This window comes from Urocitellus parryii, chromosome 1, assembly GCF_045843805.1.
Source record: "Urocitellus parryii isolate mUroPar1 chromosome 1, mUroPar1.hap1, whole genome shotgun sequence".
Taxonomy (NCBI): Eukaryota; Metazoa; Chordata; class Mammalia; order Rodentia; family Sciuridae; genus Urocitellus; species Urocitellus parryii.
Window position 1 is genome coordinate 138,643,745 of NC_135531.1, and position 72,089 is coordinate 138,715,833.

A 72,089-nucleotide genomic window follows, 5' to 3' on the forward strand; every position below is an offset into this window, starting at 1 on the left:
AGAATGGCAATCATCAAGAATACAGGCAACAATAAATGTTGTCGAGGATGTGGTGAAAAAGATACACTCATACATTGTAGGTAGGACTGCAAATTGGTGCAACCACTATGGAAAGCAGTATGGAGAGTCCTCAGAAAATTGGGAATAGAACCACCATTTGACTCAACTGTCCCACTCCTTGGTTTATACCCAAAGGACTTAAAATCAGCATAATATAGTGACACAGCCACATCAATGTTTATAGCAGCTCAATTCACAATAGCTAGACTATGGAGCCAAACTAGGTGTCTCTCAATAGATGAATGGATAAAGAAAATGTGGTACATATAGTTCATGGACTATAACTCAGCTTTAAAGAAGAGAAAAATTATGGCATTTGCCAGAAAATGGTTGGAGTTGGAGAATATCATGCTAAGAGAAATAAGTCAATCCCACAAAAGGATCAAATGTTTTCTCTAATATACAGATGCTAATTCTACAATAAGGCAGGGGGTTGTAGGCAAGAATAGCATTGTCTTAGACTAGGTAGAAGGAAGTGATGGGAGGGGAGGGAAGGGGATATGGGGATAGGAAAGATAGTAGAATGAAACGGACATTATTACTGTATGTATATATGTGAATTCATGACCAATATGATTCTGCAACATGTACACTCAGAAAAATGAGAAATTATATCCCATCTATGTATGATATATCAAAGTGCATAATCAAAGTGAATTCTACTATCAGGTAAAACTAATTAAAACTAATATAAAACACAGTATTGTTGATTAAATAAAATAAAAATGATACTATTAAAAAGTGAAACCAGGCAAGGTAAGCCATGCCTCTAATTCCATAAACCCAGAACAGAATCAAGAAAAGCACAAGTTCCATGCCAGCCTCAGCAATTTACTGAGACCATGTCTCAAAATAAAAATAAAAATGTCTTCGGATGTATCTTATGGTAAAGTACCTTGGGTCCAATCCCCATTAATTAATAAATAGATTATTAATTACAAATAAATAAATATCAGCTTGAGAAGAATTTGTATGATGAACATAACTGCACCATTGTTTGGGGCATAGGCATATATATTTATGATTGTTATGTCTTGTTGGTGTATGATTTCCTTGAGCAATATGTAATGCTTAACTCTATCTCTTTTGATTAACTTTGGCTTGAAGACTACTTCATTTGATACGAGGGTCGAAACCCCTGCTTGCTTCTGCATTCCATAAGAGTGGTATGATTTTTCCCAACCTTTCACCTTTGGTCTGTGTATGTCTTTTCCTAGGAGTCTCCTGGAGGCAGCATATTGTTGGGTCTTGTTTTTTAAATCCAATCTGCTAGCCTATGTCTTTTGATTGGTGAGTTTAAGCCATTGATATTTAGGGTTATTATTGAGATCTGGTTTGTATTCCCAGCCATATTTGATTATTTTTGTTATTTACCTTGACTTGATTTACTTCTTTGATTAGTTTTTCCTTTAGGGTACTACTACCACCCTCTGATTATTTTCATTGTTGTTTTTCACTTCCTATTCATGGAATATTTTTCCAAGGATGTTTTGCAGTGCCAGTTTTCTAGCTATAAATTCTTTTAACTTTTATTTATCATGTAAGGTTTTTATTTCATTTTCAAGTCTAAAGCTTAGTTTTGCTGGATACAAGATTCTTGGTTGGCACCCATTTTTTTTTCAGAGCTTGATATATGTTGTACCAGGATCTTCTAGCTTTCAGGGTTTATGTTGAAAAATCTGCTGTTATCCTAATTGGTTTTCTCCTATATGTAATCTAATTTCTTTCTCTTGTGGCTTTTAAAATTCTCTCCTTATTCTGTATATTGGGCGTTTTCATTATTATGTGCTGTGGTGTGGACCTGATGTGACTTTTTGTATTTGACACCCTGTAGCCTTCTTGAATTTGGATTTCCAATTCATTCTGCATGTTTGGAAAGTTTTCTGATATTATTTCATTTAATAGATTGTTCATTCCTTTGATGTGGACCTATATGCCTTCCTCTATCCCAATAACTCTTAAATTTGGTCTTTTTATGCTATCCAATATTTCTTGACTGTTCTGCTCATGGTTTCTTATCATTATCACTGTGTGGCCTCTGTTCTTTTCAAGATTATATATTTTGCTTTCATTGTCTGATGTCCTATCTTCCAAGTGGTCTATTCTGTTGGTAATACTTTAATTTGAGCTTTCAATTTGGTTTATTTTTTCTGGATTTTTTTGTTATTGTTGTGGTTGTTTTTTTTTTTTTAGAACCTCTATCTCCCTGTTGAGATGATCTTTTGCTTCCTGTGTTTGTTTATGTACCTTTTTGTCAAAGTGATCTTTCACTGCCTGTATTTGCTCTCTTATATCTTCCTTGAGTTCACAGAACATTATAACCATGTACACCCTGAACTCCTTATCTGTAATTTCTTCTGATGTGGCTGCCAATGATTCTAATGATGTGGTGTCTTGATTTATTTGGGGCATTTTCTTTCTTTTTCTTTTCATGTTGCTCATGTGTCTTCCTTTTCATCTCTGTGGGTCTGGAGTGTCATTGGTTTTACCCTATAGGTTTTTAGTGCTCTTTTAGGGTTCCAAGACCTTTCCTTTGTGGGGTCTTTTCCTTTGTGGGTAAGGACAATGTTAACAGAACCCAATATCAATAATATACCACCTATGAACAACTTGTTGTTATTAAGACGTTTACAGTTTAGTCTCAATGTACAGAAATGTTGGATTCAATTATTATCTAAAATATAATCAGTAGTTTTGTAAAAAGGTTTACTGTCTCTGATGGTGGACAAATGAACTGGGAGTGGAGTATAAGATGATATCCTGAGGAAGTAGGATGTGAGGATATAGAGTTAATATACCTTAGGAAGTGTAAAGAAGAAATCTAATGGAGAGGGATAGTAGCAAAGGAATAGACAGGAAGTAATTTAGGGTAGACAAGTACTTGGGAAGACAGTAGAGTACATAAACCAACACACACACACACACACACACACACACACACACACACACATATATATATATATATATATATATATATATATTTAGAAAAATGCACATGTTAAAATAGCAAATTATGGAAGGGGAAAGAAAAATGAAAGAAGAAAAAGGAAAAGAAAAAAATGAGATATAACAACTCTATACTATATTATTCAGATGACTCAGTCCTCTAAGTCCTATTTCATGCAAAGTTCTTGTTTTCACATATGGTGGGGATGTGAGGGCTGGAGGATAGAAGAGTAGAAGAGGGGAAAAAATCTCAAAGGAAGAAACCGGGGTTGTTGCTAATTTTAGAGATCTGTATCATTCCTGCTTCTCTTCTCATCCAATAGAAGGGGTTTTCTGTTGTAAGCTGGTGTCTTTGCCCTCTGGAGGGTGGAGGTAACCAGGGTGAAAAGATTGGTCCTGATGCAGGGATTCTGGAAGCAGGGAGTTGCACCTGCCAGTCCCTGCAGGGAGACTGTACCTCATGGGGGGTCACTTCTATGACTTGAGCACCTGGTACTATCTCCCTATCTTGCCTGGAGATTCCCCAGTTCCTGGTCTCTCTGTTAGGCTCCAAACTTTCGTCCTTTCTCCCTTAGCAGTTTTCAATTGAGGAGCCTGTCACACAGGAGCTCCCATGGGAAACTCCCTGGTCGCACTGCACACCTGTGTTAGGCAGCTACTGTGTTGGGTTAACAATGCTGAAGAGGGGGGATGTTGGGATTTTGGTACCTGGCTGCTGAAGATCTGATCTGGGAGCTGCCCCCACCTAATATGGTGAGACTGTTGAGCCAAGATGGAGGCAGTCTTCTTTCAGTGCCAGGGTATCTGGTGAGGTGGGGGATGCTGGATGATGGCGTTGTGCTGTGGGTAAGTATCAGCTGAGTGACCTACATGGGAGTAGAGCAAAGTCTTGGAGATCTGCAGATGTGTTGATAGGTGATTCTGCTAAGGTGCTCATGAGCCCTGCTTTGGCTAGAACTTGGAGCTTCAGGTTCTACTCAAATGCCAAGTGTCCTGCTCTAAAACTGAGGCCCAGAACCCTGTGCAGGGTCACAGTGCTGGTGATTTCTGCAGAGAGCAGGTGTATAGGAGTCTTCTAACACTCTCAGAGATGCAGTATTCTGAGTAGGTGAGATCTGGATCACAGAGCGATCCAGAATGTTGCCTCCCTCTAGCCCTCCATCTTCCTCCCTCATAAATAAATAAATATCAGTGGAAAAAAGTCTTTCCTAAGCTTTACACCTTGCCCTGTGACCCACAATAAATCATGGACTGATTTAAAATGGGAAATTAAATAGAAGAAAAGAAAGCGTATAAGGAAAGCTAGTCCAAAGGGAAGGGGCAGGGGCAAGCAGAAATGCTTTTTATTATATCTGGAGAATTTACTGGCTTCTCCCCAAAAGTTTGTGTCTCTGTTACTGCATGTGCTAAATTCCCCTAGAGCCATGCTAGGAACCAGGTGGATGTGGTAGGGATATATAGATTTGAGGAGACTGTGTTATGCTAGTTTACTTAGAGACCAAGCATTCATAATCCTGATGTTCTGATCTACCCAGTCATCAGCCTCTGGTGTCTGGAAGGCTGCAGAGCAGGTACCCTGGACAAGTTCAGACTTTGAGCCATCACCTGGAGCCTCATCCCAGTGTCCTCATCCTTCATGGAGGTAAACAACTACAGCTTGGAAAGGGCAGCTGTCTTGGAGGGGGTATCCCCAGTGACACAGGGACATTCTTAGCCTGTGGGTGTCTGCTCCAGCTCAGGCAGGGTACTTCTTGGCATACTACAGGGCATGCAACATTATGGAAAATCTCAAGCCATGACTCTGAGCTGCCTAGGACGCTAGAACCCAGGGACTCCAAAGAAGAGCTTGGCCAGAGCATAGCCCCCAAAGAGAGTGAGCCCAAACTTCACTCTACCCTCTTTAAACTGCAGACTGGCCCCTGGGTCTTGGGGACTCCAGGTGGCCTGCCATGAATGTTGGGTGCAGCAGGGTGGCCTTGGATATAGTGAATCTACATGCCACAGATTGTCCTTCCATAAGCTCAGGTAGGTCTTCTCCTTGCACCATGCTCAGTAAGTTTTGTTTTGGCACCATGAGGCTTAAATTTCATCTAGCTCTATCTCTGCTGCTTGCTGCTGCTACTACTGCTCCTGCAGCAGCAGCAAGCTGTGATGTTAAGGTGAGACTTTCCTTCCCCCACCAATATTGGGATGTATTGGGCCTGAGGCAACCACTTTTACTTCCGCTCTAGCGCCACCTATAATACTGCATATCCTACACTTCCATCTACAACTGGACAGAAGAGCCAATAGCTGACTAGTAGGTGGTTGAGTCTGCCAGGAGCCAATCATTGCTGGCCTAGCTGATTCTATCCAGCAAGAGGCCACGCCCCCCACAAACAGTTCTGTTTATTGGTGTTGCCTGGCAACGGCTATTTTCCGGTGGAGAGATACTAATCTCCCAGCGGCTGGCTATACTGTTGGGCGCTTTGCAGCGATTTAGTTCAGCTAATCTTTAGTTCAAAGAATCCGAGTTGGAGGCAGAGGAAGCCCCCATGGGGAGCGAGTATCCAATGCCTCAGGATGACATCGGCCTGGAGGAAAATTGTTGCCTACTTCTCGGAAAATAAGATTTACAAATTTCACGAGGCTGTCAGAAAAGGTGACTTACCTCGAGTGAAATATTTCCTAGCTCGTGGAAGTCATGTTGATGACACGGACAGAAAGAAAAGGTATGGGATCTGGGAAGTCAGGGGCTGAAGGACAAGGGGCCAACTGGGGAAAGCAGGGTAATGGGTCTTCACTATTGAAGCTGTGCCCATGGGGGCAGAGCAGGAGGGAGACCGACCCTTCTTTCAACAGGATACTTGACTTTCATACCCCCATGGAGCTTCTGTACCAGGCACCTGCAAACCTTGGAGGTCTAGCACCCAGGCAGACTTAATGAGCTGTAAAACAAAAACAAATCTGTAGCTGGTTTCCCAGGGGCATATAATTCCTAATTGTTAAACTAATTGTTAACGAGTAAGTACATACAGCAGTTTATTGTTAATGTACACACTTTCACAATAGGTCACATACATTGCAGAAAAGTACATAATGAGAAAAAAATATTACTCATAATATTGCAACAAGAGGGCTAAAAAAATTCTTCAAATATAACCCACTACCTGTTGTCTACTGAGGAACCTTTATTAGAACTCTTTGAATTAAGAACATGGCTCCACGTTTGTTGTTGTTCTTTTGTTTTTTACCTTAATTCGTACTAGTACATTTAGGAGAAACACTTTCACTCCTCACTAGATATTATTTATTTCTCACATGCTTAACTCACTAGTTCATCAAATTCTGAAGGATAACTTGATGTCATCTTCATTAGCCAACCAACTTCATAACAAGGCTTGTTGAATAGCCCCGATTTTTTTTGCAAATATTCCATTCACTTAATTTACTTTTCAAGGGAGCAGACAATAGAGTTCACTGGCAGCTTTCCCACTTTCCAAGCATCAAACACATGTTGCTTTTCTAATTTTGTACACTTCAGGCAGATTACACTTTTAAAAAATGTGCCAAAAGCTTTCTGTACAAAATTGTTGATTCCCCTGTTCCAATATACTTTCTGTAGTTATCTCTTAGTGTTTATTTGTTTATTTAAACAGAGAGAGCAGAGCATTGGTCCACAGGATCAGGCAGTGCAGGCCTTCAGTCAGAAGAACAAGAGAGCAGCAAACAGAAGGTTCCCAGGCTGCACAAGCTGCCTGCTTCTCCCCTAATGTCCCTTGCTCTGCCTTGTTCTCAAGGGACAAAGGCTATCCATAGTAGGTCTGTGCCCTGGTGACAGTGTTTGTGAAAAGGAATATTCATTGTCTCCAATGTGTGAGCTCTTTCTATGGTTACCAATTTCACAAAAATTTTAAAATAAAAAATTAATTAAAATATCAGGGTTATAACATTTTTGAGTCCCACCTGCATGCAGTATTTAAGATCATGATGACACTACAAAAATATTTATGTAGTAGACAAAGTCTTGCCAATCTGGGTATCAAAATACATTGTAAACTTTTATGAATTACTTCTTTGCCAACAGCCAAAATATAAGTGAGTACATCAGGATAAAATACAAAACATGAAAATATCTGAAAGTATATTTAGTATACTAGAATAGGTGGGTAGAAACATACTTTCTACATGTTGCACAGAAATTACCATCAAATCATCTATTTGAGGAGTGAGTCTTAAGTAGCTGAACCTTAAGCTACAGAGTAAGTACAACTTCTCTGCATCCTCAAAATTTTGAAATATATTTCATTTCTTGTTAAATTAAATTCCTTCTCTTACCAGAAGCACAAATATTTTTTTCCTATGTTCATATGTTTCTTGAGCATCTGGAAAAAGAGTACTTTGTCCAATATAAGTCATTTTGGCTTTAGCAAACTCAAGGCCATGCATTCAATCCTCAGCACCAGAATTAAATAAATAAATAAATAAACGAATAAATAAATAAATAAATAAATAAAAGATTTTAAAAAGAGGTAGGAAAAAAGGAAGTCTTCTTTTAAGTTCTTTCTTTCTTAGGAAAGTTCTTGCCAATATAAAATGTATAAAGAGGCATTTGTGTTTTCTTCTAGTACATTTCTATGTAGAAGCAAAGGGGAACTTTTCATCTGTGCTTATAGATATTATTACATTTCTTATAGATATGTTTTAATACATACATGCAATTATAGGTTACTAATTCTGTTTTAGTGGCATGCTGATAAGAAAGAGAACAAGTAATAAAGATTATTCTTACTGCCAAATTATTGCTTTCCTTCATAATTTTTGCTTTAAAAAACTGAACTCAAGTATACTTATCTGTTCTTTTATATTATTCATTTATACCCATACTCTGAATACCTAGTATGTAATTGACATAATGACTCTTAAGACTCTTCCTTAAAAGCTTTATGTTTGATTGATCAGAAATTTAAAACTTCAGAGATAGGACTCAATTTCAAGTAAAACTTTTCCTCTTCCATTTCAAACAGAAGCACTCTGGTGGTAGGAAATTGTAAACTGCCCATTTTTAAAGTTACGACAGTGTTAAAAACTTAACATTGGAAATACCTGATTTATGTATATCCTGTAAATCTAAATATTGAATAGATTGAACCATGCTAATTCTTTTGAGTCCTACATTTCCTTTAGCTTTAAATTACTTTAAAAAAGAAAAGCAAGGATTACTATGGTTTTAATTTGTTCTTTTATTATTGTTTTATCATTCATCTCTCCTTACCTATAGTATTTTTAACAACTAAAATTAATTTAAATGCCACTCATATGACTATAACCACTGTAGACCTCTTGTGTATATCACATTTCACTTAAGGTAAGGTACTGCGTGATGGTCCTTTATTTCATGTATGAATAAAAAAATTGAATGCTGCCATTATACTTGTAGTGGCTTTCCAATGTCAGTGATGTCAAAATGATAGAAAAAAAGAGCATCTAAGAGTCATTGAAACACATAGTCCCTACAAGATATTTGTAAAATCATTATAATAGTACTTCTTCATTAAGTGAAATACTCTGTTGATTCATAGTAATGGTAATAATTACAATAGCCAACAATTATTGAGCTGTTGATTGTGCTAGAAACTGTTCAAACATTTTACATATATTTTAATTTTAAGCATCACACTATCATCCCAGTAGGTAACTACTAATTTTAATCAGTATTTTATTGAAGATAAAATTGATGGATAGGAGAACTAAATAGCATGTCACAGAGGTTAAAGTAGAATTCAAGCAAATGTTGAGCTAAATTCAAGGTCTATGCTCTTTCTAGGCAAGTAGGACACTCTGGGATGGGATATAGCTCCATGGTAGAGACTTTATCTAGGAGGCTCCAGGTCCTGGTTTCTATGCCAGCACCAAAAATCAATCAATCAATCAATCAATCAATCAATCAATAAATCAAAAATAAAAGATCAATGGGACCAGACCCAGTAGCTCATGCCTATATTTCTAGTTACTTGGGAGAATGAAGCAGAAGCATTGCAAGTTCAATGATAGCCTGGGCAACTTATGGAGACTCTGCCTCAAAATTTAAAAAAATCATAATAATTAAAATGGGTTTAGGATATTGCTCCTGGATTGAGTGCTCCTGGCTTCAGTCCCTAGCAGTATCCAAAAAAGACAAAAGAAAAAGTCAACAGAATAGGCTGCTCATTTATTAACTTAGTGTGTACTAACAGCTAGTAAATATTGTTCTTTCTTTAGAAAATAGTAGAGGACTTGCATACTATTTAATGTTGATAATTGAATAAATAATCATGTATTTTGAGAGGATGCTTTATGAACTTCTAACAAAGCCTCTTGCCTTCATAGGACTGCTCTACATTATGCCTGTGCCTTTGGCCACCCAGAATTGGTGGCTTTCTTAGTGAAGATAAAATGTAATGTTCACCTCTGTGACCGTGATGGCAACACACCATTGATGAAGGTAGATGTAGCCAAGGATATCTGCAGAAAAAAAAATGATAGAAATGCTTAGAAGAAAAATTGATTAATTCTATTTAATATGATTAATTAGTAAAACAGATGAAATGTTTTTCTTGGACTGTCAAAATTTACAGTTTATTTCTTGGTATAAACCCAACAGGCCCTACAATATCTGGAAGAGAAATGTGCAACTATCCTTCTAGAAAATGGTGCTGATCCAAATGCTCACAACAACCAAAATGAAACTCCTCTTCACTTTGCTCTTTCTCTGAAGAAAACATCACTAGCAGAAAAACTGCTTTCACTCAATGCAAATATAGAAGCCAGAACTAAGGTATATACCAAAGATGATTATTTCCAAAATATTTAAAATATGTTTGCTTTAAGTGTGACATTTTTCAACAAATGTGGATTTTTAAGCAGGGTTTTATTGATCAGAATAGTAATAGTTGTTGAAATTTCTGTCCATCTTCTTTTTTATCTCATGAATTTATTTAATTTACATCTAAGCATTGTGTCCATATTTAAAATTAAGATGACTGATGCAGAAATCTGGAATCCAAGCTTCTTTTAAGAACCAAATGAGGTCCCCTTTGGGCCATGTTACTGTGTGGTGTGGTGGACAGAGAGTGCCTCCTAATAGCATAGATGAGTGTTCTCTAGTTTGTGGCTGGCAAAATGTAGCATTCGCTCAGATGATCTGTTTTCCTCAATAAATAAATATACATAAATAATTCATACTTTTCTTGGTATTTTTATCAATTAAAAAGAATTTGAATTGTATAACAAACTATAAAAATCTTTGGAATGGGATTAAATTTTAGAATTTAGAAATTGGCAATTTTCTTTCTTTTAAAATCATTATTATAGTTTTATAATTATACATGGTACTTTGTTTACTTTGACAAACTTATGTGCATGGGCCCCGATTTTCCTCTCTTTTGTTCCTCCTTGGATTCTTGTTGATAGTTCAGGGGATTTATCTCCTCGCTTCTTGGGGTTAAAGTAATGTCAGGGAATGTTTAGTTCAGCAGTACATTTTTTAACCTGTGAATTCTTAGTGTCCCTGTGGCTTCTCAACACATCACAGAATAGGGTTCAAAGAAACAGTAGTGATAACTGTTCCAAATAATATACCACAGAGTTAACGTTAATACCTAGATCCTGCTCTGATGTCTCAACATTAATGTAGCCATAAAGAGGAGTAGTGAATTTAGCAATTGTCAAATTATAAACAATATCCATGAACTACCTGTGGCTTTAAAGCCAATAGCAGGTGTCAGTCATATAACCTACAATACTAATGATTGTATTAGCATTAAAGGTGGGGGGGCAGGAGCTACAATGTTAAAAATGCAGTTAAGTAGAAAAAAGAAATGTCTTACAAAGTTAGTTAAGATTTATAAGAAAGTGAACAGAGAGAGTGCAGAAGATATTTGGCAGTAATGTTTAGAAGAAGATAAGGAAAATAGAAGAACAAAGGTATTGGGAGAGAGGGAGAGAGAACAATAGAATTTGGTTGTTACCAGAAGATAAGAGAAAATGATGGAATACTTATTTACTGAATGTCTAACACATGCACAGTCTAGGTGTTTGTCACACTTCTGTTACTGTAACAAATATATGAGATAATTGACTTTAAAAAAAAAATAAACTAATCTTAAATCAACAGCATAAGGGAAGTGTATGTAAAATTGATTAGGAAGCTCTTAACCTAACTACAGACCAAAGTGATATCTTTAGAAAGAAGATAATCAGGAGGAAAACCTGGAATATATATTGCAAATAAATATTGTGTATGGAAATGAAAAAAAAAAAAAAGAGAGAAAATGAGAGGGCTGGGATGGTTATGCAGTCATGGAGCACTTGCCTAGCACATATGAGGCACTGCATTTGATCCTCAGCACCACATAAAAAATAAATAAATAAAATGAAAGTATTATGTCCATCTACAACTAAAAATTATGTACTAAAATTATGTATAACTTTTAGTTATGTACTGATAGAGCAAAGGAAGTGGGTGTTAACCTCTTCCTGCTTTTTTTGTTACTAGTTGGAGTGGCCTAAGATTGAAGCTGTTTTACATAAGAGATATTTTCTTCTTTCCTGCATGAAGTGGAATGAGTTAGTAGTGTCCATTAGGACCAGTTTGATGCACTCCTGGGCTACCACTTCTGCAGCTTTCTTTAAGGGATTTTCTAGCTGCTGGCACTGAGATTTAGTTGGCCTCAGGTCTAATTAGGTTTTGTTGCACCTGGCTTTCTTTGAAGAAACTAGATTGACCTACTCTTAGGCTACACAGCAGCCAATTTCTTCAATGGATCTGGTTCTCAGAAGCCTCCCAAGAAATCTAACTGTGGTTCATGGGGGATGATTCTACACTCACTGGAGTCCCAGAGCATAGCCTTTCTGGATTTAGTCCTTGACTGCATTCCCCCTCAACCACTCATATTGTTGGCCCGTTTCAGATGATCTTTGAGCTGCCAAACACAAAGGAGAAATGAATAGAACTCCCCTTTCCCCTTCCAACAGAGCATGATTTTTAAGCATCTAGTGCAGTCTCTGGATCACATGAGTTTAGGCAGTGTTTCTGATGTGAGATTTCTCTGAATCAAGAAATTCCAAAAAATGCAGCTTGCAATGCAACCTCCTTTACTCCCCCCTGTAAGTCAACAAGTCTGTGCCAAATCCACTTCTGGCAGCCATTGGTCATGGGCAATGGCACTTTCTTCATTTTTTTTAAACTCAAATTTTGGAATCCCTAAGTCTCTTTGAATGTCCAATATTTAATTTTGGTGAAATTTCTCCTTTACCTACCTAGGCTGAGAAGCTGTATACCCACTTATTTGGTCTTTTAACACAGCACAGCTTGGAATGCAGCTTCCTTTATTCTGCGATCTTCTTCCAATTCTCATAAATTAGAATTTTAAACACATTTTCTTATGTATACTATAAAAATCATATTCCCATTGGAATTTTTAAAGCCTGTTTAGGTTACACATTGTTATAAATTTAAAAAAATTATTCACACTGCAAGCAATACTATCTCTTTCTCTTCAGTTTTGTCCCTTAAAAATGCAATTGGTTTATTGTCTTTCATTATGCAAAAAACAGTTCATCCATACAGATCACTATGAAGCTCATCAATTTGCAAAATTTCTGAGTTACATTTTGCCTCAATTTATAAAATTTTTAAGTAGCAACAAAAATTACATAAGATTAAAAGAATCTTGAAAACCAGATGTTCATTAGGGTCCCAGAATTACCATTAAAACTGAGGATATATGTTATGATCTTATTTTTTATTAGATTGTAATAGTTATACATAGAAGTTGAATGCATAGTAGTATATATAGTCATTGTTATACTTAGTAGTTTTGTCGGGTTTATCCCCCCAAAATTATACATGCATGGAATTTGATTTCAGTTCAAGATTCAATTCTTTTCCTGACCCTCTCTCCCTCTGTCCTTCCTGTCCTCCATTGTTCTCTTTCCTCTACTCTGATAGACATATGCTCCTTTCTCTATTTATTTAGTTTTGATTGGTTCTTTTTACTTAAACAGAAAGATGACATTTCCTGTGGTATATTTATATATGTACATGACATAATTTTTGAAGAATTCATTATTTGTTGACTCTCCTTTGTTATCCTTCTACTTGGCCCCTCCATCTTCTCCTACTACACTACTGATCTTCCCTGTATCTTTTTGATATCCTATCCTTCCTTCCTCCTTTTCTTCATTTTACCCTAGCTTCCACATACTGGAGAATACATTCAACCCTTGAGTTTCTGAGTTTGTCTTTTTTTCACTTAACATGATATTCTCCATTTCGACAAATTAACTAGCAAACTCCATAATTTAATTATTCTTTATGGGTGAGTAGAATGACATTGTGTATACATACAACAATTTCTTAATCTTTTCATCCATCAGTGGGCATCTGGGTTGATTTTATAACATAGTCATTAAGAATTGGACTACTATAAACTTCAAGTAGCTATATCAATATAGTATGCTGATTTTAATTCTTTTAAAAAAATAACCAGGAGTGAAATATCTTGGTTCTATTGTGGTTTGATCCCTAGATTTTTTTTTAGGAATATTCAAACTGCTTTGCAGAGTGAACATATTAGTCTTCATTGTTTCCAACGATGTAGAAATGTTCCTTTATCCACACAACCTTGCCAGCATTTATTGTTGTTTGTATACTTGCTCATTACCATTCCAATTGGAGTGATATTAGCCCTTATTGTAGCATTTCTTTGATTGCTAGAGATGTTGAACATTTGTTTATATATTTGTTGTTCATTCATTTTCTTCTTTTGAAAAATGTCTCCTCAGTTCTTTTGCCCATTTATTGGAATAGGTTGTTTTGGGGGTATATTGTTGTCTGTGTTATATATTCTGGATATTAATCCCTATCAGTTGAGTAGCTGACAGACTTTCACTGATTCCCAGGGAGAATATATTTTTGATTTCATCTTTATAACATGGAAGGTAAATATTTTTTATCTAATAATAGCAGAAAACAAGATTCAATTTCTTTCCTTTAAGAAAAAAGCAGCATAGTGTACTCAAAGTCTATCCTTTCAATTCAGAGCCCACTTCTTTTGTGAACAATTTGGAGCACAAGTGCCTGATATTGTATGTGGGATTCTGACACCATAAATGGAATAGAATCAAGAGGACTCGAGTAACATGAAGAAAACTTCCATGTTATTGGAAAGTGTATACCTGCAACTTTAGTTCTTCACATGTAAATGTTTGCTATGAAAAATCAATGTCAAAGAAGTGTTAAGCAATAGTAAAGATATTTCTGTAGTACTGGATATATAATGCACAGTCTTGTAAAAATTCTCTAACAGTGAATCAAGGAACCTTTCTGATAAGGGCTGGTATTTCTGGAAAAGTATGTATTCTTTGGTATGTAGATTAATAAACCTTGATATAGAGTTAAAAATTTGGCTTATTAAATAAAATATTTAAATCCTTTACTAATTGTTTTAGGGTACAGGGCTATTGAGAAAAGAGGTCTCTGTCTTCAAGAAATGACTAGAGTTTATGTGGCCACTCTAAGTAGAGGAGAGACACTGCAAAGTTAAGAGTCAGAAAATATGAAAGTGGAATGAGATGAGAAGGAAGAGGTTACTCTTAATTTACATTATTTTTTATATTCTTATGTTCAGACAGCAGTTTATAAGAGGTTCAGTTCAGTTGAATAATTTTGAAAACTTTTTGTTGTTTTCCAGAGGGGCTATACACCACTTTTACTTGCCATAGAGCAAAACAGACAGCAGATGGTTGAAACATTAATTCAGAACAAAGCAAATATACATGCAGTTGACCAGAAGGGAAGGTAAGGTACTTTATATATATATATTATATATATAGTAACAATCACTCAAGGAAAAATGACTAGTTTAATGGGAAGGTCAATATTAACATATTTAGAAAAGATTGATATAAAAAACAAACCACAATTAAGGTAAAAAATCAATTATTCAAAGTGAGAAATACAAATAAGTATATTAATATGATTCAAAATTATTGGCAGATATCTGTTATTGGTTTATTGGGCACATGATTTTTTATTAACTAAAGAGTTTTACTATTACTATTAGTTTTGTAAAATATGGAGTTTTAGTTTACATTTTGGTTTCTATTATATTTTTAACTTCTGCATCTGATTTATTTTTCTTTTGGAAAAGATGTATTGATCATAAATAGGCATTGGAAATTATTTTTTTATTTGATTGACTGTTCTAAATTACTTTCCTTGTAGAATATTTATGTTAATTTATTCCTAAGTGTTTATTAATTGCTACTGCCATATGCTGTTCATTTTTAACATATTTTGGTGCTTTTGCTTTTAATTGGAAGGTACAGAGGGAAGAAAGTAGCTTTAAAGGAATAAATATTTTCTTTAATAAAGATAAGGCATAGGCAGGTTTTAAAGAGAAAAAAAGCCTTAGATTCTCACACAATTGGTTTTTATTCCAAGCTTTTGTAGTACATCACCTTAAAAACAATACTTATGACTAAATATATTTCCTGATATGAAAAATAGGATAATACATGCTTGAAGGATGATTGTGAAATTGTACATATTGCATTGCATTCAATGTTTAGCAAATACTTATCAGTACCATTAATTGAAATAATGACTATTATTTTTATTATTATTATTAGTGTGCAAATAGCCTTTTCTGCTTGACCTTTAGCTGACTGTGAGTTACAGTACATTGTTTCACACTAGGAAGGAAATGGAGCTTTCTTCATTGAAAGGTTTACCAATTTCAGATAAATGACCTCATCATAGTTACTATCCATTGAAGGATTTTAAGTTTGTTAACATCTCCCTCATTGGGAAAAGAGATTTTCTTTTTTTTCCTTTTAGACTTTGAGATGAATTGCAAAAGAGAATATTCTCTTAGATGTTTATGTCTATTAATATCTGTAAAGTAAGATGTCGAATTGGGAAAATATTATAAATTATCTCTTTGAATTTTCTTTATTAAAATACTGAATGTTGAAGTTATCTCTCTTATTATAGAACAGCTCTCATGTTTGCTTTGGAACAAAAATCAAAACACATAGTTGAGATGCTTCTTCAGAGTGGTATTGATGTCTGTGCTGGAGATAACTTTGGGCAGATGGCATTAGCTTATGCTATTGCTAGTGGTGATACTAGGTAAGTATTTACATTAAAATACTAATCAATATTGATTGGAGGCTGAAAATAATTAAAACTATTGCATTTTACACATGAGGTGAGATTTTATAGTACAGCTATATGTGGAATGATAATGAGTTAGAGTTAATCAGCCAGGAACCCTGCAACAGTCTAGACAAAAATAGTGATGAATGTGGGCTGGGGATGTGGCTCAAGCGGTAGCGTGCTCATCACCACATACAATCAAAGATGTTGTGTCTGCTAAAAGCTAAAAAATAAATATTAAAAAATTCTCTCTCTCTCTCTCTCTCTCTCTCTCTCTCTCTCTCTCCTCTCTCACTCTCTCTTTAAAAAAATAGTAATGAATGTAAGAGTCTTGTCAGAGGTTCCTTTCTTCCCCTTTCTATTTTTCTTTTTTTTACTTTTTCCCTTATACATGCTACTAAGTTGCTCTACCACTGAGATAAATCACTAGTCAGCATCTTAGGATTCTTTAAAAACACTTTGTCATTATGATTTCCAGTATTATCTCTTTCATTCCAAGTATAACTCCTCACTGTGGAGTAGAAATAGTGTCACACTTTGATTTTTATAATTAGCTATTTGGGTCTTAAAATGCCCAGTTGAGCCAAAAATATTTTTACTCTCCTATGAAAGTTAGCTTTTCTACCACCCTTCTTTAATTTCCCAAGGACCTGAGAATTTCCTTAAAGTCTAAAGAGCAGGTGGAAGGACTTTTAAAATGTTAATTTTTTCTCTGTCAAGTCTGTTGCTGTGGTGTTGCTGTTAGAACTGGCTCTTCAGTCTGGTGATGATTAACTTTTACTACAAAATGTCCTGATTGATCCCAATCCCTGAGTATTCATGGTAATGCACACTTAGATTTAAAAGTTACAATGCTATTTTTAGTTCATATATACATATGCTTGTTCAGCTATTATTCCCAAACAGCAAAATTCTGTTTTGGCAACTTGGCCTCCTAGCTTTAGCCACACAAATATTAAGAACTCTGGCCCTGTCCCACATCTCAAACCTTTATGTGGAACAACCCCCATGTTAGCCTAGACCTTCCTGATGCATTATCCTTTGAGGACTTTGTCTTTTCTTGCATAAACTAATCATTCAGAACTATCAGATAGCTTCAAATAATATCACTGAAGAGATGAGAATTTCCAATCATCTTTCCTAAAAGATCTGTTCCTCAAAACCTCTCATCCCTTGAAATATATATATATATATATTTTACTGCAGGAGGCCCAATATTAATGTTTCCCAGGTTGGATGTGTCTAGTGATTTGCTTTCCAAAGTAAGAAAATTTCCCAAACTATTGCAATCAGTCTAAAGTTTTCAGCATATATCAAGTTCTCCCTTACAAGGAAGAGATAAATTCTCTGAGCTTAAAGTAGATTCATTGAATCTAAGAGCGCTAAGCCCCATTATGACTTATTAGTAGCCACGTGTAAAGAGGATTTGGTCTTCCAAGTCAGTTAGAGGTCGACATGGAGATTTAGCTTCCTCTAAAAATTATCCCTTGATTCTTTTCAACTAGGTAGAGAAGAAATAGTAGCAGTCCAAGCCAATTCTTGGCATTGGTTAATTTCCCATTTTTGGTGTTATTGATTAGTTTCACAATAGGGGATGAATATATTCTCTAAAGAGATATGTTACTTATAAATAAATTATTATAAATTATTTAATGTCTAATTTGCCCTGAGACATAAAGCAAAAATAAGACTACAATCAATAAGCAAAATTAGAACTCAAAAGCATTTTTCAGTAATTTCAACACTTGAATATTAGAACCTGTGAAGAATACACATTGGTTTATTTGGGATTCCAATTATAGTTGAATAAAAAGATCAAATTATGCCATTATTTTCCTATTTCTTTTGACATGTTTTAATATTACCTCATTGAGTCTTCCGAACAATTTTGTAAACTGAAGTGGTACAACCCTTATTTTTTAGAAGAAACCCTTAATTTTAAGAGAAATTAATTGTGCAAGAAGAAAGAGATATTATTTACACGACATTTTCTGAGTTTTATCTATTTCAGTTAATATACTTACCTATATATTGTTCTCAATTTATGATCATTTTATCTTACTTTGTTTTCTTAATATAAGTTTATGGGTACAATGGCATGTGTATTTACCACAGCTTCTTGGGGGAAAGAATGAGGCAGGAGGATTGCTTGAACCAGGGAATTCCAGACTAGCTTGTGCATCATTGTGAAATCCCATCTCAAAAACAAAAGAAAACCAAACAATTTACAAATAATTGTCAAGTTAATAAAATGTCTAGGCTTACAAATTTGAAGTGCATATAATAAAGTTCTGATATAAGATCTAATATTGTTTAAAATACTATTATATATTGAATGTTTGGTTATTGTTTTTATACCAATATTAAAATGCTAATTTGAGTATTTTTTTAAATCTATAGCCTCAAGGAATTAATTCTTCAATATATGAAAGTAGAATCTAAACATCCTGAAAATATCAACCCAGGTAAGACTTCTGAAAGTGAATTAATCATGGTATTCATGGCTTATATAAGAAAAGTAAGAGTATGCCAGGTGCAGTGTTGGCAAGCCTGTAATCAGGTGGCTCAGGAGGCTGAGGCAAGAGGACTGCAAGTTCAAAGTCAACCTCAGCAATTTAGCAAGGCCCTAAGCAACTTATCAAGACACTTTCTCAAAAATTACAAAAGGACTGGGATGTCTGTCAGTGGTTAAGCTCTCCTGGGCTCAATTCCTGGTACCAAAATAAGTAAATAAATAGGAGTAAGAAAGTTTGGATTGCAAAGAAGCAGTGGAAAAATTAATGTGTTATATTCATATTGTTCTTAATTTTTTTCTTAATAATCTAGAATTCATGATTATTTAAGCCGTTAATTGTAGGAAATTTATAATCTGAAATGATATTGTCTGAAGTAATTTTAGGCTAACTTAATCTTGGCCCCTGAAATCTATATTTACGTGCATAAATAAGTTAAAAAAATCAAATTAGTATGTTGTCTTTCCTATATAATGACATTGTAGCAAAGTGGACTTGTAATAAAAACAGATGTTCTATTTTTACTATAGATATCAACTCTTACTGGGTATACAAATTCGTGGATTTCACAGTGATATTTCAATACATATGTAAATAGTACTTAAATGCAACCACTTTCCCTACTTCCGTTTCTGTCTCTTCATTTCTTCATCCCTTGTTACCGTCCCTCTTCCCTAATAACCCCTTTTCCATTTCCAAGTCATTCTTAATTTGTTTTCAAATTGCACATGTTTTAGAGAATGTGATATTTGATTTATATTTCTGACTTATTCTGCTTAACATAATAGCCACCCTTTCCATCCATCTTAAGTTTTTGTCTTTGTTTCTTTCTTTTATCTTAAGGGCCTGAAATATAGCATTTCATGTTCCCTGGCCTTCAAAGTTTCTGTTGATAACTCTTATGTTCTTCTTATGATTTATTATATAAGTGCTTTGGTCTTTTTTAATTCTTTAATGTACTTTTGGCAATTTTTATAAATGAACGTGGAGAAGTTCTATTCTGGTCATGTCCATTTGGTGTTCTAAATCCTTCCTGTATCTGGACATCCATAACATTCAAAAAATTTAAGAAATTTTCTGCTATTTTTTCTCCAAATAAATTGCATTGCCTATAAGCCTGTATTAATACACCATTGTCTATGTTTATAATTTATAAGTTTAGTCTATAAATCAGATACCAAGGACTTTGTATATTCTGTTTCTTCTTCTTTTTGTTGTCATAACTAACTAAACGTGACATTCATCATTGCCTTCCAACTCTTGATATTTTTCTTCTGCTTAATCTAGTCTATGATTGAAACTTAGATTTATTTTTTTAAAATTTGAAATATTAAGCTATTTATTTCCAAGATTGCTGTTTGATTTCTTTTCAGAAGCTCTATTTTTGCACTGTTCTCTAATGCTTTGTAAGGTTTTTATTTCTTTATTCATCTTCTATTTGTATCATCTTTGAATTCATACATTATTTTTAATATCTTTTTGAATCCTTTTTCTGGCGTTTTGTCTACTGCAGTGTCATTGGAATCAGTTGCTAGAGAGTTATGAACTTTTGGAGGATCCATGTTACCTTATTTATTCATCTTTCTTATATTTGTGCTAAATTTTGTGCATCTGTGGGGATATATGTTTCTTCCACATTTATGTGAGAGTCTTCTTAGGAAATAACCTAAGATGATGTATCCTGGGCTATTGGTTTATTTTGTCGAGATTATTTCCAAATTATAGACTTTGTATTATAGACTTTTATGTTTTACCTGACTGTGATTCATGGGTTTTGTCATAGTTTGTACTATCATAACCTGAAGTACCAACTTTTTTTTGTCAATAGTGTGAGAATGGAATCACATGATGTAGGCAGTGGATTATGTGGGCTGCATTTTTTTGTGGTCATTACTGTAGCCTTGTCAATAATTTTCTGTCTGCAAAGACATGGGAGAGACCTAGTGCCACAGTCCAGCTGGGCAAAGTAACTGAGAGGTGACAAGCAACTGAAGGTTGAAGTGGGAACTGAAGATAACTGAAGGTAACTGCTTTATTGCGGAACAGCAGTGGTATATATATCTAACTGACTTACATAAAGCATGACTCAATGAGCACCATCCAATCATAGCATTGCTCCTCTACAGATACAGCAATCAGCCAATAAGGAGTCCCCACCATCTTGATGAGTCTGTGGCATTGCCTCACAAGCCACTCATCCTGGCAAACTGCCAGGCACCATCTTGACTTGGTCGCGGCCTCCAACAACCTAGGCTGAGGTGCTGCTTGGTGCAGACTTCATACCTGCACAACTCTGTAAACAGAGTTGTTTCACCTCTCTCTGCTCATGCTATGAGGGTGGCTGCCAGACACTGGATTATAGTACATTCGATCCATACCAACATGGGTACATGTCAGCTGGGGGCTTTTATTTACCCTGTTATTTTACTTGAAGTACCTGTCAAGTTATAAGTGGTAATGTATGTCTTCGGTGGAAAGTAAGATGCATTTTTTCTTACCTTTGCTGTGGGTTTTTAGAAGTTGCAAAGTACCTGCCAATGTGTTCAAGGAATGGGGCTAGATCCCCAGTGCAGATGGAAGAAGACAAACAACAATAATACAGCATGAAGGCAAACTAGATATAGGTATACAGAAACAATCAACAAGAAGAAAAAAAAAAAACACACACCAGTAACAACAGAGAAGAAAGGGATAAAATATTTAGGATCCACTAAATTGTTAAAGGTTCATAAAAGTAAAATTAATTAAAAAAAAGGAAGAATGAGATATTGGAAGAAAATTTTTAAAATTCTATTAAATTATGACAATAAGATAAAAGTAATGAAACAAAATGACAAAATAATAATTAAAGAAAGAAACACAAAGCAAAATCTAGTCAAGAATTTCTTCTACATAAGTTGTATGTGCACACACACTCCTAGTCTGTGCCCAGGGCAATGGTCAATGCCTGCATAGCAGAAAGCCCTTCATACCTGCAGAGCTTTGGCATTATGAGGGTTGTGTCAGAAAGTCATATATTCTGCCTGTAGAACTATAGTGTGTGTGGGCTGGGGATGTGGCTCAAGTGGTAGCATGCTGGCCTGGCAAGCGTATGGCCCAGGTTTGATCCTCAGCACCACATACAAAGATTTTGTGTCTGCCGAAAACTAAAAAAATAAATAAATAAATAAATTAAAATTTATTCTCTCTTTCTCTCTCTCTCTCTCTCTCTCTCTCTCTTAAAAAAAAAAAGAACTATAGTCTCTGTGCCCAGGGATGTGGCAAATGTCTGAACTCCAGTACCTACCCAAATTGTGAATTGAGATTGCTCCAAAGAGCAAATGTGTTTTCTATTTTTTTTCTATAAGTTGAATGTATTTAGTAAATAAAAATTATTTGTGTAACTAAAAATGAGTTTTCTCATTAAAATGAGGTGAAATACTTTGTGGCATTCTTAAACTTTTTTTGCATAAATATGTAATTAAATTATTCAATTTCTTCAACTTATGAGAATAGCCATATTCTATTGCTTTGATCTTTATCACCAATTTGGAGGTGACTATCTTGCCATAATATAAATTAACTGTTAATGGTCAGCTCAGTTAGTATCTTTATCTTTTGATTTAGTATCTTTTTGTGTGTACAGTACTGTAATCAAATCTAGGACATTATGCATCCAGGTAAGTGCTCTACCACTGAGGTATATCCTTGGTCCCTAACACATAGTTTTAAATTCACAGAAAAATATGGAAGGTACAGAGATATTTTCTTCTGTACTTACTTTACTTTCATAGTCCTCCTTCATTATCAATGTCCACTACTAGGGGCATACTCTTGCTAACAATGATGAGCCTACATTTATACATTATTATCATTCACATATTTACATTATATTAAGATTCTTTCTTGGTGCGATACAACTGTGGTTTTTAGAAAAATGGATAATAGCATGTATTCATCCACAGTTTGCTGGGGATGGCCATATCTAAATTCTTTATTCTTTCTCACATTTTTTTTTCAGATGCAGGACATGTATCTTTGCCCAAGGGTGAAGAAGACCATATTCTATTGCCCGAAACAAATGAGGAAGGATTAGAAGATGTGCCAGGGTCCCAGATGGGTATGAAAAACACACACATATATGTATTACCTGTTATTCTAAATGCATATACCTGGTCCAATGAATTCAGAAAAAAAAACAGTTTGAGGAGAAATTAAGTGTACATTTCCGCAGATCTTGGATGAAAACTTTTTATTTTTTTATTTATTTTTTTTCTTTTCTTTTTTTTATTATTTTTTTTATTGGTTGTTCACAACATTACAAAGCTCATGACATATCATATTTCATACATTAGATTGAAGTGGGTTATGAACTCCCAATTTTACCCCAAATGCAGATTGCAGAATCACGTCGGTTACACATCCACAATTTTACATAATGCCCAATTAGTAATTGTTGTATTCTGCTACTTTTCCTATCCCCTACTATCCCCCCTCCCCTCCCCTCCCATCTTCTCTCTCTACCCCATCTATTGTAATTCATTTCTCTCCTTGTTAATTTTCCCATTCCCCTCACAACCTCTTATATGTAATATTGTATAGCAATGAGGGTCTCCCTTCATTTCCATGCAATTTCCCTTTTCTCTCCCTTTCCCTCCCATCTCATGTCTCTGTTTAATGTTAATCTTTTCTTCCTGCTCTTCCTCCCTGCTCTGTTCATAGTTGCTCTCATTATATCAAAGAAGACATTTGGTATTTATTTTTTAGTGATTGACTAGCTTCACTAAGCATAATCTGCTCTAGTGCCATCCATTTCCCTGCAAATTCTATGATTTTGTCATTTTTTATTGCTGCATAGTACTCCATTGTGTATAGATGCCACATTTTTTTTTATCCATTCATCTATTGAAGGGCATCTGGGTTGGTTCCACAGTCTAGCTATTGTGAATTGTGCTGCTATGAACATCGATGTGGCAGCATCCCTGTAGCATGCTCTTTTAAGGTCTTCAGGGAATAGTCCGAGAAGGGCAATAGCAGAGTCAAATGGTGGTTCCATTCCCAGCTTTCCCAGGAATCTCCAAACTGCTTTCCAAATTGGCCGCACCAATTTGCAGTCCCACCAGCAATGTACAAGAGTACCCTTTTCTCCACATCCTCGCCAGCACTTGTTGTTGTTTGACTTCATAGTGGCTGCCAATCTTACTGGAGTGAGATGGTATCTTAGGGTGGTTTTGATTTGCATTTCTCTGACTGCTAGAGATGGTGAGCATTTTTTCATGTACTTGTTGATTGATTGTATATACTCCTCTGAGAAGTGTCTGTTCAGGTCCTTGGCCCATTTGTTGATTGGGTTATTTGCTATCTTATTGTCTAATTTTTTGAGTTCTTTGTATACTCTGGATATTAGGGCTCTATCTGAAGTGTGAGGAGTAAAAATTTGTTCCCAGGATGTAGGCTCCCTATTTACCTCTCTTATTGTTTCTCTTGCTGAGAAAAAACTTTTTAGTTTAAGTAAGTCCCATTTGTTGATTCTTGTTATTAACTCTTGTGCTATGGGTGTCCTATTAAGGAATTTGGAGCCCGACCCCACAATATGTAAATCATAGCCAACTTTTTCTTCTATCAGGCAAAGAGTCTCTGATTTGATATCAAGCTCCTTGATCCATTTTGAGTTAACTTTTGTGCATGGCGAGAGAAAGGGATTCAGTTTCATTTTGTTGCATATGGATTTCCAGTTTTCCCAACACCATTTGTTGAAGATGCTATCCTTCCTCCATTGCATGCTTTTAGCCCCTTTATCAAATATAAGATAGTTGTAACTTTGTGGATTAGTCTCTGTGTCCTCTATTCTATACCATTGGTCCACCCGCCTGTTTTGGTACCAGTACCATGCTGTTTTGGTCACTATTGCTCTGTAATATAGTTTGAAATCTGGTATCGCTATACCGCCTGATTCACACTTCCTGCTTAGAATTGCTTTTGCTATTCTGGGTCTTTTATTTTTCCATATGAATTTCATGATTGCTTTATCTATTTCTTCAAGAAATGCCTTTGGGATTTTGATTGGCATTGCATTAAACCTATAGAGAACTTTTGGTAATATCGCCATTTTGATAATGTTAGTTCAGCCTATCCATGAACAGGGTATATTTTTCCATCTTCTAAGGTCTTCTTCTACTTCTCTCTTTAGGGTTCTGTAGTTTTCATTGTATAAATATTTCACCTCTTTTGTTAGGTTGATTCCCAAGTATTTTATTTTTTTTGAGGATATTGTGAATGGAGTGTTTTTCCTCATTTCCGTTTCAGAAGTTTTGTCGCTGATATACAGAAATGCCTTTGATTTGTGCATGTTGATTTTATATCCTGCCACTTTGCTGAATTCATTTATTAGTTCTAGTAGTTTCTTTGTAGATCCTTTTGGGTCTTCTAGGTATAGAATCATGTCATCTGCAAATAGTGATAATTTAAGTTCTTCTTTTCCTATTGTTATGCCTTTAATTTCCTTTGTCTGTCTAATTGCTCTGGCCAGTCTTTCTAGAACTATATTGAATAGAAGTGGTGATAGAGGGCATCCCTGTCTTGTTCCAGATTTTAGAGGGAATGCCTTTAACTTTTGTCCATTCAGAATGATGCTGGCCTGAGGCTTAGCATAGATAGCTTTTACAATGTCAAGGTAAGTTCCTGTTATCCCTAGTTTTTCTAATGTTTTGAACATAAAGGGGTGCTGTACTTTGTCAAATGCTTTCTCTGCATCTATCGAGATGATCATATGGTTCTTATCTTTAAGTCTATTGATGTGGTGAATAATATTTATTGATTTACGTATATTGAACCATCCTTGCATCCCAGGGATGAATCCTACTTGATCATGGTGCACAATTTTTTTGATGTGTTTTTGTATTCGATTTGCCAGAATTTTATTGAGGATTTTTGCATCTAGGTTCATTAGAGATATTGGTCTGTAGTTTTCTTTCTTTGAGGTGTCTTTGTCTGGTTTCGGAATCAGGGTGATGTTGGCCTCATAGAATGAATTTGGAAGAGCTCCCTCTTTTTCTATTTCCTGAAATAACTTGAAAAGTATTGGTATTAATTCTTCTTTAAAGGTTTTGTAAAACTCCGCTGTATACCCATCTGGTCCTGGGCTTTTCTTGGTTGGTAGTCTTTTGATGGCTTCTTCAATTTCATCCATTGATATTGGTCTGTTCAAATTGTGTGTATCCTCCTGACTCAGTCTGGGCAAATCATATGACTTAAGAAATTTATCGATGTCTTCACTATCTTCTATTTTATTGGAATATAGGTTTTCAAAATAATTTCTAATTGTCTTCTGTATTTCTGTAGCATCTGTTGTGATATTGCCTTTTTCATCCCGTATGTTAGTAATTTGAGTTTTCTCTCTTCTTCTCTTCGTTAGCATGGCTAAAGGTCTGTTGATCTTATTTATTTTTTCGAAGAACCAACTTTTAGTTTTGTTAATTTTTTCAATAGTTTCTTTTGTTTCAATTTCATTGATTTCCGCTCTGATTTTAATTATTTCTTGCCTTCTGCTACATTTGCTGTTGTTTTGCTCTTCCTTTTCTAGGGCTTTGAGATGAAGTGTGAGCTCATTTATTTGTTGGTTTTTTCTTTTTTTTGAGGAATGACCACCAGGCGATGAATTTTCATCTTAAAACTGCTTTCATTGTGTCCCATAGATTCCGATATGTTGTGTCTGTATTTTCATTGATCTCTAAGAATTTTTTGATTTCCTCCTTTATGTCTTCTGTAACCCATTGATCATTCAGTAACATGTTGTTCATTTTCCATGTGATGCAGGATTTTTCCTTCCTTCTTTTATCATTGATTTCCAGTTTCATTCCATTATGATCAGATAAAATGCATGGTATTATCTCCACCCCTTTATATTTACTGAGGGTTGCCCTATGGCATAATATATGGTCTATTTTTGAGAAGGATCCATGTGCTGCTGAGAAAAAAGTATATCCATTTGATGATGGTTGATATATTCTATATATGTCAGTTAAGTCTAGGTTATTGATTGTGGTATTGAGTTCTATAGTTTCTTTATTCAACTTTTGTTTGGAGGATCTGTCCAATGGTGAGAGAGGTGTGTTGAAGTCACCCTTAATTATTGTGTTTTCGTCTATTTGATTCCTGAACTTGAGGAGAATTTGTTTTATGAATATCGCAGCGCCATTATTTGGTGCATAAATATTGATAATTGTTATGTCTTGTTGGTGAATGGTTCCTTTTAACAGTATATAGTGTCCTTCTTTATCCCTTTTGATTAACTTAGTCTTGAAGTCGATTTTATTCGATATGAGGATGGCCATCCCTGCTTGCTTACGAGGACCGTGTGCGTGGTATATTTTTTCCCATCCTTTCACCTTCAGCCTGTGTATGTCTTTTCCAATCAGATGTGTCTCCTAGAGGTAGCATATTGTTGGATTTGTTTTTTTAATCCATGATACCAGCCTATGTCGCTTTATTGGAGAGTTTAAGCCATTAACATTCAGAGTTACTATTGATATATGGTTTGTACTTCCATCCGTGTTTGATTATTTATCCTTTTTTTTAAAAAATTTAGTTTGTTTCTCCATGATTATCTTTCCCCTCACCCTCTGTCTTTACCGAGGCACTTCCCTCTGATGGTTTTGGTTATTGTTTTTCATTTCTTCCTCGTGTAGTGTTTTGCTCAAAATGCTTTGCAATGCTGGTTTTCTGGCTGCAAATTCTTTTAACTTTTGTTTATCATGAAAGATTTTTATTTCGTTGTCATACCTGAAGCTTAATTTTGCTGGATACAGAATTCTTGGTTGGCATCCATTGTCTTTCAGTGTTTGAAATACATTGTTCCATGACCTTCTTGCTTTCAGTGTCTGTGATGAAAAATCTGTTGTTAATCTTATTGGTTTACCCCTGAATGTAATCTGTCTCTTTTCTCTTGTAGCTTTTAATATTTTCTCTTTGTTATGTATATTGGATATCTTCATAACAATGTGTCTTGGCGTTGGTCTACTGTGATTTTGTGTGCTCGGTGTCCTGAATGCATCTTCAATTTGTATATCTGTTTCCTTTTTTATTTCTGGAAAGTTTTCTGTAATTATTTCATTCAGCAGGTTACTCTTTCCCTTGGTTTGAATCTCTGTACCTTCTTCTATCCCGATGACTCGTAAATTTGGTTTTTTTATGTTATCCCATAACTCTTGGATGTTTTTCTCGTGATTTTTTACCAGCCTTTCTGAGTTGGCTAGACTCTTTTCAAGATGATATATTTTGTCTTCAGTATCTGACGTTCTGGCTTCTACTTGCTCCACTCTGTTAGTGACACTCTCAATTGAGTTTTTAATTTGGTTTATCGTTTCCTTCATTTCTAGAATTATTGTTTGATTATTTTTTATAATCTCTATCTCCTGATAAAGATGCTTAACTTCTTCTTTTATCTGTTTATGTAACTCATTCTCAATGTGTTCTTTTGCTGCTTGAATTTGCTGTCTCGTATCCTCTTTAAGGTTCCATTCCATCTGTCTAAGGTGTTCCTTGAGTTCTTCATATGAACATTTTTCCGATGACTCTAGGTCCTCCTGAATATTTAGGCTGTCCTGCATTGTTTGTACTCCTTTTCTTCCTTGCTTTTTGAAGCTGCTCATGTTACTTCTTGTTCTGTTTGACTGCTGAGTTACTGTTTACTCCTATAAATTTATTTGATGCTTGGGAGGAAAGGTATTAGAAGGGAAGGGAAGAAGTCACTAAAGAGAGTGAGAGTAAGCAGGTAGAATTCAAGGAAGGGGGGATAAGATAATTGAAAAGAAATGAAAAGACAAAAGAAGAAAAAAATAGGAAATAAAAAAAGAAAAAGAAAGAAAAAAAATTATAAAAAAAAGAATAAAACAAAAATTAAAATTAAAATTGGAAGAAAAAAAATTTTTTTAAATTGTAAAAAAAAAAAATTAAAAAACAAGAAAGAAAAATGAAAATGAAAGAAAACCCCAAATCAAAATCAAAAAAAAAAAAAGAGAGAAAAGAAAAAAGGAAAAAAAAAACACTAATAAATGCAGTCTTAGAGTTTGATTAACTTCTCTTCCAGTAGGTGGCGCTGTGCCCACCAGGCCAAGTTTCTCCTGTCAATACGCGGGAACCAATCACTGTGCAGCAGCTCCTCCTCCCAGACTGGGCGAGTATCCAATCCTGAGTGCCTAGGGCCTCCTCTTGTGTCTAGTCACTTCCCCACTTTTCCTCTAGCCAGGCCCCTCTCACGGGTGCCGCTCACCACTATACTGGGTACACGCCAGGTCTGCTGCTCCCGGGAGCCCTGTTTTCATGGACGAATGGGCACACTCTCCCAGATTGCCTGTCCCTCAGACCCTAAGTTTGTGGAGCTTAGGGCTGAGAATCCTCAGCAAACTTTACTTGCCCTCCGGTAGCCACGCCCCCGGTAGCTGGTGCACGAGACCTCAGCTGTCAGCTCTGGTGGGAGTGGTAGTTCCGCGCTGCGGGTCCCTCGCCACCTCTAATTCCCTCGGTCTGGCTACCGCGCTCACGGGAGAGCTGGGAGGGGCCCTTAAGGTTTCCCCGATGTGTGGAGAGGGAAGGCTAGGGGATTACACACCTGTAGCCGCAGGATTCAATGAAGTTATCTCCTCCGCCGCAGTCTGATGACGTCAGTTCTCTGCCATGGTGGTATCTCTTGCAAATGGCGACAGTTCGTTTCCCCTCTGCCGGGTGACCAATGCAATGGGTGGGTCCTTACTGTCTCTCCCAAGCCCCGTTTGAAACCTGTGGCCACTACCTATGAAGGCTCGGTTGCCATTACCTCCGTAGGATCAGAAGGGCCGACCAGTTGTTTCAGCCGGATGGATTAGTGCTGAGTCACAGCTGTTTGTCTGCGGGAAGCAGGCGAATGGGACCTTGAATTCAGCCGATCCGGACTCAGTGTGTGTTCTGAGAGGTCCAGATTGATCACCCCAGATCCACGTCAGCTCAGCATTGCTTAGTGATCCTGAGCAAACACATTTAGGCTGTTTACGACTCCCTATGCCTGCACAGCTGAAGAGGTCAGAGACTTGATCTCTCCGTGCCCGCCGCCATGTTGGAATCGGATGAAAACTTTTTAATAATAAGACAAATGAGGTACAGGATACTCAGTTATAATAAAATGTGTTAAAGAATTCATAGGTCACTTGACATGTGTACTGCCATGTGACTAGTTCAGGTTTGACATTGAAGTTCTCAGGTTTCTCTTTTGCTTCTCTAAATACAGATCACTGTGGTGTTTTATATACAACATCATTTCATGACTTTGACAACTCTTGTGGGAAGTTTGAGGCAAGAAATAATAAGATGTATGATCATATGTACTTTAGTTTATCCCTTGTTTCTAAAGTGAACATTTGCTGGTGAACACTCTTTCCTGAAATTTTATCTCAGAGTAGTCAATCCATAAATTCTTCCACATCCCAATGGAGTGTTTGCTCATTATTCTTTGTCTTTGACTTGTTGTTTGTTTGTTACCTCTGTATGCTAAAAGCAGAACCCAGATCCTTTTGGAGACATGCCTTCCATTCAGGCCTGCATCAACCTCATAGTGCAATTTGCATTCTCATTATTCATCTCCAATCATGAACATGCCCCTCAAGTTGACATGCCCACAGAACTGAGATGGTTCCAGAAATATATGTGCCCATGACATAGATGACATTCTTTGGTATATGTATGTCCAAGCACCTTAATATTTCCAGGCATCTTTCACAATGCAAGTCTTCCTCAATCTATCTTTAGCCCGTTTTCTACCGACATGAACTTCTGGCAGTTTTCACCAATCTCTGTATTATCAGACACATGGCATCCCCCTTAACCCTTGTCTCTATGTCATGCTATATAGCCTTCCACTTTTTCACCATTCTCTGCCTCTGGCCGATGGCCTCACTCCTCAAGTCTCCATTCATCCCTACCTCTAGAAGAGACACCACCCACGCCAAGTGTTATTGCCTCAGACACTTACCTGACACTTTATTATGGGTGTTCAAACCAATTTGTTGTAAAAGTAGCCCCTGAAGTCCAGGACCTTGAGAACTAGACAGAGAAGGAAAAATTTACAGGTCAAGTGGATGTTACCCAGTACAATAAGGGTCATGTTTTGAGGTAGCTAACACCAGAGAAGCAAAACCAGTTGACTTCAGGCACCAAGACCCGAATCTTTTCAAAAACAGAGTGAACCCTAACAGAAGAAATGAAGGCAAAGGGAAGGATAGGAATATGTGGTTTACTGTCAAAGATATCACAGTGATCATATATACACATATATTTTTGTTGACACCAATGTTACACGCAGTGGTTCATTAAACATTATTATTAGGAAAAAACATAGGAGACAGTGTGAAGTTATTTTTTCCATTGTAATTTCAACATTGTTTTTCTACAAAATATCATTTTTCCTCGAATGGTTGAATCTTTGAGATATGCAGTGAACAAAGTGTTCAAGTTAAGGTAGAGGTATTGGATGCCAACAGCATTTACACTGGAGCTCTCAAACTGTAGTGTATGGTGAGTTGGGGCCAGGAGATTCTCCTTGTGACTCAGAAGTTCTTTCCTTCTACATTTGCTTTATGTTCTTAGGTGACTCCAATGATCCTAGTTTGCCAACAGCATTTTTGTAGCCAAGAAAAGAATGTTCCTGTGGGACATCAAAGAGCATTCTAGTAGATCGTACACACCAGAATAGAAGATGATCAAGAGCCAGGATAAATATTGCTATACTTCTGAGCATAATTCTTAGGTAGTGGGGATAAGAAAAAGACCAAAATTTAGAAATCATTTTCTCAGATAAATTTTCTACATTGGTATAGATAGGAAGGAGTTGGAATGACCCATGCAAACAATGCATAGTGGAAAGAATCAAGTCTCCCACACCAGAAGTTTGTGTTTGTCTGTTTGTTTTTTTGTTTGTTGTTTTGCTTGAATCAGCTAGAAGGAAGGGGAAATGTGGGAGAAAATAAAGAAGTTAGTAAGGAAATTTTGGAGGGGAAAATGAGAGAAAGCAATTCAGCATTTTTCAGTGTGGCTGCCTTCAAAGCAAAAGTGAGATGATACCTGGTCCACAGATGATTGAAACAAGTAGGGACTGGAAAAATCAGGGCAACCCTCCTGCACACCTACCAGGCACCACCATGTGTGTGACATCCATAAGAGTGATTTAGATCAGTGACCTAGTGTTTCTGAAGATGTTTTTTAAAGATAGTGACTGATTATTAATATGGTTATAGTATTATATGATGATGATGATGACACGGATTATGATTTTAATTTTTATATTATATTGGTGCTTTGGAATGAAACCATGTCCCTGGTGCTGCAAGAATAAACTCCATTCCTGTGCTTAATTCTGATCTCTAGATGCCTCATTTTCTGCTCTACAGCACTTTCAGAAAATATGTGATATCATGTCTGGGTGTTTTATGTCACACTCATGTTTTTAACCAGAATTCTTTAAGAAATTTATTCCACCTAGACTATGACATTTTTCTAACATGTTCATATAAAAGACTTTGAAACACAATACTTCAGTCCTATCTGTCAATTCTGCTTCCTTTCTGATCCCAGGTTGCTGTGGATGGCTATATCTAAATCCTTTATGCTTTCTCACATTTTTTTCAGATGCAGGACATGTATCTTTGCCCAAGGGTGAAGAAGACCATATTCTATTGCCCAAAACAAATGAGGAAGGATTAGAAGATGTGCCAGGGTCCCAGATGGGTATGAAAAACACACACATATATGTATTACCTGTTATTCTAAATGCATATACCTGGTCCAATGAATTCAGAAAAAAAAAAAAACAGTTTGAGGAGAAATTAAGTGTACATTTCCGCAGATCTTGGATGAAAACTTTTTAATTATAAGACAAATGAGGTACAGGATACTCAGTTATAATAAAATGTGTTAAAGAATTCATAGGTCACTTGACATGTGTACTGCCATGTGACTAGTTCAGGTTTGACATTGAAGTTCTCAGGTTTCTCTTTTGCTTCTCTAAATACAGATCACTGTGGTCTCCAGATTGTGCATCTTCACATTTGTATACGTAATTTGCCTAAATATTTATGATGATTGCAAAGGTGTTCGTATTATTTGAAACTTAACTACAAGTTTTAATTACTAAAGATATTTTCTCCATATTGATTTTCTACATTTCAGTCTTGTCATTGTACTCAACCAAATCCACAAACACAAAACCCCTAAGCGAATGTAGTCTGTATCAACGCAAATGAAAATTGTTATCACTCAGACTGAGCTCTCTACTTATTTCATAGACTCATGAATGTGTTTTTCTTAATATTCAGGTTTTATTGATTATATATTTCACTTGCTTTTCAGGCTCTGAGGACGTACATGCTTCCGACAAGGTAATTCATCTTCTATGTTTATGTGATATTATTAAGAGTATGCTGAATGTACTGTAAAATACTTACATAATATCTTCTCTGCATGCACATCAAGCCAACCACCAAAAGCAAAGCTACAGCTCCCCCCAAACCGAAGGGGAAGAATAGAGGAAAAACACTGGAATCGGGTAACTGTTGCAGTACAGCTTCTATAAAACCGCCTATGTTTAAACCTTGGAAATGATAGCAATCTTCTCACTCCTGATATATCCATTTTCTGCTATGTGTTGGGAGGATTTGCCCCATGGGGTCTGTGTTGCTGCTGCATCCACATTTCAAAATATTTCTGTAAACGTCTGAGGAAATGATGTTTTAAAATAACCTCTATCATAGGCGTCTACAATTAAACTTCATGACACCTGTTAGTTGGGTTGTGGGCCTCATTTTTCTTCCCACCCAAATTTTAAAAATAGGTCTGGGGAGAAGGATTGAAGTCCAGAATCCTGATATTCTGAGGAATTCTAGTTTTTTGGAAGCCGAGATATCAAGGCCAGTCTGTGAAATACAGGAAAATCTCATTTAAAAGGCAATGTGCACTCTACTGTGACATCTAGTGTATCAACCAAATGCATCAAACTTGAGTGATGTTTTATATACACCATCATTTCATGACTTTGACAACTCTTGTGGGAAGTTTGAGGCAAGAAATAATAAGATGTATGATCATATGTACTTTAGTTTATCCCTTGTTTCTAAAGTGAACATTTGCTGGTGAACACTCTTTCCTGAAATTTTATCTCAGAGTAGTCAATCCATAAATTCTTCCACATCCCAATGGAGTGTTTGCTCATTATTCTTTGTCTTTGACTTGTTGTTTGTTTGTTACCTCTGTATGCTAAAAGCAGAACCCAGATCCTTTTGGAGACATGCCTTCCATTCAGGCCTGCATCAACCTCATAGTGCAATTTGCATTCTCATTATTCATCTCCAATCATGAACATGCCCCTCAAGTTGACATGCCCACAGAACTGAGATGGTTCCAGAAATATATGTGCCCATGACATAGATGACATTCTTTGGTATATGTATGTCCAAGCACCTTAATATTTCCAGGCATCTTTCACAATGCAAGTCTTCCTCAATCTATCTTTAGCCCGTTTTCTACCGACATGAACTTCTGGCAGTTTTCACCAATCTCTGTATTATCAGACACATGGCATCCCCCTTAACCCTTGTCTCTATGTCATGCTATATAGCCTTCCACTTTTTCACCATTCTCTGCCTCTGGCCGATGGCCTCACTCCTCAAGTCTCCATTCATCCCTACCTCTAGAAGAGACACCACCCACGCCAAGTGTTATTGCCTCAGACACTTACCTGACACTTTATTATGGGTGTTCAAACCAATTTGTTGTAAAAGTAGCCCCTGAAGTCCAGGACCTTGAGAACTAGACAGAGAAGGAATAATTTACAGGTCAAGTGGATGTTACCCAGTACAATAAGGGTCATGTTTTGAGGTAGCTAACACCAGAGAAGCAAAACCAGTTGACTTCAGGCACCAAGACCCGAATCTTTTCAAAAACAGAGTGAACCCTAACAGAAGAAATGAAGGCAAAGGGAAGGATAGGAATATGTGGTTTACTGTCAAAGATATCACAGTGATCATATATACACATATATTTTTGTTGACACCAATGTTACACGCAGTGGTTCATTAAACATTATTATTAGGAAAAAACATAGGAGACAGTGTGAAGTTATTTTTTCCATTGTAATTTCAACATTGTTTTTCTACAAAATATCATTTTTCCTCGAATGGTTGAATCTTTGAGATATGCAGTGAACAAAGTGTTCAAGTTAAGGTAGAGGTATTGGATGCCAACAGCATTTACACTGGAGCTCTCAAACTGTAGTGTATGGTGAGTTGGGGCCAGGAGATTCTCCTTGTGACTCAGAAGTTCTTTCCTTCTACATTTGCTTTATGTTCTTAGGTGACTCCAATGATCCTAGTTTGCCAACAGCATTTTTGTAGCCAAGAAAAGAATGTTCCTGTGGGACATCAAAGAGCATTCTAGTAGATCGTACACACCAGAATAGAAGATGATCAAGAGCCAGGATAAATATTGCTATACTTCTGAGCATAATTCTTAGGTAGTGGGGATAAGAAAAAGACCAAAATTTAGAAATCATTTTCTCAGATAAATTTTCTACATTGGTATAGATAGGAAGGAGTTGGAATGACCCATGCAAACAATGCATAGTGGAAAGAATCAAGTCTCCCACACCAGAAGTTTGTGTTTGTCTGTTTGTTTTTTTGTTTGTTGTTTTGCTTGAATCAGCTAGAAGGAAGGGGAAATGTGGGAGAAAATAAAGAAGTTAGTAAGGAAATTTTGGAGGGGAAAATGAGAGAAAGCAATTCAGCATTTTTCAGTGTGGCTGCCTTCAAAGCAAAAGTGAGATGATACCTGGTCCACAGATGATTGAAACAAGTAGGGACTGGAAAAATCAGGGCAACCCTCCTGCACACCTACCAGGCACCACCATGTGTGTGACATCCATAAGAGTGATTTAGATCAGTGACCTAGTGTTTCTGAAGATGTTTTTTAAAGATAGTGACTGATTATTAATATGGTTATAGTATTATATGATGATGATGATGACACGGATTATGATTTTAATTTTTATATTATATTGGTGCTTTGGAATGAAACCATGTCCCTGGTGCTGCAAGAATAAACTCCATTCCTGTGCTTAATTCTGATCTCTAGATGCCTCATTTTCTGCTCTACAGCACTTTCAGAAAATATGTGATATCATGTCTGGGTGTTTTATGTCACACTCATGTTTTTAACCAGAATTCTTTAAGAAATTTATTCCACCTAGACTATGACATTTTTCTAACATGTTCATATAAAAGACTTTGAAACACAATACTTCAGTCCTATCTGTCAATTCTGCTTCCTTTCTGATCCCAGGTTGCTGTGGATGGCTATATCTAAATCCTTTATGCTTTCTCACATTTTTTTCAGATGCAGGACATGTATCTTTGCCCAAGGGTGAAGAAGACCATATTCTATTGCCCGAAACAAATGAGGAAGGATTAGAAGATGTGCCAGGGTCCCAGATGGGTATGAAAAACACACACATATATGTATTACCTGTTATTCTAAATGCATATACCTGGTCCAATGAATTCAGAAAAAAAAAAAAACAGTTTGAGGAGAAATTAAGTGTACATTTCCGCAGATCTTGGATGAAAACTTTTTAATTATAAGACAAATGAGGTACAGGATACTCAGTTATAATAAAATGTGTTAAAGAATTCATAGGTCACTTGACATGTGTACTGCCATGTGACTAGTTCAGGTTTGACATTGAAGTTCTCAGGTTTCTCTTTTGCTTCTCTAAATACAGATCACTGTGGTCTCCAGATTGTGCATCTTCACATTTGTATACGTAATTTGCCTAAATATTTATGATGATTGCAAAGGTGTTCGTATTATTTGAAACTTAACTACAAGTTTTAATTACTAAAGATATTTTCTCCATATTGATTTTCTACATTTCAGTCTTGTCATTGTACTCAACCAAATCCACAAACACAAAACCCCTAAGCGAATGTAGTCTGTATCAACGCAAATGAAAATTGTTATCACTCAGACTGAGCTCTCTACTTATTTCATAGACTCATGAATGTGTTTTTCTTAATATTCAGGTTTTATTGATTATATATTTCACTTGCTTTTCAGGCTCTGAGGACGTACATGCTTCCGACAAGGTAATTCATCTTCTATGTTTATGTGATATTATTAAGAGTATGCTGAATGTACTGTAAAATACTTACATAATATCTTCTCTGCATGCACATCAAGCCAACCACCAAAAGCAAAGCTACAGCTCCCCCCAAACAGAAGAGGAAGAATAGAGGAAAAACACTGGAATCGGGTAACTGTTGCAGTACAGCTTCTATAAAACCGCCTATGTTTAAACCTTGGAAATGATAGCAATCTTCTCACTCCTGATATATCCATTTTCTGCTATGTGTTGGGAGGATTTGCCCCATGGGGTCTGTGTTGCTGCTGCATCCACATTTCAAAATATTTCTGTAAACGTCTGAGGAAATGATGTTTTAAAATAACCTCTATCATAGGCGTCTACAATTAAACTTCATGACACCTGTTAGTTGGGTTGTGGGCCTCATTTTTCTTCCCACCCAAATTTTAAAAATAGGTCTGGGGAGAAGGATTGAAGTCCAGAATCCTGATATTCTGAGGAATTCTAGTTTTTTGGAAGCCGAGATATCAAGGCCAGTCTGTGAAATACAGGAAAATCTCATTTAAAAGGCAATGTGCACTCTACTGTGACATCTAGTGTATCAACCAAATGCATCAAACTTGAGTGATGTTTTATATACACCATCATTTCATGACTTTGACAACTCTTGTGGGAAGTTTGAGGCAAGAAATAATAAGATGTATGATCATATGTACTTTAGTTTATCCCTTGTTTCTAAAGTGAACATTTGCTGGTGAACACTCTTTCCTGAAATTTTATCTCAGAGTAGTCAATCCATAAATTCTTCCACATCCCAATGGAGTGTTTGCTCATTATTCTTTGTCTTTGACTTGTTGTTTGTTTGTTACCTCTGTATGCTAAAAGCAGAACCCAGATCCTTTTGGAGACATGCCTTCCATTCAGGCCTGCATCAACCTCATAGTGCAATTTGCATTCTCATTATTCATCTCCAATCATGAACATGCCCCTCAAGTTGACATGCCCACAGAACTGAGATGGTTCCAGAAATATATGTGCCCATGACATAGATGACATTCTTTGGTATATGTATGTCCAAGCACCTTAATATTTCCAGGCATCTTTCACAATGCAAGTCTTCCTCAATCTATCTTTAGCCCGTTTTCTACCGACATGAACTTCTGGCAGTTTTCACCAATCTCTGTATTATCAGACACATGGCATCCCCCTTAACCCTTGTCTCTATGTCATGCTATATAGCCTTCCACTTTTTCACCATTCTCTGCCTCTGGCCGATGGCCTCACTCCTCAAGTCTCCATTCATCCCTACCTCTAGAAGAGACACCACCCACGCCAAGTGTTATTGCCTCAGACACTTACCTGACACTTTATTATGGGTGTTCAAACCAATTTGTTGTAAAAGTAGCCCCTGAAGTCCAGGACCTTGAGAACTAGACAGAGAAGGAATAATTTACAGGTCAAGTGGATGTTACCCAGTACAATAAGGGTCATGTTTTGAGGTAGCTAACACCAGAGAAGCAAAACCAGTTGACTTCAGGCACCAAGACCCGAATCTTTTCAAAAACAGAGTGAACCCTAACAGAAGAAATGAAGGCAAAGGGAAGGATAGGAATATGTGGTTTACTGTCAAAGATATCACAGTGATCATATATACACATATATTTTTGTTGACACCAATGTTACACGCAGTGGTTCATTAAACATTATTATTAGGAAAAAACATAGGAGACAGTGTGAAGTTATTTTTTCCATTGTAATTTCAACATTGTTTTTCTACAAAATATCATTTTTCCTCGAATGGTTGAATCTTTGAGATATGCAGTGAACAAAGTGTTCAAGTTAAGGTAGAGGTATTGGATGCCAACAGCATTTACACTGGAGCTCTCAAACTGTAGTGTATGGTGAGTTGGGGCCAGGAGATTCTCCTTGTGACTCAGAAGTTCTTTCCTTCTACATTTGCTTTATGTTCTTAGGTGACTCCAATGATCCTAGTTTGCCAACAGCATTTTTGTAGCCAAGAAAAGAATGTTCCTGTGGGACATCAAAGAGCATTCTAGTAGATCGTACACACCAGAATAGAAGATGATCAAGAGCCAGGATAAATATTGCTATACTTCTGAGCATAATTCTTAGGTAGTGGGGATAAGAAAAAGACCAAAATTTAGAAATCATTTTCTCAGATAAATTTTCTACATTGGTATAGATAGGAAGGAGTTGGAATGACCCATGCAAACAATGCATAGTGGAAAGAATCAAGTCTCCCACACCAGAAGTTTGTGTTTGTCTGTTTGTTTTTTTGTTTGTTGTTTTGCTTGAATCAGCTAGAAGGAAGGGGAAATGTGGGAGAAAATAAAGAAGTTAGTAAGGAAATTTTGGAGGGGAAAATGAGAGAAAGCAATTCAGCATTTTTCAGTGTGGCTGCCTTCAAAGCAAAAGTGAGATGATACCTGGTCCACAGATGATTGAAACAAGTAGGGACTGGAAAAATCAGGGCAACCCTCCTGCACACCTACCAGGCACCACCATGTGTGTGACATCCATAAGAGTGATTTAGATCAGTGACCTAGTGTTTCTGAAGATGTTTTTTAAAGATAGTGACTGATTATTAATATGGTTATAGTATTATATGATGATGATGATGACACGGATTATGATTTTAATTTTTATATTATATTGGTGCTTTGGAATGAAACCATGTCCCTGGTGCTGCAAGAATAAACTCCATTCCTGTGCTTAATTCTGATCTCTAGATGCCTCATTTTCTGCTCTACAGCACTTTCAGAAAATATGTGATATCATGTCTGGGTGTTTTATGTCACACTCATGTTTTTAACCAGAATTCTTTAAGAAATTTATTCCACCTAGACTATGACATTTTTCTAACATGTTCATATAAAAGACTTTGAAACACAATACTTCAGTCCTATCTGTCAATTCTGCTTCCTTTCTGATCCCAGGTTGCTGTGGATGGCTATATCTAAATCCTTTATGCTTTCTCACATTTTTTTCAGATGCAGGACATGTATCTTTGCCCAAGGGTGAAGAAGACCATATTCTATTGCCCGAAACAAATGAGGAAGGATTAGAAGATGTGCCAGGGTCCCAGATGGGTATGAAAAACACACACATATATGTATTACCTGTTATTCTAAATGCATATACCTGGTCCAATGAATTCAGAAAAAAAAAAAAACAGTTTGAGGAGAAATTAAGTGTACATTTCCGCAGATCTTGGATGAAAACTTTTTAATTATAAGACAAATGAGGTACAGGATACTCAGTTATAATAAAATGTGTTAAAGAATTCATAGGTCACTTGACATGTGTACTGCCATGTGACTAGTTCAGGTTTGACATTGAAGTTCTCAGGTTTCTCTTTTGCTTCTCTAAATACAGATCACTGTGGTCTCCAGATTGTGCATCTTCACATTTGTATACGTAATTTGCCTAAATATTTATGATGATTGCAAAGGTGTTCGTATTATTTGAAACTTAACTACAAGTTTTAATTACTAAAGATATTTTCTCCATATTGATTTTCTACATTTCAGTCTTGTCATTGTACTCAACCAAATCCACAAACACAAAACCCCTAAGCGAATGTAGTCTGTATCAACGCAAATGAAAATTGTTATCACTCAGACTGAGCTCTCTACTTATTTCATAGACTCATGAATGTGTTTTTCTTAATATTCAGGTTTTATTGATTATATATTTCACTTGCTTTTCAGGCTCTGAGGACGTACATGCTTCCGACAAGGTAATTCATCTTCTATGTTTATGTGATATTATTAAGAGTATGCTGAATGTACTGTAAAATACTTACATAATATCTTCTCTGCATGCACATCAAGCCAACCACCAAAAGCAAAGCTACAGCTCCCCCCAAACCGAAGAGGAAGAATAGAGGAAAAACACTGGAATCGGGTAACTGTTGCAGTACAGCTTCTATAAAACCGCCTATGTTTAAACCTTGGAAATGATAGCAATCTTCTCACTCCTGATATATCCATTTTCTGCTATGTGTTGGGAGGATTTGCCCCATGGGGTCTGTGTTGCTGCTGCATCCACATTTCAAAATATTTCTGTAAACGTCTGAGGAAATGATGTTTTAAAATAACCTCTATCATAGGCGTCTACAATTAAACTTCATGACACCTGTTAGTTGGGTTGTGGGCCTCATTTTTCTTCCCACCCAAATTTTAAAAATAGGTCTGGGGAGAAGGATTGAAGTCCAGAATCCTGATATTCTGAGGAATTCTAGTTTTTTGGAAGCCGAGATATCAAGGCCAGTCTGTGAAATACAGGAAAATCTCATTTAAAAGGCAATGTGCACTCTACTGTGACATCTAGTGTATCAACCAAATGCATCAAACTTGAGTGATGTTTTATATACACCATCATTTCATGACTTTGACAACTCTTGTGGGAAGTTTGAGGCAAGAAATAATAAGATGTATGATCATATGTACTTTAGTTTATCCCTTGTTTCTAAAGTGAACATTTGCTGGTGAACACTCTTTCCTGAAATTTTATCTCAGAGTAGTCAATCCATAAATTCTTCCACATCCCAATGGAGTGTTTGCTCATTATTCTTTGTCTTTGACTTGTTGTTTGTTTGTTACCTCTGTATGCTAAAAGCAGAACCCAGATCCTTTTGGAGACATGCCTTCCATTCAGGCCTGCATCAACCTCATAGTGCAATTTGCATTCTCATTATTCATCTCCAATCATGAACATGCCCCTCAAGTTGACATGCCCACAGAACTGAGATGGTTCCAGAAATATATGTGCCCATGACATAGATGACATTCTTTGGTATATGTATGTCCAAGCACCTTAATATTTCCAGGCATCTTTCACAATGCAAGTCTTCCTCAATCTATCTTTAGCCCGTTTTCTACCGACATGAACTTCTGGCAGTTTTCACCAATCTCTGTATTATCAGACACATGGCATCCCCCTTAACCCTTGTCTCTATGTCATGCTATATAGCCTTCCACTTTTTCACCATTCTCTGCCTCTGGCCGATGGCCTCACTCCTCAAGTCTCCATTCATCCCTACCTCTAGAAGAGACACCACCCACGCCAAGTGTTATTGCCTCAGACACTTACCTGACACTTTATTATGGGTGTTCAAACCAATTTGTTGTAAAAGTAGCCCCTGAAGTCCAGGACCTTGAGAACTAGACAGAGAAGGAAAAATTTACAGGTCAAGTGGATGTTACCCAGTACAATAAGGGTCATGTTTTGAGGTAGCTAACACCAGAGAAGCAAAACCAGTTGACTTCAGGCACCAAGACCCGAATCTTTTCAAAAACAGAGTGAACCCTAACAGAAGAAATGAAGGCAAAGGGAAGGATAGGAATATGTGGTTTACTGTCAAAGATATCACAGTGATCATATATACACATATATTTTTGTTGACACCAATGTTACACGCAGTGGTTCATTAAACATTATTATTAGGAAAAAACATAGGAGACAGTGTGAAGTTATTTTTTCCATTGTAATTTCAACATTGTTTTTCTACAAAATATCATTTTTCCTCGAATGGTTGAATCTTTGAGATATGCAGTGAACAAAGTGTTCAAGTTAAGGTAGAGGTATTGGATGCCAACAGCATTTACACTGGAGCTCTCAAACTGTAGTGTATGGTGAGTTGGGGCCAGGAGATTCTCCTTGTGACTCAGAAGTTCTTTCCTTCTACATTTGCTTTATGTTCTTAGGTGACTCCAATGATCCTAGTTTGCCAACAGCATTTTTGTAGCCAAGAAAAGAATGTTCCTGTGGGACATCAAAGAGCATTCTAGTAGATCGTACACACCAGAATAGAAGATGATCAAGAGCCAGGATAAATATTGCTATACTTCTGAGCATAATTCTTAGGTAGTGGGGATAAGAAAAAGACCAAAATTTAGAAATCATTTTCTCAGATAAATTTTCTACATTGGTATAGATAGGAAGGAGTTGGAATGACCCATGCAAACAATGCATAGTGGAAAGAATCAAGTCTCCCACACCAGAAGTTTGTGTTTGTCTGTTTGTTTTTTTGTTTGTTGTTTTGCTTGAATCAGCTAGAAGGAAGGGGAAATGTGGGAGAAAATAAAGAAGTTAGTAAGGAAATTTTGGAGGGGAAAATGAGAGAAAGCAATTCAGCATTTTTCAGTGTGGCTGCCTTCAAAGCAAAAGTGAGATGATACCTGGTCCACAGATGATTGAAACAAGTAGGGACTGGAAAAATCAGGGCAACCCTCCTGCACACCTACCAGGCACCACCATGTGTGTGACATCCATAAGAGTGATTTAGATCAGTGACCTAGTGTTTCTGAAGATGTTTTTTAAAGATAGTGACTGATTATTAATATGGTTATAGTATTATATGATGATGATGATGACACGGATTATGATTTTAATTTTTATATTATATTGGTGCTTTGGAATGAAACCATGTCCCTGGTGCTGCAAGAATAAACTCCATTCCTGTGCTTAATTCTGATCTCTAGATGCCTCATTTTCTGCTCTACAGCACTTTCAGAAAATATGTGATATCATGTCTGGGTGTTTTATGTCACACTCATGTTTTTAACCAGAATTCTTTAAGAAATTTATTCCACCTAGACTATGACATTTTTCTAACATGTTCATATAAAAGACTTTGAAACACAATACTTCAGTCCTATCTGTCAATTCTGCTTCCTTTCTGATCCCAGGTTGCTGTGGATGGCTATATCTAAATCCTTTATGCTTTCTCACATTTTTTTCAGATGCAGGACATGTATCTTTGCCCAAGGGTGAAGAAGACCATATTCTATTGCCCAAAACAAATGAGGAAGGATTAGAAGATGTGCCAGGGTCCCAGATGGGTATGAAAAACACACACATATATGTATTACCTGTTATTCTAAATGCATATACCTGGTCCAATGAATTCAGAAAAAAAAAACAGTTTGAGGAGAAATTAAGTGTACATTTCCGCAGATCTTGGATGAAAACTTTTTAATTATAAGACAAATGAGGTACAGGATACTCAGTTATAATAAAATGTGTTAAAGAATTCATAGGTCACTTGACATGTGTACTGCCATGTGACTAGTTCAGGTTTGACATTGAAGTTCTCAGGTTTCTCTTTTGCTTCTCTAAATACAGATCACTGTGGTCTCCAGATTGTGCATCTTCACATTTGTATACGTAATTTGCCTAAATATTTATGATGATTGCAAAGGTGTTCGTATTATTTGAAACTTAACTACAAGTTTTAATTACTAAAGATATTTTCTCCATATTGATTTTCTACATTTCAGTCTTGTCATTGTACTCAACCAAATCCACAAACACAAAACCCCTAAGCGAATGTAGTCTGTATCAACGCAAATGAAAATTGTTATCACTCAGACTGAGCTCTCTACTTATTTCATAGACTCATGAATGTGTTTTTCTTAATATTCAGGTTTTATTGATTATATATTTCACTTGCTTTTCAGGCTCTGAGGACGTACATGCTTCCGACAAGGTAATTCATCTTCTATGTTTATGTGATATTATTAAGAGTATGCTGAATGTACTGTAAAATACTTACATAATATCTTCTCTGCATGCACATCAAGCCAACCACCAAAAGCAAAGCTACAGCTCCCCCCAAACAGAAGAGGAAGAATAGAGGAAAAACACTGGAATCGGGTAACTGTTGCAGTACAGCTTCTATAAAACCGCCTATGTTTAAACCTTGGAAATGATAGCAATCTTCTCACTCCTGATATATCCATTTTCTGCTATGTGTTGGGAGGATTTGCCCCATGGGGTCTGTGTTGCTGCTGCATCCACATTTCAAAATATTTCTGTAAACGTCTGAGGAAATGATGTTTTAAAATAACCTCTATCATAGGCGTCTACAATTAAACTTCATGACACCTGTTAGTTGGGTTGTGGGCCTCATTTTTCTTCCCACCCAAATTTTAAAAATAGGTCTGGGGAGAAGGATTGAAGTCCAGAATCCTGATATTCTGAGGAATTCTAGTTTTTTGGAAGCCGAGATATCAAGGCCAGTCTGTGAAATACAGGAAAATCTCATTTAAAAGGCAATGTGCACTCTACTGTGACATCTAGTGTATCAACCAAATGCATCAAACTTGAGTGATGTTTTATATACACCATCATTTCATGACTTTGACAACTCTTGTGGGAAGTTTGAGGCAAGAAATAATAAGATGTATGATCATATGTACTTTAGTTTATCCCTTGTTTCTAAAGTGAACATTTGCTGGTGAACACTCTTTCCTGAAATTTTATCTCAGAGTAGTCAATCCATAAATTCTTCCACATCCCAATGGAGTGTTTGCTCATTATTCTTTGTCTTTGACTTGTTGTTTGTTTGTTACCTCTGTATGCTAAAAGCAGAACCCAGATCCTTTTGGAGACATGCCTTCCATTCAGGCCTGCATCAACCTCATAGTGCAATTTGCATTCTCATTATTCATCTCCAATCATGAACATGCCCCTCAAGTTGACATGCCCACAGAACTGAGATGGTTCCAGAAATATATGTGCCCATGACATAGATGACATTCTTTGGTATATGTATGTCCAAGCACCTTAATATTTCCAGGCATCTTTCACAATGCAAGTCTTCCTCAATCTATCTTTAGCCCGTTTTCTACCGACATGAACTTCTGGCAGTTTTCACCAATCTCTGTATTATCAGACACATGGCATCCCCCTTAACCCTTGTCTCTATGTCATGCTATATAGCCTTCCACTTTTTCACCATTCTCTGCCTCTGGCCGATGGCCTCACTCCTCAAGTCTCCATTCATCCCTACCTCTAGAAGAGACACCACCCACGCCAAGTGTTATTGCCTCAGACACTTACCTGACACTTTATTATGGGTGTTCAAACCAATTTGTTGTAAAAGTAGCCCCTGAAGTCCAGGACCTTGAGAACTAGACAGAGAAGGAATAATTTACAGGTCAAGTGGATGTTACCCAGTACAATAAGGGTCATGTTTTGAGGTAGCTAACACCAGAGAAGCAAAACCAGTTGACTTCAGGCACCAAGACCCGAATCTTTTCAAAAACAGAGTGAACCCTAACAGAAGAAATGAAGGCAAAGGGAAGGATAGGAATATGTGGTTTACTGTCAAAGATATCACAGTGATCATATATACACATATATTTTTGTTGACACCAATGTTACACGCACATTTCAAGACACAACCAGATCAAGTGCAAGCACAAATCTTGCTTTTCATTCAGAGCATGTCTCTTGATATGTGGGAGGGACCCAAAGACTAAGGTGAAGAGAAGATATTTCTAAGATAAATCTGTCACATTGACAGGCTGCAAGGTGTGGCAAAGAGCCACACATGAAATGTAAAATGTAAGGAGACAAGCTCCCACTTCTGTGGTTTCCTTTGGAAAAGCTAAAGGGATGGGAATGTGAGGAAGGTAACATAGAATTTAGCAAGGAAATATGAGTAACATGACAATTGAGCAAAGTGTAAACAGTGTGATGACTTTTGTTTACATGGAAATTTAATTTTTTTCCTGTAAAACTTTATTCAAGTTGAATGGATCAAGTTGTGAGTTATTATAGGCATTGCACATGGTGAATACCTATTGTCTTCCTAAGTAGTTTTCTGAGGTATTGGACCAGAAAATTTATGCTTCAATGATGTCAGTATGCATGGGGTTCAGAGGCATACATCCATAATTGCAGGTACTTCAGAGGCTGAGGCAAACCCCTGCAGGGTTTCCAGCAAACCATGGACTTTACAGACACCCTCTCTCCCAATATAAAGACTTGAAATCTGAGCATTATAAATACAAGCATTATAGTATTTGCCAAGGATAAATGTTTTGGGTTAAAATACATAAGCCCACACAAGCAGCAATAAAAATTTCACATATGACATATATTCTCCTATAATAGAACTTCACTTAAAAATATAACTGGGAAAATAAAATTATATAATTATTAGTACTCTTCCTTTTTATTTGTATAATGTGTCTTTCACATGAATTTTTTAAGTAGTTTATCTGTATATCTGTCAGCAGAGTCACATGTGGGGGGATCACCTGACACAGAACAGAAGAGGCTTCATGATATGGATGATACTGCACATAGACAGCAAAAGGTAGGCATATGTGTCAATTTAAATTCCTGGTCATTTCTTTTTCTTGCTTCTAGACATTAAACTAGGCCAATTGAAATGACCTACTACAATACTCTTTGAAAATCCAAACATAGTAATTAAATATTTAAGTACAGAGAAGTTAACTGGTCATCAATATCAAAATACCTTTAGCAATCAAGGTGGATGCCAGATAAACTTTATGCAAGCAATTGCACTAATATTTTCCAATAATGTTTGCATTTTCATGTATGTGACAGCCTTAAATGGTGAATGATAAATTGGAGAATATCATATCAGTTGAAACTAGGAACATGCATAAATGCAATGACTGCTGAACACATTCATGTAAAAATAGCTTCATTCCCAAAGGATCAGTGTTTAATTTCACATTAGCTGTCACCCATGACAATGTTAAAGATGTTTTTCTCCATGAATTCCTGTGTCTTTACTAAAGAAGATACCAGACTCAAATGAGACACAGAACTGCCTGTTAATGGAAAATGATTCAGGATGGGTACTTTTCTGTTAATATACATACAATTTCTATTGATTTTATGTCATTTCCCTTCAAGAAATCAATTCACTTATTTAACATATTTTTCTTAGTATCTAGATGTTGTTAGACCTAAGTCATTGGATGCAATTATTGAAAAATCATGAGATTTGGGAGGTGTATTTTTCCTCTGTTCTCATGTTAACATGTCTGTGTTAGTAGATGGTAGATTTCCATGCATTTGAATGGATTTCTGTTCCATAGTGTCTCCTGGGTACTCGTAGTGTGCAAGTTTCTCTTTGGGATGTTTCCTGGACAGGGTTTATAGATGAGGATCACATCTGAAAAATGAGCATGTTTAACATGTTACTTTCACTCACAAGTATCTCTGAAAGGGGAGAGTATCACAGAGCCACCATCACCTTGCCAGGGTAGTTTCCTGCTCAGAAGATGTAACCCACCTGGGAAAAAAGAAAGTCTCAAATAATTAGTAAAGAAATAAGAGACAGAGCCAGAAATTAAGTTTGAAAAGGAAAGCAGAGCTCCTGAAATGTTCCCCAATCCCATTAGAAGCTGGAACTGAACAACTAGAAAAAGGATCAAGTTGTTTATTTAAGGGAGAGTAGATCAAAGGCAGAGATAAGTTTTTAGCAGGAGGAATATTGCTTTTTGGTGTGTTAGGGTTCTTGCAGCAATGAAGTTGATTGGCATTTTGACAGGCCATTTCCAACTCTGAAAGGCTGTGTAACTGTGTGGCTCCAGCTGGTCCACCCATCTCCAGTGCAGTGCTGAACCTGACACAGCTTTGTAAGAAGCCAGTGGCTTCTAAGTCAATTTGATTCACACCAAGTTCACATTGGCTCCTGTCAGGAGAGAATAAACTCCAATAATGATCACAGCATAAACCAAAATATGTATCCACTGTACATAAAATATATGTTTTAAATGATTTCTAGAACATCACAAAATGAAAAGATAGAGTAGGAAATAACGAGTTTTACCTGCAAAAAAAATTATGTCCTGGTTATAATATAATTATTGGAACATATTTCAAAAAAGTAAGTAGAGTGAAAGTGGTGAGAGTAAGCAGAGTCAGAATAGGAGAAGAGGCAAATGTAATAAAAATGAGAAATGAAAAGATTTAAAATGAGAATAAAAGTTGTCTCTGGATAACAACAAAAAATGAATGAATGAAATAAAACTCTCATAAATAAATAGAGAAAAATGAAATAATGTAGAGCACCCATACAAATATCAGACAAATGTATCATGAATAATAACAGCAAAAGCTTGAGATTTCCTAATGTTAACAGAGTAGAAAATAATATATTTCTGTCCAGGATTTCTAATTTTACTCACACATAACTTTGGGGGTTTTTGGGAAACAAATATTATTCAACACTTTATTTCTTCTAGCTCCAAAAGTCCTAACCAGTTATTTGCATGAATAAGCTGAGCTCCTCTGCTCCTTTGGCCCCCACCACACTCAGAGAATGCTGAGAACTTAGCAATTTCAAGGAGAATATCACCATCATTACTTGTTAATCTACTCAGACATGTGGATCTATCTAATGTGAAAACTTCCTGACACACACTCTGGTTCATGGAGCCTAGGGACTAGTATCTAATTCATACCACCTGATGGATTCCTGTAGTCAGTGGTCTAAAGGTGGGCAAGATTCCATGTCTCCGAGGAGTTTCCTAGCAACGTATTGGAGCATGATTGTTATATTCATGAAGAGGGATGGAAAATCTGAAACCCTGATACTCATTCACAGTGACAATAGTATACAAAACTAGGGGCAAACTGTTTCATAGTAACTTTGTATTGTGGTCATACACATGTAAAAAAAATTCATTTTATGAACAATGAAAATTTTTTAACTTTTTGTTTACTGATTGATGTTTATGAAACCTTTGAGGTTAAAAAATATAATCCTTTTTCTCTCCATTTGCTACAGAATTTGAATCTAGACTAATTGGAGTTTCTTCCATAAGATTTACTAAAAATCCAAGACAAGATCTATTTGTGGAAGCATCACAAGGATTCCAAAGAGATTTTTAAAGAAAAATAGATATGAAAGATAGTATTGCATATTTCAGACTATCGCCATAATATTTTAAAAACTTTATTGAAGAAAATATGTTTGTATTATTTTGTGTAAAATTCTCAAAACATGAGACTACTTCTTTGCATCTATAACAAAATTTGAAGTGCAAGTGCATAACAGTTTTTATTGATTTCTATGTATCCAAACTATGTAAATTGTTGCATTTAAACATGAGACTACTTCTTTGCATCTATAACAAAATTTGAAGTGCAAGTGCATAACAGTTTTTATTGATTTCTATGTATCCAAACTATGTAAATTGTTACATTTAAACATTACAAAGTTTCTTTTTTCTGAACCATTTGTAAGTTGCAGGCACGTTGTTTTTAATTGCTGAATATTTGTATTCCTAAAAGCAAGGAGTTATCTTACATACAGTGTAAAGACCAAAATTTAAAAAATGGTTCATTATGAATATCTAATCTACAAATATGATTCAGAATTTGCCAATTATTTCAGCAATGTTATTTATAACCAAAATAAAATTCAGTCTTGGAAAATATCAGAATCCATTATTGGTCCTGTTTCTTTCACCTCCTTTAATCTGGGATATTTCTTTAGTCTTTCTGGGCTCTTCATGGCACATATGTTTTTGAATGGTGTACTTCAGTACCTCTGTAGATTTTCCTTTAGTTTAGAATCACATGATATTTTCTCATGTGTGGAATCAGATTATGCCATTAGAGAAGGAATATCATGCATGCAATGCTGTGTTCTTTCAATGCAGCATGTTCTAGAGGCACTTGCGGACATATCCAAGAACTGTGAACAGCCTCTAGAAATATTTGACATCCAATAGGATGGATAAATATTATACATACATGAATATGGTCTTGAATGTATGTGTTGTAAATTAAATATTCTTATTTTTTCACATTTTGAAATGTGTAGGGCTACCCAAATAAAGCAGAATACCAGAACTGAAAGAGCCTGAGAAGTTCCCTGTCTGTAGATTAGAGTTCACACCTGAAAAGAAGTCCAAGTGCCTTGGAAAAAAGTCATTCATATCTTTTGACATAAAATTTTATGAAAAATAAGTTTTAAAGGTACTTTTCCCCCTCTAGTTTAAGCTTATCATGAATAACATTTTTGTTCCAAAAAATTCTGCGTTCTAATTTTCAAAATGTTGTCATCATAGTCTAACATCATAGCTCTCAATCATTTCTGAAGATGTTTCTGCTTTCTTCCATTTAAAAGTATTTTCTTCAGTAAGTTTCTGAACTTTCCTATTGCATTTGCTGGAGTGGGGATTGAAGAAATTACCTCTTTTTTTTTTTTTTTTTGGCCAGTAATGGGATTCAGTGAGGCACACTTCTTAAAACCCAGAAGGACTCTAGGGCCAAAAAGTGCTGGATATTTGAAATATGTTCTGTTGCAGATCAGTGAAACTGGCCTTTGTAGACTTTCCTCTCAGGCTGATGGCAAGAAGAAATTCACTGGCCACACATCATTTAAAATTTCCCAGGGCTGGGGTTGGAGATCACTGTTAGAATGCTTGCCTAGCATGCGTGAAGCACTGTGTTTAATTCTTAGCACCATATAAAAATAAATAAAGGTAAAATAGTTCCCTTATTCCTTTTAGTTTATTTAAACTTTTCATATATATAAATTAGTTTGAAATGGTAAGAACTTAGGCTACCCATTAATTGCTGTGCTGTAGATATGATATGTATTTAAAATTATGCAAGGATGATTAAACCAAAGCATGAGGGAGTCTTGGCTAACCCTGAAGTTAGCTAACCATGAACTTGCTTCTTAGTTCTTAAAAGCAGCAAAAGGACATAAGGAACACAGGATATCCTCTAGAGTCTCCTTTCCAATTTGTCATTTGGCAGAATGATATGTGAAAAACAGGTTGCTCCTACTAAGCTCTTCTTTGCTTTTTAGTTTTTATTTTGAATTCTTAATGGACTTGGTCATACTTAGGCAGGAGAACATGACTGTCAGCCAAATATTCTTCCCTAGTAGAGATTTATTATAAACAGTATAAATGCAACTTGGTTTCACAATTTTCTTCTCCCCTGAAGGAAAAAAAAAATCTCCATTTTATTAACTTGGTTAAGTTTATGAGAGGAGAAAGTGCGTAGACAGAAAAAGAGGAGAAGAGAAAAAAGAGTTATGACATCCCATAGCCTTGCCCATCAGTGACTTCATTTCAGTAAACACCATGTTGTTACCCAAAGCTCAGACTTTATTCCTGATGACAATTCATATCAAAGGACAAGTATTCTGGAGAAAAGTGGGGGAGGTGTATTGCTTTGCTAGCAAAGTAGAAACACAGGACTATTATCCCAGGATGTAATTCTGTCAAATTGTACAGAAGACTTTTAAAGAGGTGGTTTACTCTAAGATATCATCTCACTCCAGTCAGAATGGTAGCTATTATGAAAAATATTTTTTAAAAAGTGTTGGCGAGGATGTGGGGGAAAAGATACACTCATACATTGTGGATAGAATTGCAAATTGGTGCAGCCAATATGGAAAGCAGTTTGGAGGTTCCTTGGAAATCTGGGAATACAAACACCATTTGACCCAGCTATCCCTCTCCTCAATTGATACCCAAAAGACATCACACTACAAGGACACAGCCACATCAATGTTTACAGCAGCACAATTCACATTAGCTAAACTGTGGAGCCAACACAGATGCCCTTCAGTGGATGAATGGATAAAAAAAATGTGGCATATATACACAATGGAATTTTACTCAGCAATAAAAGAGAATAAAATCATAGCATTTGCAGGTAAATGGCTGGCAGTTGGAGAAGATAATGCTAAGTGAAGTTAGCCAAACCCAAATAAAAATATTTTCTGTGATATAAGGAGGCTGACTCATAATGGGATAAGGAGGGGGAACATGGGACAAATAGATGAATTCTAGATAGGGAAGAGGGAAGGGAGAGTAAAGGAGGTGCAGGGGATTAGCAAGGATGGTGGAATGTGATGGACATCATTATCCAAAGTACATGTATAAAGATACGAATTCGGTATCAACCTACTTTATAAAACAAACAGAGATATGAAAAATTGTGGTATATATGTGGAATAAGAATTGTAATGCAAAAAAAAAACAAGTACATGTATAAAGACATGAATTGGCATAAACATACTTTATACAAAGATATGTAAAATTGTGCTCTATATGTGTAATAAGAATTGTAATACATTCTGCTGTCGTGTATTTTAAAAAAATAAAATTAATTTAAAAAATAAAGAGGTGGTTTAAAGGCTACATTCCAGCTGTGCCTTTTGAGTGGTAATAATTCACTTGTAGACTTGAGAAGTTAGCTGTTTCTTATATCTTCTAGAACCACCCCTGTAGTCTGAATTATTTCATTCCTGTGGTGTGTGTTCACACACCTAATTTGGCCTAAGGTGGGAAGAATGGTAATCTTACTTCTCCCAAGTTTAGGAAGCGAGAGAAAAAGAAAGAGGAAAAAAGTTGAACCCAGGAAAGTTGAAGTTTGTGGATGTTGACTTTGCTCCATATGCTCTTCCATTTTACTCTCTGGCTTCTTCTTTCTGCCTCACCATTATTAATCATTTGACTTCAGATCTGACCAAATCATTTTGCCCTCTAGTGGTGAAATGATGCACTAACATAGTAGAAATGTGTTAAGCTCATTGAGGTTCATGTTCAGAACTTGGGAGAAACATTTTCTTCATAGGATAATGTTGTGACATGTGCCCACATAGTTATGTAAAATGTCTCAGCACAGTATACTGTTGAAGAAGCAGAAAGTATCCCATTCTGGGTGGCATCATTCAGCAGATTCACATAGAGGCAGGAGAATCCTTTTAGGAAATATGTTTTCCTGTGCTCATATTGAAGTTTCAAAGTAGAAGTAGCTACCCTTAGCTTTTACATTTTTTTCCCCTTAGCACAAGTGTGCATGGTAGCACTACTTATAACAGTCATAATCTGGAAATAAGTTAGCTGTCCATCAACAGTAAAATGGATAAAGACCTTGTGATATATTCGGATACACTATAGCACTGAAAAGAATTTACAGCTACATTTGACAAGGAAATGAAACCAGACTAAAAGAATACAGACAGTATGACTCCATTCATAAAAGCTGCCAAGTCATAAAAATAAATCTATCAACTGATGTCAGAATAGTTGTTACTTCAGGATGAAGGAGATACTAATTAGAATGGAACATGAGGGAAGGTACTTTGGTAATGATAACCTTTACTTGATGCAAGTGATAATTTTATAAATTTAACTCAAACTATGCACTGATTATTTTTGCTCAATTATGCTTTATTGGTCAATACATGAGAAAATTCATAAGAAGAAATAAATGGGTAGAAACATAATGTGACCTCATAAATCTATAAATTAAAACCAACAAGAGAGCATAAGAGAAACCATAAATCATTTTAGCTGGAACTGGTCATGATTTATGGGACTACCAGAGTTTTGCTAGCAGCTGACACATGCCACAATGGGTGTGCTGAAAAGAAGGCTGAGCTGACTCATGGGGTCCTGAATTCCAATCCCTCTGTACTGATGATGAACCATATATTTTTGGATTAAACACGTAGCTCTCAGGTTTTAGGCATTTAGAATAAACACCCTTGCTGAGAGCCATTAGCCAAGTAGGTATGACAATTTCCTTGCCAGCGTACCCCATGTTGCTTAGAGGAAGGACTCGTGGAAATGGACTTGCCTTGGACATTTGCAGTGACATTGCATGTATGCTTGAGTAAGGTGACCTTGCTCAAGGACCAGGGTGGATCTGGGTTTAGGGCGGATCAGGTTTTAGGGAGTATCCTGCTCCTTGGGTTTAGGGCGGTTCCAGGTTTAAGGTGTACCCAGCTGGGAATAGGGGGGTATCCTGCTGATTATTGCCTGGTGGAGTATGTGGATTTTGCCCAGAACGTGAATTTTCCCCAGAACGTGTTTGTAGAGGGCCGGTGTGAGTTCGGGAATAAAGAATTGCTGTTTGAATCTACAGAGCTGTGAGTGGCTTGTGATTTTGTGCCCAGCCAGACTGCGGCATTTGGTGGCCTGTACGTGGAACGTCTGAAACTTGGAGGTAAGTGAAATTGCTCGCCCCTGAGGGAAGGCAAGAGAATGGGTGACCATTTCAAAAAACAATGTGTTTTTGTTTTGATTTATTTTGTTTTTGTTTCAAGCTGCCTATCCCTAGAAATTTCTCAGGCAAACTGGGAAAAATGGTTGGCTCAAGGTTTGAAGTTTGTTGGCCCTGAGGAAGAGAAAATTGATACAAAGATTTTTTATTCCATTTTTGTTTCATTCAGTTTCGGTTTTGTTTTGTGTTATCTTATTGGGTTGCGTTATCTTTATAGTAGATTAGAAATTAGTAAAAAACAAACCAAAAAGGTGTTAAGTAAATTGTTAGAGGTTCAAACCATGGAGAAAGACATTTTAGATCAAGCAAAGGAGAAGGTCTCTCGAGCTAGTCAGACAGAGGAAGAAAATTTAAAGGAAAAGGGGTTATTAGGAAAAAGGCCACAACAGGAGGTTGTTACTAACTCCGTTTTATCACCAGAAGGTGTAATTCAACCAATAGCCCCACCGATGGAGACAGCTGAGTGGCTCTCAAACCATGTAGTTGATAAATGGGATCCTGAGACAGGACCTCAAAGATTAGCATGCCCTGTACTTGAACAGGTAGGAGGGGAGCGAATTCACCATGCTTTAGATTTTAAAACAGTGAAGCAGTTAAAGGAGGTTGTAACAACCTATGTTCCCCAAGCTCCCTTCACGGTAAGCATGGTCGAGTCCATTACTAACTTGGACATGACGCCAGCAGATTGGGCTAGCATGTGTAAATCTGTGCTAAATGGAGGACAATATTTGTTATGGAAGGTTGCCAATGAGGAATTTTGCACGGAGACAGCAAGGCAAAATGCAGCAGCCGGTTACCCTCAAAGAAATCTAGATATGTTGTTAGGAAAAGGACCTTATGAGGGTCAACGGCAACAAATTGAATATGATCTTGCTATATATGCAAAAATTGCTGCAGACGCAGTTAGGGCATGGAAGACTTTACAAGGACATGGAGATTTACAAGGTCAGCTATCTAAGGTAATACAGAGAGCTAATGAACCTTACGCTGACTTTGTAGATAGGCTTATTCAAACAGCTGCCAGAATTTTGGGGGATACAGATCAAGCAATGCCATTAATAAAACAACTGGCTTATGACCAAGCAAATCGTTGCTGCAGAGAGGTTATTAGACCATGGAGACATGAAGATTTAAACACATATATTAAATTATGTAGAGACATTAATGAACAAGGGCAAGTCTTGGCAGCTGCAGTACAACAGGCTTTAGATGCCAGGCCAAAAACATGCTATAATTGTGAACAAACAGGACATTTTAAAAGGAGTTGCCCCATAGGAGGAGGGTTTAACAAAACTAGATATCAAAGGAATAGAATACCGGGTATTTGCCCACGATGCCATAGAGGGAGACATTGGGCTAATGAATGCCGTTCTCAAACCACCATAGAGGGTACTCCCTTAACAAAAAAAGGACAAGGACCAGGTATTTACCCACGATATTGTGGAGAAAGGCATCAGGCTCCATTGCCAAAAAACGGACTGGGGGGCCCAATGCTCCGGGGCCCACAACCACAAATATACGGGGCAGTGGAGGAACCCAGCAACACCATCAGGGTAGTGCCCAGGACACATTGTCCATTAAATCCCTCATCAGACAAACCGGAGGGAATGCAGGGTTGGACATCTGCGCCTCTGTCAGAATAGTACTAACTCCAGAGATGGGAGTTCAAATCATTCCCACAGGAGAAAAAGGACCTCTTCCCCAAGGAACAGTAGGCTTATTATTGGGACGTAGTTCATCTACACTAAAAGGACTTATGATAAGTCCTGGGGTAATTGATCCCAATTATGTAGGTGAAATAAAAATTATAGCTAGTTCTCTAAGAGGTATATCAGTAATTTCACCTGGAGATAGAATAGCACAGTTGTTAATAATACCCAGCCTACATAATAAATTTTCTAGTCATAGTGTAGAAAGAGGTTCCAGGGGATTAGGCTCCACAGGTGTAGATTGGGCTATGCTTTCTTTAAATTTAGATTCTCGCCCAATGCTAAAACTAAATATTCAAGGACATGAGTTTAATGGGCTACTGGACACAGGTGCTGACCTTAGCATCATATCTCGTCAAGAATGGCCAAAACATGGGCCATTACAACAAGCCACTCAACTGCTTTGAAGCCTAGGAGTGGTGACTAATCCCCATAGAAGTGCAATGATATTAGATTGGAAGGATCCTGAAGGATGTGAAGGAACTATACAGCCATATGTATTGGATCATCTTCCCGTAAATTTATGGGGACGAGATGTCCTAGATCAATTAGGTTTGACGTTAACAAATAACATCAATCCTAATGCACCCACTACTAGGGCTAGACAAGGTTTTAGGAACGAAAAAATATTAGGAGAACAAGAACAAGGTATAGCAGCACCAATACAAATAGATCAAGAAACAGAAAGACATGAGTTAGATTTTCACAAAGGGCCACTGAGACAATAAAAATTACTTGGAAATCAGAAAGACCGGTGTGGGTTCCTCAGTGGCCCCTGACTAAAGAAAAGATACAAGTAGCCCATGATCTTGTCAAACAACAATTAGTGGAAGGACATATACAACCTTCCATATCTCCTCATAATACTCCCATTTTTGTCATCAAAAAGAAATTTGGTAAATGGAGATTATTGCAAGATTTAAGAGCCATTAATAATGAGATGGTTATTATGGGACCTGCTCAATCAGGGATTCCTCAATTGTCTGCTTTGCCAAAAACCTGGCATGTTTTAGCTATAGATATTAAAGATTGTTTTTTTTTTTATTCCAATTCATCACGAGGATAGTCCACGTTTTGCGTTTACTATCCCTACACTGAATCATGAAGCTCCTGATCAGAGATATGAATGGAAAGTACTCCCTCAAGGGATGGCCTTATCTAGGAATACCAACAGGAGAGTTGGGACCTTTATTTGATATCCTAAAGGTCCATCAGATCCAAATTCACCCCACATGTTAACTCCTAAAGCTAGAAAGGCATGAAAAATTATTGAAACATATATGGAAAATATGCATTTGGATAGAATTGATATAAGTTTGCCTTTATTATTTATTGTACTACCAACAAAAAATATTCCTACAGGAGTATTTTGGCAAGAAGGTACATTGTTGTGGATACATTTATCTTATTCTCCTAACACTATTCTTACTAGGTATCCTGAGGCTGTAGGACAATTAATATTCAAAGGAATAAGAGCAGCAAAGGGAGTGTTTGGAATTTCTCCCAATAAAATTATTACTCCATAGACTATGGATCAAATTGATGAGTTAGCTAATGAGTTAAATACTTGGGCAATAATCATGTGTAAATCTAATGTTTCATTTGATAATCATTTACCATCTAATCCTTTGTTGTCTTTTTGGTCTAAGCATCCTGTAGTTTTTCCTAAAAACAAGATGATTTGACTCAAATCCATAACAGCTGATATCCAGAGCTCCAGCTTGGCTATTCTTAAATCTGCAACAGTGATTAACCAGGATGCTTTTTTCAATATCTATTTTATTATTGCATTTTTCCCACATCATAAAGCTCTATTTTATTTTTGAGCTCATACAAACCTAGTTTAATGTTTTTCTGATCAGTTTTATTTTTTGACTGTGGAGTTTTTAAATGTTGCAATGGAGATTTCACCTAGGTAAAGTTTCAAGGCCTTTACTATTGTCTTATGTGTTGTACGTTTGTGTGCACATTTGTGTTTTGTGTTGTATGTCTATATGTGCATATGTCCATATTTCATATATGAGGAGCGCTCATGAAAAAATGGATCCGAATTATTATTATTTTTTATTCACGTGATTTAAATGGTTTAATTTAAATTAGGTAAACAGCTGTTAAGGATTGTTTTTAAAGGTGGTTAACAGATCTGTTTGTTTACTTTCACCTTTCCTTTTCAATATATTTATTAATTCTGTTCAGGATAATGTCTCTTTAGCATCATTGCCAGAATTCCCATCTCCATCCGAGTGCCAGTGAAGACTAAGATAAAATCAAACTACAGCTTCTATGATAGCTATCACAGTAAACTGTATAAACTGATGCATCAATGAATATAACTCAACTGCTCAATCAAGGACTCGATTTACTTTGGGAGGAAATGGACATATTGATAGACTCCATAGACTGCTTGCAGAACTTGCCTGGACTATATATCAGTTGTATGCATTGTGAACTATCGTTTGGTGCAGTGATTTGTGGTAGTGCTGGCATATCTTTGCTGATAGTGTCACCAGTGATGCAATTTTTCCAAAGGAGCCATCAACTAGCTTGGTGTCGTGGCATTTCTTTCTGTATCCTCCTCCCTTCTGCTAGTGATGGTCTAAAATTTGGGGGCCAACAGAGGTGAGGCAAAGAACCTCATCCCCCCCACACTGGAACCAAGGCTAAATTTGGGGGCCAACAGAGGTGAGGCAAGAACCTCACCCCCCCACTGCTGCATAGGCCTATCCACAAGTATGGCTGAATGCTGGACCAGTAGTCAGTAACGGGTATGATCCAATTGCAGTGGTATCAACCTAAGATAGGAGGCTGCTCGCCTAGAGGTCAGTTTTTCCCATGACGGGTAAGAACCATATGTTGAATTGGACAACCTACCAGGCACAGTCCTTAAGCCACATTGCTTGTTGTTTAATTAATCAGAAGGGGGGAGATGCTGAGAGCCATTAGCCAAGTAGGTATGACAATTTCCTTGTCAGCGTACCCCATGTTGCTTAGAGGAAGGACTCGTGGAAATGGACTTGCCTTGGACATTTGCTGTGATACTGCATGTATGCTTGAGTAAGGTGACCTTGCTCAAGGACCAGGGCGGATCCGGGTTTAGGGCGGATCAGGTTTTAGGGAGTATCCTGCTCCTTGGGTTTAGGGCGGTTCCAGGTTTAAGGTGTACCCAGCTGGGAATAGGGGGTATCCTGCTGATTATTGCCTGGTGGAGTATGTGGATTTTGCCCAGAACGTGAATTTTCCCCAGAACGTGTTTGTAGAGGGCCGGTGTGAGTTCGGGAATAAAGAATTGCTGTTTGAATCTACAAAGCTGTGAGTGTCTCATGATTTTGTGCCCAGCCAGACTGTGGCACACCCTCAACAATAAAATATGAAATTCTGGTAACATTATTTTTAATTTTTCTCAGCCCTAAAATTTTTTGAAGCTCCAACACCAAACGTGTGTTAGACATCCAATTATTTGAATTCCAAATATCCCTCAAGAGTTGATGGTGAATAAAAAGAACTAATAGAGTAAATCTAAAACAATTATTACTCTGACAACAATACAATTACCACAAAACAGGAGCATTTTGAGAATGAAAGGTGTTTCTAAAACAAACATAAGAAAGTTTTTATATATTAAGACTAACCAATTGTTTGTCTTATTTTGGTGGACCTAAATTATAGTTATTTTCAAAAAAACAAATTTTTAAATATTTTTATGCATTAATTCAATGAAAAACAATTTTATATAGCTTATCTTTATTTCCAAAATAACATAAAGTATTTATTCTTGGTCCATGCAAAAGAACTTTAATCATGTTTTAAAAATCATATTCTTTTGTAGCACTGTGCCACTAATATTTTTCAAAAGAATATATTTCTTATTACAGCATGGCATATTATTTTTATTTTACATGAGATCATGTTCAGTATTGTATCCTAGGATTAAAACAATTGACTCTTTTAATAGAAACATTTTTTACTTTATTTTTTTTACTTTTTTTATGTGGTGTTGAGGATCAAACCCAGTGCCTCACATATGCTACATAAGCACTCTACCACTGAGCCACAACTCCAACACTAACTGATTTTTTTTAACATCTCTTTTTTTTTCTGCAAGTACTACACACACACAGTTTGTTTATTCAGTCACTTACAGAAAAGCATCATATTTTCTCTCACATTTTGGCAATTACAATTAAATGGAGGTATTATTAATACTGAAAAATATCAGGGTTTTATAAATGTCTACTTTATAAAAAGTTTTAGCAAACACAAACCAAGAGAATGAGCATACTGTGCACTAAACATATAAACAAAGTAACCACAATTAATATATAACAATTAGAATATATTTTTATTTTTATTAGAGCTTTCTAGCTATACATATTTGTTGGGTTCATTGCAACAAACTCATGCATAAATGGAATTTGATTTCAGTTTATGATTCACCTCTTTTCCCTCCTACCTTCCCTCTCTTCCCCATTCTCCTTCCTCTACTCCACTAGACTTCCTATCACTCACCTATTCATATTTCACTGGTCCTTTTTGCATTAATATAAAATTCCCTGTGGTATATTTAGATAATACATGACATAATTTTCTTAAAATCATTTTTCATTGCCTCTGCTTACTCATCCTCTCATTCTATAGATCTCCTTCTACATTACTAATCTTTGCATTATCTTTATGTTATTCTATCATTCCTTCCATTTTTTCTTTATTTTCTTCTAGCTTCTGCATATGAAAGAAAACATCTGACTTTTATGATTCTGAGTTTGGCTTACTTCGCTTAGCATAATATTCTCGATTTCCACAAATTTACCAGCAAATGCCATAATTTCTTTCTGTGTTGTGGCTGAGAAGAACTCTATCTATCCATCTATCTATCGATCTATCTAATCTATCAAATCTATATAATCTATCTATCTCTCTAATATATCTACCTATATCTATATCTATTATCTCTATCTATATCTATATGCATATATGTCTATATTAACTCATTTATCTATTTACAGGCACCTGGTTAATTCCATAGTTTATTATTTTGAATTTTGCTGCTATAAACACTGAAATACCTCTATCATTATTAGTATGCCAATTTAAGATCATTTGGAAAAATACTGAGGAATAGAGCTGGGTCATTTGGTAGTTCCATCCTTAGTTTTTCTGAGGAATTTCCTTCCTTCTCTTCAGAGTGGTTGTACTAGTATGCAGTCTTACCAAAAAAAAAAAAATGTACAAGTGTACCATTTTCCCAAACCTCACCATCATTTGTTAATATATGTATTCAATATCCTCCTGACTGGAGTGAGAAGAATTCTTAATGTAGTTTTTACTTGCATTTCCCTGCCTTCAAAAGATATTCAACCTTTTTTCATATATTTTTTGGTCAATTAAGTTTCTTCTTTTGACAAGTTTCTGTTTAGTTCTTTTGCTCAATTATTGATTGATTATTTGTTGTTATCCAATGAAGAGGTTTTTTTTTCATTCTGTTGACTCACTTCTCATTTTTAATTATTTCCTTTGTTGTGAAGAAGCTTTATGATTCACTGATAGCCCATTTATTAATTCTTGATTTTATTTCTTGCACTTTGGGCATTTTTTAAAAGGAAGTTAGTCCAGGCACCTGCTTGAGTTTTTTTTTAATTATTGTTCAAAGCATTATAAAGCTCTTGACATATCATATTTCATTAATGTGATTCAAGTGGGTTATTAACTCCCATTTTTACATATACATATTGCAGAATCACATTGGTTATTTATCCATGTTTATACATACTGCCATACTAGTGTCGGTTGTATTCTGCTGCCTTTCCTATCCCCTACTATCCCCCTTCCCTCCCCTCCCTTCTTCTCTCTCTACCCCATCTACTGTAATTCATTTATTTCTCTTGTTTTTCCCCCTTTCCCCTCACATCCTCTTATATGTAATTTTGTATACCAATGCAGATCTCCTTCCATTACCATGCAATTCCCCTTCTCTCTCCCATTCCCTCTCACCTCTTGTCCTTGTTAATGGCAATCTTCTTCTCATGTTCTTCCTCCCTGCTCTCTTTTGAGTTGCTCTCCTTATATTAAAGAAGACATTCAGCATTTGTTTTTAAGGGATTGGCTAGCTTCACTTAGCATAATGTGCTCTAATGCCATCCATTTCCCTGCAAATGCCATGATTTTGTTTTTTTTAGTGCTGAGTAATATTCCATTGTGTACAAATGCCACATTTTTTTATTCATTCATCTATTGAAGGGCATCTAGGCTGTGTTTTCCACAGTCTAGCTATTATTAATCATGCTGCTATGAACATTGATGTAGCTGTATCTTTATAGTACACTCTTTTTAGGTCTTTTGGGAATAGTCCGAGAAGGGGAATAGCTGGGTTGAATGGTGGTTCTATTCCCAGTTTTCCAAGGAATCTCCATACTGCTTTCTAGATTGGCTGCACCAATTTGCAGTCCCACTAGCAATGTATAAGTGTACCCTTTTCCCCACATCCTCACCAGCACTTGTTATTGTTTGACTTCATAACGGCTGCCATTCTTACTTGAGTGACATAGTATCTTAGAGTGGTTTTAATTTGCATTTCGCTTACTGCTAGAGATGGTGAGAATTTTTTCATGTATTTGTTGATTAATTGTATATTCTTCTCTGAGAAGTGTCCGTTCAGATCCTTGGCCCATTTGTTGATTGGGTTATTTGTTTTCTTATTGTTTAATTTTTTGAGTTCTTTGTATACTTTGGATATTAGGGCTCTATCTGAAGTGTGAGGAGTAAAAATTTGTTCCCAGGATGTAGACTCCCTATTTACCTCCCTTATGGTTTCTCTTGCTGAGAAAAAAACCTTTTAGTTTGAGTATGTCCCATTTGTTGATTCTTGATTTTAACTCTTGTGCTATAGATGTCCTATTAAGGAATTTGGAGCCCGACCCCACGAGATGTAGATTAGAGCCAACTTTTTCTTCTATCTGACACAGTTTCCGGTTTGATCCCTAGCTCCTTGATCCATTATGAGTTAACTTTTGTGCATGGTGAGAGAAAGGGATTTAGTTTCCTTTTGTTGCATATGAATTTCTGGTTTTCCGAGCACCATTTGTTAAAGATGCTATCCTTTCTCCATTGCATGCTTTTAGCACCTTTGTCAAATATAAGGTAGTTGTAATTTTGTGGATTGGTCTTTGTGTCCTCTATTCTGTACCATTGGTCCACCCGCCTGTTTTGGTACCAGTACCATGCTGTTTTTGTTACTATTGCTCTGTAGTATAGTTTGAAATCTGGAATCGCTATACCACCTGTTTCACTCTTCCTGCTTAGAATTGCTTTTGCTATTCTGAGTCTTTTATTTTTTCAGATGAATTTCATGATTGCTTTATCTATTTCTATAAGAAATGCTGTTGGAATTTTGATTGGCATTGCATTAAACCTATAGAGTACTTTTTTGTAATATTGCCATTTTGTTGATGTTAGTTCTGCTTATCCATGAACAGGGTATATTTTTCCATCTTCTAAGATCTTCTTTTATTTCTCTCTTTAGGGTTCTGTAGTTTTCATTGTATAAATCTTTCACCTCTTTTGTTAGGTTGATTCCCAAGTATTTTTTTTGAGGATATTGTTAATGGGGTGGTTATCTTCATTTCCATTTCAGGAGATTTGTCACTGATATACAGGAATGCCTTTGATTTTTGCATGTTGATTTTATATCCTGCCACTTAGCTGAAATTCATTTATTAGCTCTAGAAGTTTCTTTGTAGACCCTTTTGGGTCTTCTGGGTATAGGATCATGTCTTCCACAAATAGTGCCAATTTAAGGTCCTATTTTCCTATCTTTATGCCTTTAATTTCTTTTGTCTAATTGCTCTGGCCAGTATTTTGAGAAATATGTTGAATAGAAGTGGTGAGAGAGGGCATCCCTGTCTTGTTCCAGATTTTAGAGGGAATTTCTTCAATTATTCTCCATTTAGAATGATGCTAGCCTGAGGCTTAGCATAGATAGCTTTTACAATATTGAGGTAAGTTCCTGTTATCCCTAGTTTTTCTAGTATTTTGAACATAAAAGGGATGCTTTACTTTGTCAAATGCTTTTTCTGTATCTATCGAGATGATCATGTGGTTCTTATGGTTAAGTCTATTGATGTGGTGAATAACATTTACTGATTTCCATAGATTGAACCAGGCTTGCATCCCAGGGATGAATCCTTCTTGATCATGGTGCACAATTTCTTTGATATGCTTTTGTATTCGATTCACCAGGATTTTATTCAGGATTTTTGCATCTAAGTTCATCAGAGATATAGGTCTGTAGTTTTCTTTCATTGAAGTGTCTTTGTCTGGTTTCGGGATCAGGGTGATATTGGCCTCATAGAATGAATTTGGAAGAGCTCCTTATTTTTCTATTTCTTGAAATAACTTGAAAAGTATTGGTATTAATTCTTCTTTGAAGGTTTTGTAAAACTCTGCTGTATATCCATCCAGTGCAGGGCTTTTCTTGGTTGGTAGTCTTTTGATGGCTTCTTCTATTTCCTCCTTTGTTATTGGTCTGTTTAAATTGTGTGTATCTTCCTGACTCATTCTGGGCAAATCATATGACTTAGGAAATTTATCAATATCTTTGCTATCTTCTAATTTACTGGAATATAGGGTTTCAAAATAATTTCTAATTATCTTCTGTATTTCTGTAGTGTCCATTGTGATATTGCCTTTTTCATCCCATATGTTGGTAATTTGAGCTGTCTCTCTTCTTCTCTTCATTAGCATGGCTAAGGGTCTGTCAATCTTATTTATTTTTTCAAAGAACCAACTTTTAGTTTTATCAATTTTTTTTATTGTTGGTTGTTCAAAACATTACATAGTTCTTGATATATCATATTTCACACTTTGATTCGAGTGGGTTGTGCAGAATACAACAGACATGAGTATGTCAATATGTAAATCAATGGAAGTGTAACTGATGTGATTCTACAATCTGTATTTGGGGTAAAAATGGGAGTTTTATCAATTTTTTCAATGGTTTTTTTTGTTTCAATTTTGTTGATTTCCACTCTTATTTTAATTATTTCTTGCGTTCTACTACATTTGCTGTTGTTTTGCTCTTCCTTTTCTAGGGTTTTGAGATGAAGTGTGAGTTTATATATTTGTTGGTTTTTTCTTTTTTTGAGGAATGAACTCCAGGAAAATGAATTTCCCTCTTAAAACTGCTTTCATTGTGTCCCATAGACTCTGATATGTTGTGTCTGTATTTTCATTTATCTCCAAGAATTTTTTAGTTTTTCACAGACACAACATTTTTGTTTGTATGTGGTGCGGAGGATTGAACCCGGGCCGCACGCATGCCAGGCGAGCACGCTACTGCTTGAGCCATAGCCCCAGCTCATCCAAGAATTTTTGATTTCCTCCTTTATGTCTTCTGTAACCCATTGATCATTCAGTAACATATTGTTAATTTTCCAGGTGATGCAGGATTTTTCCTTCCTTATTTTATCATTGATTTCCAGTTTCATTCCATTATGATCAGATAAGATGCATGGTATTATCTCCACACCTTTATATTTACTAAGAGTTGCCCTATGGCATAATATATGGTCTATCTTTGAGAAGGATCCATGTGGTGCTGAGAAGAACGTGTATCCACTTGATGATGGTTGATATATTCTATATGTGTCGGTTAAGTCTAGGTTATTGATTGTGTTGTTAAGTTCTATAGTTTCTTTATTAAGCTTTTGTCTGGAGGATCTGTCCAATGGGGAGAGCAGTGTGTTGAAGTCACCCATAATTATTGTGTTGTGGTCTATTTGACTCTTGAACTTGAGGAGTGTTTGTTTTATGAATGTTGCAGCACCATTGTTTGGTGCATACATATTGATAATTGTTATGTCTTGTTGGTGGATGGTTCCTTTTAACAATATATAGTGTCCTTCTTTATCCCTTTTGATTAACTTAAGTTTGAAGTTGATTTTATTCGATATAAGTATGGCCACTCCTGCTTGCTTCCGAGGACCATGTGAGTGGTATGATTTTTCCCAACCTTTCACCATCAGCCTGTGTATGTCTTTTCCTATCATATGAGTCTCCTGAAGGTAGCATATTGTTGGATTTGTTTTTTTAATCCAGGTTACTAGCCTGTCTCTTGATTGGTGAATTTAAGCCATTAACGTTTAAGGTTACTATTGATATATGGTTTGTACTTCCGTCATGCTTGTTTATTTATTTATTTTAATATGGCTAGTTTTTCCTTTTTGGTTATTTTTTTTCCTTCCCGTTACTGAGTTTCCTCCCACTGTTATTTTTGGGTGCTGTTTTTCAACTCCTCTTCTTGTAGTGTTTTGCTCAAAATGCCTTGCAGTGCTGGTTTTCTGGCTGCGAATTCTTTTAACCTTTGTTTATCATGAAATATTTTAATTTCATTGTCAAATCTGAAGCTTAATTTTGCTGTATACAGTATTCTTGGTTGGAATCCATTATTTTTTAGTGATTGAAATACATTGTTGCAGGATCTTCTCGCTTTCAACGTCTGTGATGAAAAAATCATCCATTAACCTAATTAGTTTACCCCTGAATGTAATCTGCCTCCTTTCTCTTGTAGCTTTTAATATTCTCTCCTTGTTCTGTATGTTGGATATCTTCATAATTATGTGTCTTGGAGTGGGTCTATTATGGTTTTGAATGTTTGGGGTCCTGTAGGCTTCCAGGATTTGGCAATCCATTCCATCTTTCATATCTGGGAAGTTTTCTAGGATTATTTCATTCAATAGATTGTTCATTCCTTTGGTTTGAACCTCTATGCCTTCTTTTATCCCAATGACTCTCAAGTTTGGTTTTTTATGACATCCAATATGTCTTGGATAGATTGCTTGTGAATTTTAAGCATCCTTTCTATGTTAGTCAATATTCTTTTCAAGTTGATAAACTTTGTCTTCATTGTCTGATGTTCTGGCTTCTACTTGATCTAATCTATTGGTAATATTCTTGTTTGAGTTTTTAATTTGGTTTATGGTTTTCTGCATTTCTAGGATTACTGTTTGATTTTTTAAAAAATCTCTATCTCCTGGTAGAGCTCATTCTTTGACCTTTGAATTTGCTTATTTAATTCGTTTTCAAAATATACTTTCATTGTTTGCACTTGCTGTCTAATGTCTTCTCTAAGATTCTGTTCCATCTGCGTTAGGTATGCCTTGAGTTCTTTCTCTGTCCATTTTTCTGATGCCTCTAGGTTCTCCTGTGTATTTAAGTTGTCCTGCATTGTGTGTAATCCTTTCTTCCCTTGTTTTTTCATAGTGCTCAAGTTACTTTCCAACTGTTTGACTGCTGTGTTTCTTTTTTCTCCTTTAAATTTGTTTTGGTTTTCATAGTTCCACTATCTCTCCTTTGTGTTAGGAGACAATGTTTAGAGATGTTGGATTTAATTGTGATTTAAGGTAAATTCATTAGTTTCATTAAAGGCCTTCAGAATTTAATGGCATATAGAGAATTGGGTTTGGACTTAGGATTTTATGTTAAGGTCAGGCGATTTGATGGTATGGAGGTTAGTATATGTTAGCTTCTTTGGAGGGGTTGCTCAAATGCAGGCAGATATTAACAAGAGAATAGACAGGAGTTCTTGGGGGTAGTTAAGGGCTTAGGTGGACTATAGACCTATTTGTAGTATTCATCTATTTGCATTTAGTAAGTTATATGTAATCTGGGTGTTCATGTTTAAGAGGAAAGATGGGGAAAAGGTAAGGACTTGAACCAAGAAAGAGAGAGGGAGAGAAGAAAGAAAGAGAAAAGAATATAAAAGAAAAGAAATGATAAAAATAATAAAATGCAGAAAAATAAAAATTACAATTGAAATAAAATTACAATTGAAAAAAAATAATTAAAAAATTTAGAATTAAAAAATTAAAGAATTTAAAAAATGAGAAAAGAAAAAAGAAGGGCACTGTTAGGCTTCTATTTTCTTTGCTTCCAGTAGGTAGTGCTGTGCCTTCTGGGCCAAGATTTTGCCCTCTGTCTGTAGGATACAGTCAGTGTGAGGCTGCTCTCTCCTCCCCCCCAGTATCTTTCAAAAATCTGTTAGCTTAGGTTTATTCCTGGCCTCTAGTCCCCTGCCTTCTCCTGCTAGCCAGGCCTTCCCCAGTGTGATGCCTCTCAGCAGTTCAAACTATACTCTGGGCCTGCAGTTTGCTGGGTGTGGAGTGTGGCTATTGGGAACCGGCACCTTATTGTGTTGATTCCTTCCGCTTGCCACTCCCCCAGAGCTGGCAAGACAGGTTTTGTTTTTGCCGCTGATGGGAGGGGGAGTTGGAGGTCAGATTCCTTTATCTTTCCCCATGTCTCTATTCCCATTCACTCTGAAAATCCCTCCCCCGGAAAGCCGGGGAGAGATTTTATGTGACTTCCCCACCTGTATGGGAGATGGGCTGAATAACACACACCTGTTCTATTGCTGTGATCTGTTGGAAACTGGCGATGGTGACATCTGCTCTCCAAGATGGTGGCCGCTGGCTTCCATGGTGGACTGTCCGGTTTGGGGGACACAACTGGACTGCTTCCTTCCCCGTCTCAAACCCTGAACTCAGCCCAGAGCTCAGTGACGGCACAGCCGGCAGGACTCCACAGAGTCCACAGCACTGTTTCTCTCTGTGTTGCTGGCCGCTTCTCGGCGCCCCGCCTTCTCTTACCAATCTATTTTTGAATGACAAATGGATAACAAAAGAAAACAGGGAATAAAACCATTCTTAAAAACAAAATAGACTAGTGATACAAAATTTTACATCTCTGGAATATAATAAGTGCAATGAGGAAAATTTATAGCATCAAGCTCAAATATTAAAAAAAATAGAAATATGCCAAATATATAACTTCACATTACAACTCAAGACCATAGAAAAAGAACAAACCAACAGTAAAATCAATAAAAGACAATAAATAATTAAAATCAGAGCTCAAACCAATGAAATTGAGACTAAAAAACAATATAAAAGATAAATTGAACAGTTTGTTCCTTGTAAAGAAACACAATGTTGATTAACGCCTTAGCCAATCTAAACAAAATAAAGAGAAGACTAAAATTAACATAAAAGGGAACTATTACTGTAGACACTGCTGAAGTCCATGGTTCATAAGAAACTATAAAATTGATACTCTAATAAGCTAGAAAAGCTGGATGATACTGACAAATTCCTAGAGATATATGACCTACATAAATTGAACCATTAGAATATAGGAAATATACACAGATTAACATCCAATAATAAAAGTGAAGCACCTATTAGAAGCCTTGCAACAAAAAAATTCCAAGCCTAGATAGATTCTCAGCTGAGTTCTACCAGATCTTTTAAAAAAAACGAATTCCAATTCTCTTCAAATTATTCCATGAAATAGAAAAGGAAGGATCACTACCAAATTTATTCTGTAAAGCTAAAACCACCCTAATACCAAAACCAGAAAAAGATACATCAAGGGAAGAAAACTTCAGATAAATTTCCTTGATGAACATATATGCAAAATTTCTTAATAAAATATTGGCAAACTGCATGAAAACACATTAAAAAAGAAAGTACATCATGATCAAAATAGAAGAAAGATCAGTGTACTAAATGGATGTGAGAGAGAAGAGTTGGAATAGTGACAATTTTCAAAGTTATATAAAAGTATAAATTTGCATTATGTATTATGTTTCCCTGTATGACACCCTCTCTATTAGTATATAACTGTGAACTATCAGCAATAATACTTCTTAAATATTCAGGTTTTTGCTCACTTAGCATGGAGACTGCAACATAACAAACATTAAAATGTGTCGTTGAAATTGACCACAATCAAATAACTTGTGTAAAGAAAAGCACAATATCTGGATGCAGGGTGAAGATGATAGGCCTGGTTTCCAGCCCACAGTAAAGGTGATATAAACTTGAGGAGAGTAAAGTAGAACTCAAAATGAGAAGCAAAACTATTATACCCTTACCTCTTCTGTTGCCAGCAGTTGCTTTTACTGTCATTTGTACAGTAGTTTATTTCTTTTACAAGTAATATTCTGCACCTTTGCACACCATCTGTGGGCAAGTAGCTGAGATCAGAAAATTGAGAACCATACTTCAGTACCTGGCTTTCAGGATTGAGCTAGATGCAAACATCTATGATAGCTTGAAAACTTAAAATAGAAGAGAAAGGGAGATAGGGAAAGTGAGGTTTTTATTTTGCAATTTTAAATAAGGTCAATGAGTTTCTGAAGGTGGTCTTGCCTCGATTTCCCTTTTTTTTGAAATTTCTGATTACTATTACTATAATTTAATCCTCTGAAAATATCTTAGATAAAACTTCAAAAAAGATTTTTTACTTAATTAACCTGATTTAGATATTCTTGTTTGTTAGCCAATGTAAATTAACTGATATAAAATAGTTTTCATATGATAATTGCTTCCATATTAATAAACTGAGATACTAAATTACAGAAAATAGTAGCATATTATTATCATGAGGCTTTATGCTGAAACAGAAAGAATTAGACATAAATTCAGTGATATAGTGAGTCCTTGATTGATTAGAGAGATAAATTGAGAATATATGCAGGTAAAAACAAAATGTTCAGACTTACATTCATCAACCTTGTGGCTTAAATCCCTCACTGTCATTGACCACCTTTGTATTTCTGAGTTGGCTGCCTTGTCTTGAAAAAGGAGAGTATAACAGTTAAGATGATAGTATTTGTGAGGATAACCACACACAGAAAAAGGCTTGAAAGAGTACACAGTATAAATGATTTCTCAGTATATGTATTTATGTTTTTAACTTTGAAGATGTATTATGTTTGATGTTCTGTATGGCACTTATGACAAATTTTATTTCCTCATAAGTTAGATAATTTATTTGAGATTTCAAAAACACTAATTTTATAGAAAGAAGAGACAAAATTTGGAAGAAAACAATTCCTAGAACTTCTATGTAGCCATTATAGGTTTTCCTAATATATTTGTATACACATATATAATATATATATATATATATATATATATATATATATATCCTGTATAACAACAAAAAGAGGTAAAATTTAATTAAATTATGGCTCATATGTTCAGATGTCAAAACGCATGGTAATCTGATTCTCTTGTTCTGTGTGTGCATTGGGGCATAATATCAAATTGGAACAATGTGGCACATAACAGCCAGGAAGTAGAGAGGAATAGAAGTCAGGGACAAGATATAGTCAAAGTCCATTCCTGCAATGACCTACTTCCTCCAGCTATGCCCTACCTAGGCAGCCTCTTCAAAATGTTGAATGTATGTTCTACTCATCTCTTTCCCTCCCAAGGGAGCAGCCTCCAGTTGGGTGTCTTTTTTGGTTTTAGTTTATTTTTTTGTTTTTATTTTTCTTTTTCCCAGTTGTTCTGAGCTGTGCTGGCCTGACAGGAGGTCTATTGCTGGTGAAATGCAATGGTTTTTCTTACTTGTTTCCATGTGGCTGTTATTGGCTCTGTGCTTCCTTGCAGCACTGTAACTTCTTGTTTCTAGAGTTTCATAAAGGCTTTGAACCCTAGATTGTCAAATGGGTGTCTCTCTGAGGGACATAACAAGGTCTGTGGCTTCCTGTTCAACCACTGTGTTAATAGGAGCAAATGTGACTCCATTTTGTTTTATGACTTCATCCTGTAAAACAACCATGCCAAGTAGAAGAGTCATGACTGAGGCAAGATGTCCTTTTCCTTTTGCTATAGAAACCTTTAAGAACAGGGAACTACCTAATGGGG